The 72,089-nt window shown below is 43.0% G+C and overlaps 1 protein-coding gene across 3 annotated transcripts; it reads right to left on the bottom strand.

Moving 5' to 3' along the window:
- Positions 1–20,123: 20,123 nt before the first annotated feature.
- Positions 20,124–48,254, bottom strand: GUCA1A (guanylate cyclase activator 1A). Of its 3 annotated transcripts, XM_075850692.1 has the most exons (9): positions 48,161–48,254; positions 47,989–48,067; positions 37,902–38,020; positions 37,660–37,728; positions 30,772–30,853; positions 27,266–27,659; positions 22,991–23,140; positions 22,778–22,868; positions 20,124–22,016 (listed from the first exon to the last, which is right to left on the bottom strand). In XM_075850692.1, exons 6-9 carry the CDS (start codon positions 27,461–27,463, stop codon positions 21,838–21,840), a joined length of 618 nt encoding a protein of 205 aa, XP_075706807.1. In that variant the 5' UTR covers positions 27,464–27,659; positions 30,772–30,853; positions 37,660–37,728; positions 37,902–38,020; positions 47,989–48,067; positions 48,161–48,254; the 3' UTR covers positions 20,124–21,837. The 3 variants fall into 3 exon arrangements, with proteins under 3 accessions (XP_075706807.1, XP_075706808.1, XP_075706809.1); XM_075850693.1 differs by lacking the exons at positions 47,989–48,067; positions 48,161–48,254 and adding an exon at positions 38,813–39,376; XM_075850694.1 differs by lacking the exons at positions 37,660–37,728; positions 37,902–38,020; positions 47,989–48,067; positions 48,161–48,254 and adding an exon at positions 35,079–35,210.
- Between the last annotated feature and the right edge of the window lie 23,835 nt (positions 48,255–72,089).

Genomic DNA, 72,089 nt, shown 5'->3' with positions numbered 1-72,089 from the left:
CCTGTTCTAGAGATAGATGCGGGTCCCAGAGGTGAGACACGCATCTATCTGACATTTATGACATATCCTGTGGATATGTCATAAATGTCCTTCATGGGAAAACCACTATAAATGCTGCGGTCGCTATTGACCGCGGCATTTAACTAGTTAAACGGCCAGTTTACATCGCCATCGCTGTTCCTGGCTGTTAGAGCAGCGTGTCAGAAGCTGACACCTGCAGTGTATGGAGCGGGCTCAGCACGTGAGCCCGCTCCATACATCATCCCCTCCCGCTCCATGATGTGCCGGCACATCTCACTTCGGGAAGGGTTTAAGTAAGGAGCGGGCAGGGGGCCCGGCGCTGCCAGGTCCCTTGACTGCTAACTATAAAACACAGATTTTTTAGCAAGATTTATTCTTGCTAAAAACTGCGTCTTATAGTCCGAAAAATACGCTACTTGTTTTAGTAATGGATGAAGGAATCAACCCCTGCTGCTAAAAAGATTCATTCAGCTCATGTAGCTATTTTCAGACTTTTTTTTGCTGGCGTCTTCAGTGTGGAAGTGTAAGCCTTGGTGGTGTTACTTCTGCTCTGGAAGAGGAGTAAATTAGATGGTGCCAAGTCAAAGCAGTAAACAGGATGCTTGTAAATTTCCCCTTGTCCTTCAATGTCATGAGCTATTTGTGTTTCTGTAATTTAATTCAAAAGCACTACACAAATACAAGCAATCTACTAGTGCTTCCAGGGCCGCCATCAGGAATTTCAGGGCCCCATACAGCTAAATTTTCTGGGCCCCCCTACCGTGGCACCGCCTGTTAACGGTACTCCGTCCAGCACTGTATCATGCTACCCTTTCATTTCTACTTGCTCTCTGAGAATCGTCGACACAGATGTAGTGCAATTCAGAGTATTGCAGCCTTCTCACATTCACTTCATTGTGAGAAGGCTGCAATACTGTGAATCGCTGCTACATCCGTGTCGACGATTCACAGAGAGCAAGTAGAAATGAAGAGGAAGCAGCGCTCGGACCGCCCATAAACTAATGATGGCTTATCCTGAGGGTAGGCCATACATTTTTAGGGACTGGAAAACCCCTTTAAAAGGAACCTTTTAGCACACTCATGCTGCCCTAACAATGGACACAAACCAGTGCTAAAGCAATGACTTCTCCAAAATGACGCAGCACTTTAGAGTAACACATAGTTTAGTTTAATCACCTATCACTATATCATACTGCCCGCAGTTAGGGCAACATTAAGGCTGGGTTCACACGTGGCGGAATTTCACTTAAATTCCGCTGCGGACACTCCGCAGCGTTAACCGCAGCGGAGCCGTTTGTCCATTGACTTACACTTTAATTTAGCAGTGTTCGTTTAGACGAGGCGTAAAATTCCGCTGCGGAGCATAGGCTGCGGAGCGGAATTTGGTGTCCGCAGCATGCTCTGTCTGTTGCGGAGCAGTGGCGGACTCATGGCGGAATTTCTCCAGTGACTTCAATGGAGATTCTAAGTTCCGCAATGAAGTCCGCAGCTGTCATGCACATGTTATGTGTGCTGCGGATCCGTCTTGCTTTTTTAACTTGACATTTCTTCATTCTGGCTGGACCTATGTATTTCTAGGTCTACAGCCAGACTGAGGAAGTCAATGGGGCTCCCGTAATGACGGGAGCGTTGCTAGGAGACGTCTGTAAATAGTCACTGTCCAGGGTGCTGAAAGAGTTAAGCGATCGGCAGTAACTGTTTCTGCACCCGGGACAGTGACTACCGATCCCAATATACATGTATCTGTAAAAAAAAATGAAGTTCATACTTACCGAGAACTCCCTGCTTCTGTCTCCAGTCCGGCCTCCCAGGATGACGTTTCAGTCTAAGTGACGGCTGCAGACAATCACAGGCTAATAACAGGCTGCAGCGGTCACATGGACTGCCGCGTCATCCAGGGAGATCGGGCTGGATGCCGAAGGAGGGACGCGTCACCAAGACAACGGCCGGTAAGTATGAAATTCTTTTACTTTCAAAAGGGAAAGTGCTGTCCCTTCTCTCTATCCTGCACTGATAGGGAGAAGGGAAGTACTTTTACCGCAGTCCGCAGCAGCTAGTCCGCATCAATTTACTGCACATTTTGTGCAGATCCGCAGCAGAATCTGCAACGCAGATTCTGTGCGGCATTGATGCGGACAGTTGCGGAGGAAATCCGCCACGTGTGGTCATGCCCTAACAGGCCGACAGGTTCACATAAACAAAATAGAAGATATAGGATTTGTTTTGGTACAATCTTAAAACCCCATCTACGATCAAAAATAGATACATAAGAGCAAAGGAGAAAAAGGTTGTTAAAACAGTGGCATAACAATTGCCGTCACAGGGGGGTGGGTCGACCTGGAATGGGCGAGCCCCACTTAAAATCGGATCCACGTATTTAACAAAGCGTTAGGACGGTGTATGCGGCGTCTTATATAATTTCCTGATGCTGCCCGGCCGGATGTGGTAGTGGGCCTTGTGTACTAGGCCATGAAGGCAAGAGGCGCGAATAGTGGGGAGTACATTTTTTTAATATTTTTATGTTGGTTCTGGGGTCCATGCTTAACCCCTTAATGACCGGGCCATTTTGCACTTTAATGACCAAGGATTATTTTTGTTTTTTTCACGGTCGCATTCCAAGAGTCGTAACTTTTTTCTTATTCCGTCGACATAGCTGTATAAGGGCTTGTTTTTTGCGGGACGAGTTGTATTTTGTAATTGTACCATTTTTAGATGCTTACAATATATTGATTAACTTTTATTAACTTTATTTTAGGAGAGAATTGAAAATAAGCAGCTATTCCAGCATTAATTTTCACGTTATAAATTTACGGCGTTTACTATGCAGCGTAAATAACATGTTACCTTTATTCTATGGATCGGCACGATTACGGGGATACCAGATATGTAAAGGTTTTATATGTTTTCCTATGTTTGCACAATAAAACCCCTTTTAGAAAAAAATTACTTGTTTTTGCATCGTCGCATTCCAAAAGCCTTTTTTTTTTTTTTTCCCGTTGATGTGGCCGTATGTGGGCTTGATTTTTGCGGGCCAATGTGTCGTTTTCATTAGTACTATTTTGGGGTACATAGGACTTATAGATTAACTTTTATTTTTATTTTTTATGGGGGGAATGGGAGAAAAGAGAGAATTTTGCCGTTGTTTTTTGCGTTTTCTGAAGACAGACCTTGGGGTCTTTGTTAGGCCCCCGGCTGTCATGGAAACCCGACGGCGACCCGCGATTTGTTTGCGGGGTTTGCCGATCGGGTGACAGAGGGAGCTCCCTCCCTCTGTCAAACACATTAAATGCCGCTGTCACTATTGACAGCGGCATTTAATGGGTTAAAGTGCCGAAATCGGAGCGCGCCTCGATTCCGGCAGTTGCGGCAGGAGCCAGGCTGTGTATAAAAATGTTAGGCTGGGTTCACACCTGCGTTCAGCTTTCTGTTATTCTCCTCTGTCATAGCAGAGCAACGGAAAAATAAGAAGCGCCTGTTCCGCTGCACAACAGACAACACCTGCCGCCAACTAAACCCATTGACTTTAATGGGTTTTATCGGATTTCCGTTGGGGTGTCGGTTGTTTTAACGAAAACAATAGTGCAGCATGCTGCACTACTGTATCTGGTATTCTCTGTCAGATCTGCAACGGAGCCTCCAACGCAGCTGTGAACAAAGCCTGAGGCTGGATTCACACGAGCATGTTCGGTCCGTAAAGAACGGAACATATTTCGGCCGCAAGTCCCGGACCGAACACAGTGCAGGGAGCCGGGCTCCTAGCATCATAGTTATGTACGACGCTAGGAGTCCATGCCTCACTGCCGGACAACTGTCCCGTACTGTAATCATGTTTTCAGAACGGACAGTAGTTCCACGGAGAGGCAGGGACTCCTAGCATCGTACATAACTATGATGCTAGGAGCCCGGCTCCCTGCACTGTGTTCGGTCCGGGACTGGCGGCCGAAATACGTTCCGTCCTTTACGGACCGAACATGCTCGTGTGAACCCAGCAGCCTCTCACAAAAGTTTTGTATTTTTTTAAGCTGGTTCACAGAAAAAAATAATTGCAAATTCTACTGGACCAACTGCCTATTTAGAGACAGGCAGCAGCTCCAGGAGAGACATCATAAGGGTAGGAACACACTAGGCGGATACGCTGAGTAAAACTACACAGCTTATCTGCCCCGGTAGCCGCAGGGAATTCCACCAGCAAAACTGCACCAAATAGTGGCGCAGGTTTCGTGAGGCATGTCCGCTGCGGGAATCCTGCAGGGAAAAAAAGTTTAGACTTGCCCCCGGCCGTAGTTAGGCGACACGTCTCTCTCTTCTGAACGAAGCCCGGCCTCCTGGGATGACGCTGTAGACCATGTGACGACTGCAGCAGTCACATGGGATGAACCGTCATGACAGGAGGCCGGGCTGCACTAAGAATAGAGGATCGCGTCACCAGGACTACGGCCGGGGTAAGTCTAAACTTTTTTATAAATTAAAAAAAACCTTTTTTTTTTTCTCATATGTGATTTTTGCGGCAAAAGCGCAGCATTTCCGCAACAGAGGGACAGCGATTCTGCAGCATAAATTGACATGCTGTGGCTTAAAAAAACACACTGCAAGTCAATTTTTTTTGCAGCGTGTGGATGAGATTTGTTCAAATCTCATCCACTCTGCTGCGACTGTAATATGCTGCGGATTTTCCGCAATAAAATGTGTTGCATAAAATCCACAGTGTTCACGCCTATTGTGTCCCTACCCTAACAATGAGGCAGAGTTCACAGAGTTTTTGGGCCTTGATATTGACTCGGACACTGCGTCGGAATCAGGCACAAAAAACATCCAAAACCGCCTCCCATTGATTTAATCTGAAATCAATGGGAGCCAGTCGCGGAAAAAACAAAAAGCAGCATGTCCTTTCTTGTCGCGGTTCCGCCTCTGAACTCCCATCGAAATCAATGGGAGGCAGAAAATGCATTTTTCGCTGCGTTTTTTGTCTGCTGTCCTCAATCGCCGCAGGCAAAAAACGCAGCAAAAAACGCGGTAAGATAGTGTGGGCAGGTCAAAATTTGCCTCAAAATTCTTTAAGGAATATTGAGGCAGATTTTTTCTGCCTGTAAAATACTCTGTGTGAATAGGGCCATAAATAATCAGCACTTTGAGACACTGTTTTTTCTACCAAATGCAAGTCGTGGCAGCTGCCGGGCCCCCCCTTTCAATTAGGTTTGGCCGGGCCCTTACAGAAGTACCCCTAATACCCCCCTGATGGCGGCCCTGAGTGCTTCTACTCTATTATTGATAGCGTCCAAATAGGGAGTAATTGGCGGGTACAGCTGCAGGGCAGATTACACCTACCTACCACAGTGCAAAGTCAAGTACTGATACATATCTCCCAACTTTCAAGTATTCCAAAGAGGGTCAATAAATATTTTCTCCTGTTAAGCCACACCTTTAATACGCCCAATCCCAGCCCATACACAACCAGTTCAGGCCACACAGTATAATGCCCGTATAGAGACACACACACACACACACACACACACACACACACACACACACACACACTATAATGTCCACATAGCTGTCCTTAAACAGTATAATTCCCCCATAGCTGCCCCCACACGGGATCATGCCCCCATAGCTGCCCATACAGTATACTGCCCTCATAGCTGCCCCTATACTGTATAATGCCGACATTGCTGCCCCATACAGTATAATGCCCCCATAGCTTACCCCCATATTGTATAATGCCCCCATAATTGCCCCTACACAGTATGCCCTCAGGGCTGCCCCCATATCCAGTATAATGTCCCTATAGGGCCTAAAAAAAAAGACCAAAATACTCACCTATCCCTGTTCCCATGACGAGTAGAGGAGATCCCTCTGCTCCTCCGGTCTGTGCTATTTGTGGCTGCCGGTATTAGTATCGATCTCACCCGTTTAACCCCTCAGATGCGGTGCTCAATAGCGAGCACCACATCTGAGTGGTTTTGGAGAGAGGGAAGGAGCTCCCTCTCATCCCACCGACACCCAGCGCTAAGATCGCCGAGTGTCTGTGTCTCCCATGGCAGCCGGGGGCCTAATAAAGGCCCCCAGGTCTGCCTGTAATGAATGCCTGCTAGATCATGCCGCAGGCATGATGTAATGATGGGGTAGGGAGACAGACAGGTGATTCCTAATCTACCCGCCACTCAGTCCCTGCTTACTTGCAACGGCCCGTCCTAGGCGACGGCGTACAACTGGGCGACGGTCCCTACGCTCAATAAGTGCACGACAGATAAACGGACAAGGGTACACAGAAGTTAGGGAAATGGGGCAGTTGCCCACGGCAGCACCGTGGGCAAACGAGAGTAGTGAACGAGCCGAGTCAAACCAGGAGTGTACGAGGTACCAAACGCAGAGCAGGAGAGTAGTGAACGAGCCGAGTCAAACCAGGAGTGTACGAGGTACCAAACGCAGAGCAGGAGAGTAGTGAACGAGCCGAGTCAAACCAGGAGTGTACGAGGTACCAAACGCAGAGCAGGAGAATTTTCAGTAAAGCCAGGGTCAAAATGAAGCAGAGGACAAAATGTTCAAGCAGCAGCAGCAGAGCCAGGACACAGACATAATCACAGGCAAAGGAGGAGCAGGAAATGCAGGTATAAATAGACAGAGGGCGGGAGCTAGCTTCGTCTGGCCAGGCTGTGATAGGCTCTCCCACTCCTCAGCCTCCCAGCCTGACTGGTAGAAGATCGTGTCACTCTCTCAGACTTAGGAGCAGGTGCAGACTGATTACCCACGGGCGTCGACACAGAAGCCGTGTCTGGCAGATCCTTTACACATGACGTAGCAGATGCCTGTCCGTTTTAAACGGACAGGCCGTAATACACTGCAATACAAAAGTATTGCAGTGTATTAGAATAGCGATCGGAGGACTGCATAGTGAAGTCCCCTAGTGGGACTAGTAAAAAAGTAAAAAAAAAAGTTTAATAAAGTTAATTTTAAAAAAATGTGAAAAAAAATGAAAAACCCACTTTTTCCCCTTACAAACTGCTTTACTATTAAAAAAACAAAATAAAGTTAAAAAGTTACACGCGTCCGTAACGACCCCGACTATAAAGCTATTACATTACTTAACCCGCACAGTGAACGGCGTAAAAAATTTAATAAAAAACAACGGAAAAATTGCTGTTTTCTGTGAATCCTGACTTTAAAAAAATGTGATTAAAAAGTGATCAAAAACTCGCATCTACTCCAAAATGCTAACAATAAAAACTACAAGTCTGCCGCAAAAAAAAAGCCTTCATACAACTGCATCGGCGAAAAAATAAAAACGTTACGGCTCTTCAAATATGGAGACACAAAAACAAATAATTTTGAAAAAAAAGTGTTTTTACTGTTTTAAAGTAGTAAAACATACAAAAACGATACAAATTTGGTATCATTGCAATCGTAACAACACGCTGAATAAACTTATTGTGTTATTTATACCACACGGTAAACGGCGTAGATTTAGGACGCAAAAAAGAGTGGCTAAATTTCAGATTTTTTTCTATCCCCCCCAAAAAAAGTTAATTAATAAATAATATGTACCTCAAAATGGTGCTATTAAAAAATACAACTTGTCCGCAAAAAACAAGACCTTATACAACTATGTCGACGCAAAAATAAAAAAGTTATAGCTCTTGGAATGCGACGATGGAAAAACATAAAAAATAGCCTGGTCATTAAGGTCTAAAATAGGCTGGTCATTAAGGGGTTAATACAGCTCCGTATTTTATGTTTTGCATGCGAACATACCCTAGAGCAGGAATAGAATGAATGAATGAATGAATGAATGAATGAATGAAACAGACATACCCCTCACTTTTCAGCTGATGCTATCTTGCATTCAGCTGCTGTCCTTGTCCATATTGCATCTATATACTGTAGTTTGAATAGAATATACAAGTCTTGCTACTGTAGTGACTCCAAATGCAAACAGCTAGGGTAGCTTGCTAGTGTTTGGTGATGTCATCCTGTAGTACAGAGGCCTATGCAAACTAATTTCAGAGTCCAAAAATTTATAGACATCCAGTATTATTCTATAAGAAATCCATGTTTTTAAAAAAATGTTGACTGGGCCAGATAATCATTTGTGTTGATCGAGCTCCAGGACCGAGCTCAGCTCACATCTCACCACTCTTCACATTCATATAGCTCCATTGAGGAGATTTTTACCCTCATTTGCTGATGCTCTTGCACCTTTCACCCAGATAAGCTTTGCAGGTTGATTTCAAGGAGTTCATTTGTAGTTTAGTCATGTGACCACACTGCTAGAGAAGGAAAGCAATGATGTACAATATGGAACCATATTGTATACCATATAAGGCCTTATTCAGATGAGCATATTATACGTCCGAGTGCTGTCTGTTAAAAAAACGGACAGCACACTGACCTATGCAATTCAACAGCGTGTGTCCATGGCGTGAAACTCACTGCATGTCCTATTTTGGTCCGTTTTTGCCTATTGAAGTTAATGGGTGCGTGAAAAACACGGACAGCACATGGACAACATCTGTGGGCTGTCCATGTTTTTCACGCACCAGTAGCTAAAAAAAATTATGAGAAAAAAACCCAGAAAAACTGATGCCACACGGAAAGCACACTAATACCACACAGAGCTGAAATGCATGAAATACGCTCTTTTTTTGAGGATGAAAAATGGACACGCTCATCTGAATAAGTCCTTTTGTTATTATTGTCTTTTATATATAACACCATAGCCCCCTCTAGAAGCACTGAAACAAGGACATTTTGTAAATAAGAAGTGGATTCTTTAAGCCGCAATTGATTTGGCGCTGGCTAGACTGGAGTGCAGAGTCTAAGGAAACTCCCCGTTCTTCACCCTTAAACCCCGGCAAGAAGGTATGGACTTTACCAGTCGAATTCCCAGATTGCGGTTTCCAGAATAAGCACCAGAGAGTGTGCTATAGAGGAGAACTTGTAGCGGAGTCAGTAATGTAGCTAGGGGTCGTCAATGGATTAGCAGTCAGGAAGTAGCAAGGTGGAAGGATGAGACAAAACTGTAGACATACAAATGTGTCCTTCCTTACCCTTCCTCTTATCTCAACATATCCTGAGATGTGTGGCGTGGGATGACCAGCTTTGAAAGAAAACATGATTTTGTGATACTCTGTCACAAGATGTATATGCTTTATGTGTCTATGTGTGGCCACCCAGTGGTTGCAATGTGAGTTGTAGTCTGTCATTTGTTTTGCTAGCATGTCACAGTATTTTATTGAATTCATTTCATGACATATTTGTAGTCTTTAACCAAATTCAAGCAAAGGTAAGTGTGGACACATCTGTAGGAACAATAGCCAAACAAAGGATGTTCCTTGACCTGCAGGCAAGGTGTGAAGGCTTGAGTCCCCTTTAAATAGGCAGCCAGGCCCGATGTCATCTACGAGTGCTGATTTTGCAGAGGAGGAGTTCCCTGGCTGAGGACAGGAGCAGAAGAGGACCACATCCTTTGTTTAATGAATTTCTTTTATTGTGCCTATCATCATTGTACAAAAAATAGAAGCAACGTTTCGACCCGTTACAGTGGTTGGGTATTTTTCAAGCTTGAAAAAAACTCAACTACTTTAACGGCTGTTTTCTCAACTACCACTTTGAACATTTTTGGGTCGTGGAGAGCATTCCATGTAAGTACGTGAACAACCCTGACAACGTATCAAGTCTGTTGCTGTGCCAATTGGAAATTTATTTGCAGGAGCAGAAGAACAGGCGTCCGATTCTCTAGCAACCAGATGCAGCTGTGAGCTGGAGACGTGGCCAATTGGAGAAACACGCCTCTGGAACTGGGCGAGTAACACATATGCGGGAGAATATGGTGGGATACACAGCATCTGAGCATTCTGCAGTTTTTTAAATATGAAGTCTGCATAAAAAAAATGTTGGTATGCAGGAGCATGTGTCTTTGTGAAGATATGTGCATTTTCTATACATCCTGCAGCACAATTTGAGCATATTGCCTGTCTTCCATAGTCCGCACAATCCGCTGATTAAGAATATTGAAGAATTATAGTTGTGTGTAACTTCTACCTAATCTTATGCTTTTTGATGCAAGGAGAGGTACACCCTAAAGACTTCTGAAATTTTCAGTATTGTTATTGTTTTGTGTATAAGGGCACGGCCTCTGGAATTCCGCTGCGGACAGTCCGCTGCGGAAATCCGCAGCGGACATTTTCTCCATTGATTTCCACACCTTTTTAGTTAGGTTCGTGCAGACGTGGCGGAAAACTCCGCTGCGGACCATAGGCTGCGGTGCGGAATTTGGTGTCCGCAGCATACTCTGGCTGTTGCGGACTTGTTGCGGACTTGCTGCGGAATTTCTCCATTGACTTCAATGGAGATTCAAAATTCTGCATTGAAATGCGCAGATGTTTTGTGCGTTGCGTTGCGGATTGGTTTTACGAACATGATATTTCTGCATTCTGGCTGGACCTATGTGTTTCGAGGTCTATAGCCGGACTGAGATGAAATGTTTTAAAAGACAGCAGGATGTACTCTTCACCTGAATACGCAACGGCTGATCCGCAGCAATTTACTGCACATTTTAGGCAAAGCCGCAACGGAATCTGCAACGCAGATTATGTGCGGCATTGATGTGGACAGTGTCTGCAGAAATACGCCACGTGTGGCCATGCCCTAAGAGTATGACTTATAAAAGAGCAGGTTGCTGTGGGGCTGGGGATTGAACTGTGGACAGCATGTGTAGTGATGGACAGATAATTGGGTAGCCTGTCCCCATAAAAGAGCTGCACTCGTAGAATGCGAGACCTCACAGTTATTTTGGGCCTTAAGGACACAGCGGTTTTATTCGTTTATTCATCTCTGCATTCCTTAAACCATAACTTTTATATTTTCCCTTTGACTTATGCCATATGAGGGCGTGTGTCTGCAGGACAGATTGTATTTTTTAATGGCACCATTTTGGGGTACATGAAATGTGTTGTATAACTTTTAAAAAAAACAATTGTGGGGGTGGCCGGAAAAATGAAGAAATTCCACCATTGTTTTTTGGCTTTTGTTTTTACGGTTTTTACCATCTGGTATAAATAACATGAGTACTTTATTCTCTGTGTCGATACAATTATGGCAATACCAAATTTATATATATTTTTTTTTATTTTACTTCTTTTGCACAATAAAAACACTTTTTCAAAATTATTTGTTTTTGTAATGAAGCATTCCAAGAGGCATAACTTTTTCATTTTTCTATCCACGTAGCTTTATAAGTGCTTGTTTTTTGCGGGACAATATGTAATTCGTAATGGTACAATTTAATGTATCATATAATTTAGTGAGACATTTTTAAAAACTTTTGTGTGGGAGAATTTAAAAAAAAAGTCGGGATGAACAAAAAACAGCAATTCTGGCATTGTATTTTAGTTTTTTTACGGCGTTCAGCATGCAGGTAAAATAACGAGATCATTTTCTAGTTGGGTCGTTACTGGTGCAGCAATTTCAATTGTGTGTAGTTTTTTTACTTTTTTTTTAAAAATTATTTCCATAATAAAACATTTTTTGGGGGGGGGAGTTGTTTTTTTCCGGGATTTTTATATTTTTTTCTGTGCCACTATGGCACTTAAAGATGTGATTGTTTGATCACTTCAATACTCATACACTGTAATACTCCTGCGATAGGGCTTACAGTGGCAGGCCAGCTGTAAATCCACTTAGGTGCCATGGTCACCATTGACTGTGGCATCTAAGGAGTTGAACAGCCAGGATCGGAGTTAGCACCGATCACTGCCGTTGCAGCAGGGTGTCAGTTGTATCTTACAGCTGACAACCGATGCTCCTGAGCCTGTGTCATCTTCAGGCCATACATTTATGGTGCTATACGGGAACTACCACCCGCAAGCGCTGTAAATGGATGGTTTAGTACAGAAAGGGGTTAATTTAACCATGCCTGTCCACCTCTTTTTAGAATGCAGAACTGCTGATTAATAAAACATTGCCTTGAGTTAAAAGTGTTATCCAGTCACTAAAAATAGGCCATCAATAGCTGATCGGTCGGGGTCCAACTCCCGGGACCCCCGCTGACCAGCTGTTTTTCATATGAGCGCTGCTTCCCCTTCTTTTGTACTTGCTCACTGTGAATCATCAACACACATGTAGCTGTGATTCACAGTATTGCAGCCTTCTACACCTATTGTAGTGAATGGGAGAAGAAGGCTGCAATATCTGTGAATCGCTGCTACATGTGTGTCGACGATTCACAGTAAGCAAGTAGAAATGCACCCTCTTCAAAACAGCTGATCGGCGGGGGTCCCGGAAATACTGGAAAATTTTCATTTTATTTCTATGAGACGACTTCTATAATTTTCCTGTGTAAACTACTAGATGCTAATTTACTTTGTTCATCATGAGAGATGTAATCCAATGGCAATGGATTTCTCTTGATCGGATTTCTTAACTGCCCAAATTGGATTTCTAAAGAGGAAGGCAAGGGCATAAAAGGGCACAGCTTTTAACAAAAGTCAACCAAACCCTTACGCATATTGGATATTTTTAGCATGGGATTGAATTATAAATCTGATGACTGTCATGAGTATTTTTGATGAGACTGACAGTACGATGCCAAAGATGAAAAATAATTGATGCCCTAGTGTTTCCTGAGAGAAAAGCAATTAGATTACCAGTGAGATTACCAGTGATAGCAAATCTGTGGACTAAACATGTCTTATGTTCACCACCGTGTTAATTGGAGATTAACACATATGAACAGATACAGTGGAGATAAAAAGTCTACACACCCCTGTTAAAATGCCAGTTTTTGTCATGTTACAAAGTCAGTACAAGATGAATAATTTCAGAACTTTTTCACCTTTAATATGACCCCTAATCTTTACAATTTCATTGAAAAACAAACTGAAATCATTTTAAAGGGGAAAAATAAAAAACGACAATAATTTGGTTGCATAAGTGTGAACACCCTCTTATAATTGGGGATGTGGTTGTGTTCAGAATTAGCCAATCACATTTAAACTCATGTTAAATAGTAGTCAGTACACAGCTGTCATTATTTAAAGTGATTCTGAGTAACCCCATATAAAGTTTAGCTCTTCTATTAGGATTTTACTGACATTTTCTTTGTTGCATGTGACAGCAAAAGCCATGGTCCGTAAAGAGCTTACAATACATCAAAGGGATCTGATTGTTGAAAGGCATCAGTCAGGAGAAGGGTATCAAAGAATTTCCAAGTCATTATATATACCATGGAACACAGTGAAGACCGTCATCAAGAAGTGGATTACATTTGGCACAACAGTGACATTACCAAGAACGGGACGTCACTTAAAACTTAATGAAAAGACAAGACGAAAATTGGTCCAGGAGGATAACAAGAGGCCTACAGCATTCTTCATATGTCTGGACTGTGGGGTAGGGTGGCAAGACGGATGCCTTTTCTAACAAAGAAAAACATCCAAGCCCGGCAATGTTTTGCAAAGACCTACATCAAGTTTGCCAAAAGCATGTGGGAAAATGTGTTATGGTCTGATGAGACCAAGGTTGAACTTTTTGGCCATAATTCCAAAGGTATGTTTGTCGCAAAGTCAACACTGCACATCACCAAAAGAACACCATACCCACCGTGAAGCATGGAGGAGGCAGCATTATGCTTTGGGGCTGTTTTTCTGCAGCTGGAACTGGGGCTTTATTCAAGATTGAGGGGATTATGAACAGTTCCAAATATCAGGCAATATTGACACAAAAACTGCAGGCCTCTGCTAAGAAGATGAAGAGGAATTTCACCTTTCAGCATGACAACAACCCAAAGCATATCTTCAAATCAACCAAAGAATGGCTTCCCCAGAAGAAGATCAAACTTTTGGGATGGCCCAGCCAGAGCCCAGACCTGAAACCCTTTGAAAATCTTTGTTTTGCAAGGAAGAGTGGGCAACAATTGCCAAGTCAACATGTGCCATTCTGATAGACTTCTACCCAAAACAAAGTATTACCATATTTTTCAGACTATAAGACGCACCCGGGTTTTAGAGAACAGCAAATAGGAAAACATTTCATACTTTACTTCTTTTACAAAGAACAAAAATATTGGTTAAAAAAAAAAAATTTGTTCGGTTTCACCATAACTTATATATTTCCATGGTTTGAGCGGTGTGAGGGCTTAATTTTTGCGGGACGATCTGTAGTTTTTATTAGCACCATTTTTTTGGTACATACGATTTTTTTATCACATTTTATTTCATTCTTTTTAGCGCTATGGTGACCAAAAGACAACGATTCTGGGGTTTTCATTTTTTTTTTTTACGTCGTTCACTGTGTCAAATAATTATATATTGTAATAGTTTCAGACTTTTACAGGTGCAGCGATACCAATTTTTTTTATTCTTTTTTTATTTTTACATTGTGCTTGGGAAAAGTTTTTTTTTAACTTTTAACAATTTTTTACACTCCTGAAAATTTATCTAACTTTTTTCACACATTTTATTAGTTCCCCTAGGGGACTAGAGCCAGCGATCATTAGATCGCTGGTACAATACACTGCAATACATAGTAGTGAATGGCAGTTACAGAAGCAGCGTAGCATGCTACGCTGTTTCCGTAACTACTATTCAGTTGTATGGGAGTTACGGAAACAGCATAACTTGCTGAGTTACGCTGTTTCCGTAACTCCCATAGTAGTAAATGGCAGTTACAGAAGCAGTGTAGTATGCGAGCTACGCCATTTCCGTAACTACTATTCACTTCTACGGAAACTGCGTAGCTCAGCGAGTAACTCGACCATGTAACCAGTAAATGGCCGGAAGACAGCGGAGCCTGGTAAGATAGAACGGGGTTTAGGGGGCCACGTTCTAGAGATAGATGTGGGTCCCAGAGGTGGGACCCACATCTATCTGACATTTATGACATATCCTGTGGATATGTCGTAAATGTCCTTCATGGGAAAACCACTATAAATGCCGCGGTCGCTATTGACCGCGCCATTTAACTAGTTAAACTACCAGGAACAGTGCAATCGCTGTTCCTGGCCGTTAGAGCAACGTGTTTTACTACTTTTACACAGTAAAAACGCTTTTTTTTCAAAATTATTTGTTTTTGTGTCTCCATATTTGAAGAGCCGTAACGGTTTTATTTTTTCGCCGATGCAGTTGTATGAGGGCTTTTTTTTTTGCGGGACGACTTGTAGTTTTTATTGGTACCATTTTGGAGTAGATGCGACTTTTTGATCGCTTTTTTAATCACATTTTTTTAAAGTCAGGATTCACAGAAAACAGCAATTTTTCCGATGTTTTTTATTTAATTTTTTACGGCGTTCACCGTGCGGGTTAAGTAATGTAATAGCTTTATAGTCGGGGTCGTTACAGATGCGGCGATACCAAATATGTGTAACTTTTTTACTTTATTTTGGTTTCTTAATACTAAAGCAGTTTGTAAGGGGAAAAAGTGGGTTTTTAAAAATTTTTCCAAATTTTTTTTTATTAACTTTATTAAACTTTTTTTTAAACTTTTTTACTAGTCCCACTAGGGGACTTTAATATGCGATTCTGCAATTGCTATTATAATACACTGCAATACAGAAGTATTGCAGTGTATTATGCCTGTCCGTTTAAAACGGACAGGCATCTGCTAGGTCATGCCTGTGGCATGATCTAGCAGGCATTCATTACAGGCAGACCTGGGGCCTTTATTAGCCCCCCGGCTGCCATGGGAGACACAGACACTCGGCGATCGTATCGCCGGGTGTCGGTGGGATGAGAGGGAGCTTCCTCCCTCTCTCCAAAACCACTCAGGTGCGGAGCACGCTATTGAGTACCGGATCTGAGGGGTTAAACGGGTGAGATCGATAATAATATCGATCTCACACGGCAGAGCAGGGACGCTCCCAGCCCTCAGCTGCCTCTAGCAGCTGAGAGCAGGGAAATTTGACAGCTCCCTGCTCTGTTTACTTATTCCGATGCCGCGACGTAAAAAGTCTATGGCATCGGAATAAGGCCCGTTAGTGACCGACGTAAAAAGACTATGGGCTGGTCACTAACGGGTTAATGAACACTTTTCTTTACTTTAGCCCAAGCTTCGCAGATATGTTTATTAACATAGTAAAACCAACATATTCGCCATAAAAAGCGTTATTTCTGTCCAGACGCTGCAGATGAAACGTATAACCAGACAACACTTCTGCCTGCAAAAACAGCTGTTTATCAGGGATCTCAGGAACAGGACTCTCATATTAAAGAGGTTTTCCATGATGAGACAACCCATTTAATCAGGGGCGTAGCTAAAGGCTCTTGGGCCCTAGTGCAAAGTTAAGCTTGGGCCCCCCCTCCCTCTTCCTGGCAACTTCTCGTTATGGCCCACCCGTAGTTTTCAGCGGCATTGCTAGGTAGAAGTAGCCATGGGCGTTGCTGGGGTCTAAAAAGATCACAAACCTCAAGACATATGTTTTGTACCGCCCCCCCATAACTCTAAATAATGCAGCCCCCAATAATGGTACCAGTTCTACACAGTGAAAAGTTAAAACAGTACAGTTACATCCAATGACTTACAGGTGATGTCTTTTCTTTCCCTTCTTGACTTCTTCCAAGTTCCAGCCATCTTATATATACAGTATATTTTCGAAAGTTTGTTTGAAGCCCAATTTTTCATTGGTTTAAAATGGATCATACTAACAGGATGTGCCAAGGGGGAAGTTGTCTTTATTCCTACATAATATTGATGGCTATGGATTCTTTCTATCATCACCAACTTCTAATAACACACACTTCTTATGTACCATTTATAATTATTATAAGCAGGGCACACATTGTGGTTATCGCATACACCACTACACACATTAACTTTCCCTGGAGCTGCATCGTTCCTCTGTTTGGCCTTATTTACATGAGCGTGTTTAACGTCCGTGGGACGGCCGTTGAAACAGCGGCCGTCCTACGGACCTATGTAATTCAATGTGGCCGTTCACACAGCCATTGTTTCAACGGACCGTGTGAAGGGTCCGTGGGAAAATAGGACATGTCCGTTCTTTGCACGCATCACGCATCCCTCCATAGACTCTCAACTATAGGGGATGCGTGACATCGCATCCCGCAGCTCTGAGCACGGATGCACTTCGGACTTGAGCACGGATGCACCTCGCAGCGCTCGTGTGAATCAGGCCTAATTGGACTTGAGGCGTCCGGCGCCCGTCGTACTGTGCATGCGCAGGGAGCCGCTCCATGTTTCTCCTGGTGTCCGCCCCGATGCATGCGCACTAGGTACGCGAGGTGTGGTGCTTGGCCCTGCCCCCGGCCGTCGCATTGGGCATGCGCGGAGGGCCGCGATGTGGGGTGACTCTGGCGCGTGCGCATTGTGCGCGGGCGGGTGTTCTTGTGCTGCACTGGGCGTGCGCGGAGTCCCGCGTCATTCAACATGGCGCCGGTGTCTGACGCGTGTGCATGGCGCTCCTACAGAGGCCATCTTAAGCCTTATACACACTACAGAGTTTCCCGGCCGTGTGACGGGCGTTGAAAAAAACGGCCGTCACACGGCTGTAGTAGGAACAATAGACCCCTAATGGGGCTATTCACACAACTGATTTTTTGATGGCCCGGGAAGCCCGGCTGTCAAAAAATGGGACATGCCCTATTTTTGTCCATTCTCCCAGCCGCCCGGCTCCCTACCTGCAGGGGGCTGTGTGGCATTACCCATGGGGGGCTGTGTGGCATTACCTACAGGGGGCTGTGTGGCATTACCTACAGAGGGCAGTGTGGCATTACCTACAGGGGGCTGTGTGCCACTACCTACAAGGGGCTGTGTGGCAGAACCTACAGAGGGTTGTGTGCCACTACCTACAGGGGCTTTATGGCACAACCTACAGGGGGATGTGTGGTATTACAGGGGGCTGTGTGGCATTACCAACAGGGGGCTGGTGGCACTACCTACAGGGGGCTGTGTGGCACTACCTACAGGGGGCAGTGTGGCACTACCTACAGGGGGCTGTGACAGTATCTACAGAGGGTAGTGTGTGGCATTATCTACAGAGGGAAGTGTGTGGCAACAATTTACAAATGAAATTCATCCGATTTTAAAACGGACAGGGAAAAAAACGGATGCAAAACGGATGCAAACCGGCCGGGAAAAACGGCCCAAAATGGCCGATTTAATCGTCCGACACTCGGACCCTGTCGTGTGAATAAGGCCTAAGTCAACCTCCCGAGCAACGCCGGGTATAAAAGCTAGTGACTCTTATTTTGCACACAATCCTCCTATGCTGCTGCTACCCCCTGTGCCCGTACAGAGAAATAGTATGCCCCTTTGTGCAACATCCCAGTACTACTGCCCCCAAAGTAATAATCACCTCTGTGCCTCCTAAATTAATAATACCTCCTGCAGTCTGCTGAGACAGACTGTGGGGAGTGCAATTGCCCGCTGTTATTCTTTATATGGATTGTCTCATGACAAGTCTTCATGAACAAAGTGTCTATGTTGCTAATATATCCAAATTGAAAGTTTTTTTTCTTAGTTTTTATTTAAAAATAACTTTCAGTGACGCTTCCAGATCCTTATATGATCCCAGTTGGTTGGTGAGCAATCACTCATTCTTCCTACATCAGCACAGCAACCACAGCTTGTGCTTCTACAACAGCTTGACAGGCACTATTTTACAACACCCTTAAATACATTTTTTTAATAAAAATGTCTATCAGTGGGTTTTATGCAACTTTATAATGAATTTTTATTAAAAATTATTTTAACTTTTTGTGATACAGCTGCTTTGTATCCTGTATACAGAGCAGCTGTATCTTAGGGTATTTGCACACGGTAGCAGGCTTTTACGTCTGAAAAGACAGACTGTTTTCAGGAGAAAACAGCTGCCTCGTTTCAGACGTAAATGCTCCTCCTCGCATTTTGCGAGGCTTCTCTGACAGCCGTAAATTTTGAGCTGTGCTTTATTGAGTTCAATGAAGAACGGCTCAAATTACGTCTGAAAGAAGTGTCCTGCACTTCTTTTGACGAGGCTGTACTTTTACGCGTCGTCGTTTGACAGCTGTCAAACGACGACGCGTAAATGACAGGTTGTCTGCACAGTACGTCGGCAAACCCATTCAGATGAATGGGCAGATGTTTGCCGACGTATTGTATCCCTATTTTCAGCCGTAAAACGAGCCATAAAACGCCTCGTTTACGTCTGAAAATAGGTCGTGTGAACCCAGCCTTACGCTGAATCCTGTACCCGTCAGGTCTGCGGGATCCACCTATTATCCATCACATCTAAGTTCATAACTTAGATGTGATATATTGCAGGTGGGTTGTGCGTGTCAGAGCCACTGAACCCGTCAGTTCCGCGGGACTGACGGATTCTGGTCATAGCGAATGATACAGCTGCTCTGTATACAGGATAAAAAACAGCTGTATCTCAAAAAGTTATAATAATTTTTAATAAAAACTAATTTTAAAGTTGCATAAAACACACTGACTGACGTTTTTATTTTTTTTAAAAATCACTTTCGCAGGTTTACAACTTTAATATCTAAATGACATGTTAGCAAAGTCTGTAGTAAAGAGAAGACATAATGAAATAAACATTAAAAATGGGAAACATTTCTCTGCTGATTTGGTAACTCAACTTGAAAAGTTCATTTTTCCTACTTTAGAATAATATAGAGCGCTTCATACAAGCGGAGTATAGACATTGAACCATTAAAGAATGCTGCGAGATTTCAGCTCTGAAGACTATAGAATTGTGAATGCAGTTCTGGAGTACAATAAAGACTGTAACTCAGAATCAAACAAGATTTGTGATGCAATATATTTACAAAGTGACTCAACTCCTTGTGGAGATTAATTTTATGTAAAGGCTAAAATTGTGTTCAACGGTGATCATACAGTAACTTCAAGTAGGTCACTTTTTTGTATTACTTTTATTGAGTGTTTTGGATCTTACTAGCTTAGTTGACTATGATTACGATTCATACCAAAGTTTGTTCCCTTGTCAATCACATGATCTATCAAATATAGTTTATTTGTATTTAACATCTGATTAAAATGTGTTGTAGTGATGAGCACATGTACGTTTTATTATATGGTCGTAGAGCCACTTTTATCACCTTTTTTACATTCTATTAAAAAATAATCAAATATATGAGAAAATGTAGATTTATTGTTTGTACAGGACAGTTAAATTTTTCAGAACAGACAATACAACCCAACTGTCAATAGTACAAAATATAAATACAAAAATGGTCAGTCATAAAGCTGAAAATACGTTGGTACCTAAAAAAAAAAAAATCAGTGTAATATATTATTGCAATGGATATCCATGAACAGAGAAAACCCATTTGCTTTCTGTAATTCCGCCTTATAAACAGCTCATATCATAAGTATCGGGATTGCAACCTTAAATAAAATCCACATATAGCTTTATTATAGCTGGATATTTTATGTTTATAACCAAGAGCAAATTGAGATTATATTCTGTTTAATTATCAGATATCGTACTATCTGGGTAAATAATTGAGTCTTTCCATAATGATAATGATGCTTGGTTGGTAACGTTGAAACTGCAATCGCCAGCACCTAAAAGACTTTTATACACAGTTGTTCTCCTAAACATTTTGGCCCGAAATCTTGCTTTCATGTACAATGCCGTGACCCATTGTTAATGAGCCCTAAAACCGTTACTAATATATTGTGGTGAGCTATAACGACACCACAAAAAAAAACCTGAAGATCATCTGCACCGTAAATCTTCACTGTAGCTTCCGAAACGTAAAGGGTTTTCATATGATTTTAAGAACATTTCAAAAAATTCTATAATGTAAGTAAAAAACTAATAGTAACGACACACGTAAATAAAAATGACAGAGTATAAATTTTGTTTAATAGTGTGGGTAGACTCTACAATTCGTTCTGTCATGAGGAACTGGCCACAATATCTCTGTGTACGGGTAGTTTTACATTAATGTATTATGTCTTTATCTAGAAGTTGCACATTTGGAGCCAAGGATGGGATCAAATATTGTCTTGTGAGATACGGAAAAACCTTCCCCAAATAAGGCTTTAGGCCTCCTTCACTCAGGGTTTTTGTCTGGCATGTAAAAATGGCAGCATTTTTTTTAAATGCCTATGCATTTATTTTAGTCCTATAGAGAGGCATATGTGCAGATGCCCATGCTGTACATGTCTACCCCTGTATATAACTATAGAACCCCTAATATGCACAAAGAACAGAACAAATGGAAAAAGATGACTATAGCCCCACATCTAATGACATATTTCACAGTCTTATACTACATGACACTAAAATATAAATATATATATCTTATAACAGTGCATGTATTACACATATCACCAATACCTACAAGGTATATAACATACTTTATGTGGTGCCATCCACTGTAGATTTATCGAGAAATCCTGCCACCCATTCTGCGATAACCTCCCTGAGGAAGACACTGTTACCCCTTTTTTTTAAAGCACCTGCCAGTAGAACCGTAACCATGCCCAGGTCACATACAGACATAAATAATATGGTGACGGTTGGTTAAGCAAAATATGATCACAACATGCACTACAAAATATTATACAGTTTCCTTGCACTGCTAGAAGTGTTGTACCATACTTGTATTGACTTAGATCGGCAATCCCTCTATAGCATAGGTCATGAAATGAATTCTAAACCCTTTATGTAATTTCTGGATTTAAATAAAGGTTGTGTAGACCTGTGTACCCTCTGTACAGTACCAAGCCATTTGAAGATGGCACCTGTCCTGGTGCAGGTAGTTTGAAATAATCCATTCTGGGCATATCATAGGCAAAGTTCACAAAAAAGGAATACAAAATAATAGAAGCACAGACATTATTTCTTCTGACTCAGGGAACTGAGTCTTCAGTTGTGATTTCTTTAAGTGGTCGTTCTGTCATGTCCATCCTTTTACCATCATTCTGAATCATATGGATAATGTGTTTCAGGTCTAAACTGCGGGTCAGCACATCCAAGAGCATCTCATCCTTCTGTACTCCTTCCATAAATTCTTCCAAAGATAGTTCACCTAGAAAAAACATAGGTACAATGTAAAAAAAAAATACATTTTGCATCTTTAAAATCTTGAGGTCCTAAAGGGGTTGACACGGCAGCAAGTGTTCAATTCTCTTGCAGCGCCTCCACAGGGGAAATGAAGCAATTCACTGTTTCCTTTGAAATCAATAGGCTGTTCATGTGATGCAACAACAGGCTGGGTCCTCCAGTGTTATAGCCTCACTTTGTAGCCTCTTACTGCTCTGGCTAAGAGTGGATGGTCTTAAGCGGTGGACTCCCAGCTATTAACTCAGAATTCTTTAAAGGGGCAATTGAAAATGGACTTTCTATACCAGACTACTTCTATAAATTCAATACAAATAAATTAACTTTAATATAGAAGATTAACCCCCAAACTCAACAGTTAAAATCTCTGCTCGTTCACAGTTGCAAAAAATAAATATGTGCAAATGTTTATTTAAAATTAATTTGGATACATTTTGTTTTTAATGTCAGATTTTTTTGTATGTTTTTCAACATGTTTACTTGTATTTTTACTGCTACTCCTTATTGAAATGTGCTGCATGATATGTTTGTGCTATATAAATACCACTTACTACTACTAATATTTGTATTAGTAATCTGTATTAGTGCGACCTCTAGTGGAATGTCCTGGTAGGTACAAGTTATACTAAAGCAGCTCGATAGTCTTATTAGGCAGCAAGCATATTACCAGATAGGTCAAAGTACCTTATGTAAGTGCAGTTTAAGAAAAAAAAAATGTAGATTACTCACCGTCGCCATTAATGTCAATTTTGTCAAAAACCATATCTGTGAATTCCTCTGCAGTCATCTCATCAGTACACCGGTTAATAGCCCTGATAGCCTGAAAAAAAAACAACAGTGGATTTGGTTGATATTTGGAGACTTCAACTGAAAAATGTGTATTTGGCATAGTTGAACTATAATTTATACAATTTACAGGTCTGATGTATTAGATTGGCTCACCTTTATAATATTGAGAAGTTCTCCTCTGTCAATGCAGCCATTTCCATCCACATCATAGAGTTTAAAGTACCACCGCAGCTTTTGCTCCACTTTGCCTTTCAGCACTAAGCTCAAAGCAGCAACATACTCCATAAAATCCATATAACCATCCTAAAAAAAAAAGAAGAACATTTGGTATATATATCCAATATTATATATATATATATATATATATATATATATTTATAGATCTTTCTATCTATCTACAAATGATAGGAGAGATGGCTGCACACTCTCTTCATCCATTCTCCGCCTGGATCCTGTGGATATGCCAGAAATGTTTCAGTTGGGAATACCACTTTAATAGATTTAGGCCTCATTTACACGAGCGTAATATACGCGCGTGCGACGCGCGTGCTTTTCACGCGTGTCGTACTCACCTATATTACTCTATGGGGCAGTGCAGACGATGCGTGAATTTTGCGCTGCGCGAGTGCATGGCGTAAAACTCACGACATGTTCTATAATCGTGCGTTTTTCGCGCATCACGCACCCATTGAAGTCAATGGGTGCGTGAAAACCACGCATGCCGCACAGAAGCACTTCCGTGCGAACTGCGTGATTCGCGCAAGAGCTGTCAAACTGAATGTAAACAGAAAAGCACCACGTGATTTTCTGTTTACAAACATCCGAACGGAGTGTCTTAGACATGAGCGAACCGAACTTTACCGGGTTCGGCCGAACTCGTTTTGACCGAACCCGGCAGGAGACAGTCACTGTGCAGGGTGCTGAAAGAGTTAAACTGGTTCAGCACCCTGGACAGTGACTTCCGATTCCAATATACTTGAACGTGTCAAAAAAAAAAAAAAGTTCTGACTTACCGATAACTCCCGGCTTCTTCCTCCAGTCTGACCTCCCGGGATGACAATTCAGTCCAAGTGACAGCTGCAGCCAATCACGAGCCAAGCACAGGCTGCAGCGGTCACATGGACTGCCGCGTCATCCAGGGAGGTGGGGCCAGATGTCAAGAGAGGCGCGTCACCAAGGGCGCGTCACCAAGGACGCGTCACCAAGGCAACGGCCGGGAAGTTCTCGGTAAGTACGAACCTCTTTTTTTTTGAACAGGTTACGCGATATGGTGATCGGAATGCACTGTCGAGGGTGCTGAAAGAGTTACTGCCGATCAGTTAACTCTTTCAGCACCATGGACAGTGACTGACGTCGACTAGCCTCATCTCTATGATGGCGGCTGCGCGAAAATCACGCAGCCGCGCATCATACACTGATGACACACGGAGCTGTCAAGTGCCTTTTGCGCACACAAAACGCTGCATTTTTTGCGCGCGCAAAACGCACACACTCGTGTAAGTGAGGCCTTAGTGCGCTAATACAAATAGTATACTTAAAGAAGACGTATCAGCTCTCCTGTTTTAGTAAATACTTGTATCCTCCATTAAATAACAATTCTGGAGCATCTTTTCTTAGAATTCTGCGTTGTGCTGCTCCTCTGTTATTCCTCTGAGAAATTTAACAATAAATTGACAACTTTGTGTTACGTTAGAGGTTTGTTGCTACACAGTCTGACACTGTCCAATGAGTACTGAATGTGCAAGACTGTGTGGAGACACACCCCATTAACAAGGGGTATGGTAACACCAAGTTGTCAATTTATACATACATTTCTAGGTGGAATAACAGAGGAAGGGCACAATACAGAGTTCTTAGAAAAGATGTTCCTGAATTGTTATTTCACGGAAGTTACAAGTATTTACTGAAAGAGACATGTCTGGAGGGGTGACATGTCCTCTTTAATATATTTAAAACTCTCATATGAAGTACATATGTGTACATAGAACAAATGTATTTCAAGTGTGTATGCTTCTTCTTAAGGGGTGGTATGAAATTAAAATAACGTTTTGTTCCAGAAACAGTGCCACTCTTGTCTATGTGTGGTATTGCAGCCAACCTCTTTCACTTAAATACTATACAAAGAGTATCACTATTTTTGGAAGAAAGCAATGATGTTTTTCTAAACTCATACAACCTTTAATATTCTTGAAAATCTTGTCTCCCTCTCCCCAGTAAAATAAACATGTATACGTGACTGAGCCAAAGCAGCATGTTAATAGGGAGGCTGGGAGATATAGCTGTTGGCCGAAAAAGCATTTAAACTACAGCTATTTTACGTTTAAAGCCAACATTAGCCTTTTTGTGGCTCTGCCGTTTAAAACATATTTTAGGAGACTACACATACAGAAATTCTTCAATATAGTTCCGTTATTGTAAATGCTACTTTTATGGTCAGGAGTGATTCAATACTAGATCAAGTCAGAAGTGGGAATTTAATACATGTCTTGTAAAACTGTCAGCAGAATGCAGGCTGCTGGGATGCCGCAGGAAAATTGATTTCAGTGCCTCTTGCCCAGCGCTGTTATTGCATCACTCTTCCTCATTCCAGCCTTTAGCATTTTTTACCTCTCCATTGAAGTGGTGAAAAATGCTAAATCGGTGGAGGTCCAACCGCTGGCACCCCCACTGATCACCATAACTGGAATACCCCTTTAAGGGAGTTATAATGGAGTCTGTTTGGTACATTACTGTATACACAATTCTTTATAGTCATAGATAAACCCACCCATTACCATTCTGCAAAGGATCATGTATCTATGAAAATGAAGAATCAGGTTCAAGGAATATTAGTAATATTGCCAGAGCCCCAGCCCTGCTACCAACCCAAGAAGACAGTTTAAAAAGAGAATAAGGCAGCTGCATTAACTGTCAAGCTTTTTGCTAAAGTATTGCTCACATATTAACAGAGTTTTATGGATCATTCAAATATGTTTCTGTGGTGGTCAGATAGTCTTGGGACATTGTGTGAAACCAGGAAGGCATGTGATGGCGGGGTGATAAAGGTTGGTGCGGAAATGCCCTGTAAAAGAACAATTCTGCACCATGGACACCCTTAACCTGGCTTAGTTTCATATCAAGTCATTAAGTTCTATGTGAATGATTCACTATCGCAAACTGTTAAAAGACCACAAGGTGGAACCATTTTGTGATCAAGGAGAATTTTTTCTTCAAAGGGGCAGAAAACGGCAACATACAGTAGAACAGACATTCAACAACAGGCATTCAATATGGCCATTACTCTCAACTACCACGACTAAGACTCTAAATATAATGGCACATTTTTTAGATTTGCTGAAACATTCTAATAAAGTATCAAGATAGCGCCAAAATAACACTAATAAGACATACAGCGGCATAATACATAGGTTCTGTTTGGATTCATACAAAGGTATTATGGAAGCATTTTCCCCTAGAAGCATATCTTTAAGGGAAGAATACCTCACTAATTTAATGCTAAAGAATATACTCCATGTTGACATGACTGCATGAGGCCTTGCTAATATTTTTACGAGTAAATTGAGTTTTTAGATTTACACTATCACTCAACGTGACATGTTCCCATATACAGCAGTTTGAGATTACAGTGCTGCAAAATAGTATTTTCTTGCTGCATAGAAGTAAAGAATTCAGTACAGAGCAGTTTTTCTGTAGCATAGCAATAAACATAGCAAAATACCATAAAGAGGATATTACATACCATAAAGAATGTGTTTACCTGGTATGAAATGTATATTGCTTTACAGTTTAAGTTTTTTTATTGTATATCTACTGTGTGTAAAAGGTACAGAGTAAAGTTGGACACTAACATAATATTTTAAATGGTGGACCGCAGACTTTGGTGGGATACGCTGACAATCTAATGTCTACAGTGGTCTGAAGACAATCCCTTCAAGTTTGCTGTCAGGTAACGCAAATAACCACACCAGTTTTTATCTGTCAGATGTTTTTCCCCTGTGATAAGTGGGACCAGAGATGCCTGGCAGGTACTTATCTCCATCCTCTGTTGACATAATATATGCTTTCGGCCTAGTGCAACGAGCTTGGTAATGGGGCTGAACAATTATTTGCCGTCAATATCTAATGTCTACGCTTGACTATAGTTTTTTTTTACAAACTAATGCATTGTAATTTAAAAACATTTTGGGCATTCGGAAACTTTTTGACTTTACACTTTGCTTAAATTTAAATAATTGTACCATGTCGATGAAAAACAGAGGGCTTCCAATTTTATATATTCATTCCCTGTTACCAATGGGGCTTACAATCTACACACACACACACACACACACGCACACACGCACACACACACACGTACACACACACATTTTTGTACATCATGAAATAAACAACAGTGTAGTGTATCAGTAGAAGGTATAAACAAGTTACCTTGTTAAAGTCAAATGTGTTGAACATTTGTTCAATATATTGGTTGGATGCTGGACTAAGGTTCTTGAGCCCAAAAAACTGCTTGAATTCATGTTGGGTCAACTGACCAGATGGACACTCCGTCATAAACTTTTTATACCATCGGTGGATTTCTGTAGCACTTAGCTCTTCTACTGCTTTTCCATCCATATTCCCCATTTTGAGCACTTAAGGTCTTGATATTTTTATCCGTGTAGAAAATGTGGCTCGCAAAAATACAAAAGTGTCTTCAGCAAAAATTCAATTGTCCTGTTTTATCCAGTCATCAGGATAAATTGTCTTAAAATCCTTTAAACAGTCTTCCAGAAATAAGGTCCCACGTCTTCAAGGAGTCCAGTGTGTGATCTTCAAAAGTCTAAATGAAAAGACATTCAAAAATTCACTTAACGGACCATACTATTCCACCGCTGGCCAATCACAGAGTTCCTCGGTGGGGAAACTCCTCGTGTCTCTGCAGGTGGAAATGTGAAAGAGTGGAAAAAGAAACATCCCCCTCCATTCAATAAGCTATCTGTAGAGATTAAGAAGAAACAAGATTACAGAAGGGGGTGGTTTAGGATGCCCCTGAAAGGATTTGTAATCTTCTAATCGCAGATCTGGCTCTGACGTTGGTAATGACCGATCAGTGCTCTAACAATAGCACCAAAAATAAAATGACTGCTGCTTCATTTCCTTTGCATGTAATCGCTATAACATTAGTACATCTTAATGGCTATTAATGAGCAAGTAAGGTCTGAGGTTGAGGAATTGATAAGGCCCTGATGGGTCGCCCCACAGATTACAGTTAGGGGTAACAATAGCAGGACACTCTTATCAGCTAATGATATCATGTATGTTTATTTCAATAGGAAGAGGGGAATAAGTGTGCCAGACACTGATGGAAGGAGCTTATCTCCCTTCGGAACAAAAGATCGGGCATGCAGAAATCAAACATTCCTGATCTTTCTTTTCCCCAACATCTGCTGTTGCCGGAGAGTCTGGTGGCCCGCATACACATAAGATCGTCAGACGATTCTGCCGAAACTGGCGGGTTCAGCCGAGTTTCGTCTAATGAAATGAAAGCACAAGACAATTTCAGACTTTTCATTTATGCAAATATCAAGAATTGCATTTTGATTTATTCCGTGAATCAATCAATCATGCAAAGTTATTATGTATAAGATTCCTATTGCTATGTCAGTTTAACTCTAGGTTACTGTATTAGCTTCTATAAATATTTATCTGGCATTCTGGCGTGCAATATATAATTAAAGGATAACTTTAATTTAATATTTGCGTGGGATTTAATGTGCTATTCCAAACCCATTCAATATATATATATATATATATATACATACATATATATATATATATATATATATATATATATGTATATATATATATATATATATATATATATATATATATATATATATATATATATACCATAGAGCAAAGTAACGGCACCAGGATTTCAGGGTAGATGAAATAGGGTGGATTTATTCACCTCAAGTGAGCAACGTTTCAGTTCGTCACAGAACCTTTCTCAAGCTATATATATATTGGGCTAAAGGAGTGTACATTGCCTTGTAATTTACCAATAATATCGTTGCCTTTTGAATCTTTGACGTGTACGATATACTGTAGGTTGAAGAGCAGCGGTTTACTAATCTGACTACTCTCATATATAAAAATATAGATAATAAAAACAGATTACATGTAAGGCCTCTTCTCATCTTAGGTATACAATTTTCACTTTGGAGGAGTAGCAATAACAACATTTCTGAAAGGTAAAGTACAAAACAACTGTGCGATTCTCTTACCTACAATTCAGGAAAGTGCCCTTGTGATGAAATCAAGGGGGTTGTAATTATCGCTCATGGGTGATTTAGTGCGCATTATAGAACCGAGAAATCAACCTGCTGTTGGCAATAGTATTTTAAGAATATACAGATTCTCGCTTCATCAAAACTGTCAATTGCAATGTCACGGTTTCCAATTTGCATTCTGTTGACCTTTTATACACTATTTGGACTAAAGTATTGAGACACACCACTTAATCATTGAATTCAGGTGTTTCATTCAGTCCCATTGCCACAGGTTTATAAAATCTAGCACCTAGTCATGCAGTCGCCTTTACAAACATTTGTGAAAGAATGGGTCGTTCTAAAGATCTCACTGAATTGTATTGTAATAGGATGAGACCGTTGCAACAATTCAGTTTGTGAAATTTCTTCCCCCTAGATATTCCATGATCTACTGTGAGTGGTATTATTGAAAGTTGAAGCGTTTAGGAACTAAAGCAACTCAGTTATGAAGTGGCAGACCACGTAAAATTACAGAGCAGGGTCACCGAGTGCTGAGAAGCATAGTGCATAAAAGAGCTCCAAACCTCCTCTGGCATTAACATCAGCACAAAAACTGTGTGCCGGGAGCTTCATGGCATGGGTTTCCATGGTCGAGCAGATGCATGCAACACCAGGCAAAATGCCAAACGTCCAATGGAGTGGTGTAAAGCACACCGTCACTGGACTATGGAGCAGTAGAAATATGTTCTGTGGAGTGACTAATCACCCATCTCTATCTGTTAGTCTGATGGATGAGTCTGGGTTTTGCAAATGCTAGGAGAATGTTACCTGTCTGCATTGTGCCAACTGTAAAGTTTGGTGGAGGAGGGATAATGCTATGGGGTTGTTTTTCAGGTGTTGGCCTAGGCCCCTTAGTTCCAGTGAAGTGAAACGTTAATGATTCAGCATATAAAGATATTTTGGACAGTTGTATGCTTCCAACTTTGTAGGAGCAGTTTGGGGAAGGCCCTTTTCTGTTCCAGCATGACTATGCCCCAGTGAACAAAGCAGGGTCCATAAAGGCATGGTTGGGTAAGTGTGGAAGAACTTGACTGTGGAGCGATAAATCACGCTTCTCTATCTGGCAGCCTGATGGATGAGTCTTGGGTTTCCCAAATCTAAGGAGAACGTTACCTTCCTGACTACATTGTGGGCATTGCAAGCCAGGCCCTCTCATCAGTGTCTGACCTCACAAATGCTCTTCTGGATGAAGGAGCAAACTTTCCCACAGACAAAAATCTTGTAGAAAACCTTCCCAGAAGAGTGGAGGCTGTTTTAGCTGCAAATAAAAGAAGGGGGGGGGGGGGCAACTACATAATAATCCCTATGGATTTAGAATGGGATGTCATAAAATCTCCTGTAGGTGTAATATGTAGGTGTCCCATTACTTTTGTCCATATAGTGCATATTCCCATACTAACAATTTTTCTTATTATTTTGCTCTGATGTATTTTATTCACATACATGTGCGTGTATTATATTTGCTATTACTTCGAAAGCCATCACTATGATAGGCGAATAAAAAGCAGTTTACATGTAAGAGGATTAACAGTGTGATCCAAGGGTCAGCAAGCTCTTCACCAGATTGCATAGGTATTTTAATCCTGTTGAACCTTGATTCCCTTGACTGATCATTTATACCTTAAGTGGACTTTTCATCTATATAAGTCCTGATTCAAACAGGATTTTCTTCTGTCGTTGTTGCCTTAGCTGGACATCCACTCTAAAAAAAATCAACAAAAAGCATGTATAGTCATGTGAAAAAGTACACATGGACTGATGGATGGGTCGGGTCACATGAGGTTGTTTTTGTTTTGTTTTTTAAATATATGTGAACATATCAATATTTGATTTTCATTCAAACAGTATATAAAGATAAAAAAATTAATTGGGGAAAAAACAAAAAAAAACAAAGACAAAATGATCTGCATAAAATCTGTAGACTCAAAATGATAGGACATTTTTTATTAAGACTATTTACAATATTGCTTTATTTTTCATGTTTGATGCATTGGAACAATAATAGTAAAAAATGGTAACAAAGGTGGACCTCACCTTTAAAGTGAATGTTCTCTTTCAAACATTTTGTTTTTAAGTCCAAAATCTTTGTAGGCATTAAAATTCCCCATAAGCTCTGCTTCCTTTCATATGGCCATAGAGTTAGTTAGAATGTTGAACATTCACTTTAATTTGTTTCCAGCAGTGAAGTGCGTAAGCTATACAACAGAATTCAAAGGATTTTGGGGAGAGCTTCTGCCTCTCTCTTGCTAAAAACATCTGAGACTCTGCATTCAAAGGTTATTCTAGTTTTAGCAAAAAAAAAGTTATTGTTTTTAAAATGAAAAGTTATAAAAATTTTCCAAGATAATTTTAATTCCTCATGATTTTTAAGACCTCCACTTGCTGTTATTTAATAGGAACATCATTGTTCACTTCCAGGGAATAAAAATCTGTCCTGGTCATGTGATTTACACTCAGGTGCACTGCTCGTTACAAGACACGGCTCTGATTACTGGAACTGCAACGACATCACATGATTGTGGCAAGCAAAGATTTTAAATACCATGAGAAATTGATACAGAAAGTATATTGGAATTCAGCTTAGGGGGTCTAGTCTAGGGTCTGCATTAGTTAAGGGGGTCTATGGTCAATATTACTTTGGAGCAGCGTATCCCAAACTGTGGGTCACGATCCCCTGGTGGTTCGTGTGAAGACTTCCGGGGGGTCGTGAGCCACTGATGTCCTGGTTTTAAACTTATCTGCCTCCTCAGGAGGCAGATACAGTTGGATGCAATGCTGAAGCAAGGAGCTGACGACTCCTTGATCCAGCATTCACTTTGCTGTGAGCGGCTTGGAGCAGACAGGCGCAGTGTAGGGTCACCAAGCTATACTGTGTGGGGGCCACTAAGGGTGTCATTATATTTTGTGGGAGGCCCACTGGGTTGGGGAACACTCAAATGTGTTTCACCCTCCTGTGTTAAACCCCTAACTATGCCTCTGATGGCCACTGATGGATGGGTCGGGTCACATGACCCACCATCAGTGGCGATAGTTGCGCCTCAGCGACGCAAATCAACAGGATACCTTGAGCCTGCCCCGTCCCCTGCCTGCACAATTATCATTGTTTTCAATGTTGCAGGGACTTATTTTTCGAATGGAGCTAAATACAGGCATCTAACTACAAATGATATTGACATACATCAGACGAAATGGAGCTAAGTACGGTAGTGGGGGGTCCCAAACAAAATTCTTGGCCAAAAGTGGGTCCCGGCCTCAGAAAGTTTGGGAACCACTGCTTTATAGCATAGGTCCCCAACTTGTTCTACTTGCGATCGACATTTAAATATAACTCGTGATGGTTAGCCACATGGTCTATTAAAAGGGAAGTAGTCTATTAAAAATATGACTGAGTCACATGAATCTTACACTAGTATTAACTATCAGTTATGTGGTTTCTTAAAGCTTCAGTAAAATTATGACAACCCTGGTTTCACTTGATCACAATAGTATTTATAGCTGCCACCAGCTGAGGAGCCACATGTAGTGGGCCTGAGAGCCACATGTGGGTCTTGAAACACTGGTTGGGAAACACTGCCTTAGGGGGGTCTGTATTTGTTTAGGTAGTCTGGTTTGGAGTCTGTATTTGTAATGGCAGCATTACTTACCCGCCAACGGCTGCAACCGCAGGCCTCTCAGCTCTTGCCGGCGTCTTCCTCCTCTGAGACGCCGGCACACAAGACTGTCCTCGGCTGCTGTGGTAGGGTGCCAGCGCGCACACCAGTATTAACCTCCCTATCCAATCCCTACTCACAACCCTGTATATAAAGGACCCTGCCCTCTTCCTCCTTACCTGAGCGTTGTTGTTGTCTTCCCATCTTAGTTTAAGCATATGGTCCCTTAGTTGTATCCTGTTCCCAGTGTTCCCGTATCCTGCTTCCTGTATCCTGTAACTGTGTTTGTTCCTGAATGAGGTCTAGTATTAGAGTTGTCTTCTGCCACGTCTAGTGTAATCTGCCACGTCCAGTGTCATCTGCCACGACCAGTGTCATCTGCCACACTAAGCATCATGTGTGCCACGAATCATCTGTTCTAAAGTGTCTGCTACATCTTGTGGCCGTCTGGACTCTCATACAGGTACTCTTGTGCTAGACTTTCTATTGACTGTTATTTGGCCAGCTGCCACTCCACTACGGTGGATCGTCCTAGTGGGTCCACATACCCCAGAATCGTGACAGTATTTGCTTAGGGGGTATGTTATTTATTTACTTATACATTTGCACAAGTGAAATACTTTGCGAACTAAAAACAGGGTTGGACTGGATTGCAGAAACGGTTTGTAGTTAAATCCCGCTCAGTCATTGGCAGGCTTATCGGTCACACCCCATTTCTCTTCACCCTACTGAACAGCTCCAGTGAAGTCTGCAGGACATAGCAACTCAGCAGTTAAACACTCTGCCTGCTGCCGCTATCCTCTTGTATATCACAAGCATTTGTCAGATGAGTAGGGAACCTGTTAATAAAAATTTGAGTCCAATCCCTGACTAAGAGAATAGAGGACATAACGTTATTGGGATAGAAAGGTAGAATGTTAGTAAATTAATAAAAGTTAATGGGGTTTGTCCTTTAAATACTATAACATTGTCCAGCAGCATGCCGAAAGACAAACAATCAGCTCTACAGCCTCCCAACCGAAAAATAGCCAGACAAGGATGGCCATGAAATTACAAGCAAGGGTGCTTTGTCTGCTTGGATTATGATGTTTTTTTTTAAGGGTATTGAAATGCCACCTCTAAATACCATTCACATTTGTGTGCAGGTATGATACTGTCTGTCGCCTTCATAATAAATGGAAGGAAGATCGTCATACAACATGGTAATTGCTTACCAGTACAGAACATAATATATAGATGATAATGTAGCTAACAGATGACAGTGAAAGGCACAAGCTTTATTTAGGCCGGAAATTTGTTTCATTCCTCTATGGATGTCATCTTGTTGGGCTGATAACTCAACTAACATTTTGTAGCGAACTTTAAGTTGATTTTTAACACGTTAAATACACAGTGGCAAGAAAATGTAACTTTTTTTAATGGTTTTTAATGGCTTAAAGGTTACCTGTAAGAATAAAAAACTTTTTTATATGTGTTCCTTTTGACATAATAAAAAAACTTTTCAATATATTGTATTTACCTTACTGTAAGCGTTAGTCTGCTATGCTGTTGCCTTCTTCCCTGTCTTGCTGATCCTCCATCTCTTCTACTTCGGCAGTCCCCGCTCGTTGTCAATTGGAATCTGAAGCCAGCAACATCGGACGCTGGCTACGGAGTCTATGAAGAACAGAGGCTGAGGGGGCGGCACCATGTTGACGTGCGCGCTCCCGAGCATCCTCACTTTTGGCCCTATTCACGGCACTGTTCCTGAAATCACTGTTTATATATGGATAGTGATGTCCGGAGCAGAGCTGAAGTTCCAGGCAGAGCACTAGTAGAGGCTCTGCTCCAGTACTCTGGCTCTATGGAAGCCTCTAACATCGCTCCATTGAACCAAGCTCAGTACATAAATACAACACCAGAACCAAGCTCAGTACATATATACAACACCAGAACAAAGCTCATTACATATATACAACACCAGAACAAAGCTCAGTACATATATATATATATATATATATATACAGCACCAGAACAAAGCTCAGTACATATATACAGCACCAGTACAAATACAGCTCAGTACAGAGATAATTTGCAAATTTGGTTTAACCCCTACCATATACGTTTGTACGGCATAAAACTACAGCTCCCAGTATAGCTAGAACGATGGTAAGGATATGCTGGGAGTTGCTGTTTCACAAAAAAGAACGACCCACACATCATCTCGCTGCATATCATACAGTGACTACAATACTGAGCAGTCACAGGGAGAATAAACATTTACATTTAGTGACTCACCGGTGACGACTTCTCAGATTCTAGTCATTCTCTTTACTTTTCCATTTGGTCCAGAACTCTATGATGCCTCCTGGCCATGACCCATTTCTGCGGAAATGGTTAAATTTGCTGCTGAGATGTCTTCGGGAGCTCACTTTTTCAACATTTCTGCACCTATAAACGAAGAGAAAATTTTTATGGTACCACACTCTATGCCCCCAAATATAATAGTATCATACACTGTATCCCTGAATATAATAGCGCTACACACGGTGCCCCTAAATATAATTGTAACATACACTGTGCCCCTGAATAAAATAGTTTCAAACACTGTAAAGTAATGCACCACACATAGTGCCCCCCATTGATAGTGCCCCTGATAGAGCCCTCTGTAGATTGTGCTCCCAGTAGAGCCCTCTGTAGATAGTGCTCCAAGTAGATCCCTCTATAGATAGTTCTCCCCATAGAGCCCTCTGTAGGTAGTAGTGTTCCCTGTAGATAGATTTGTAGTCCATCTTTTAATCTATATGTAATTTGTATTGTCAAATAAAATTTATTTTTCTATGCCCTTGGCAAATCATATTCTAATAGTACATGACTCCTTATTCTCTGTGTTTTCCAGATAGTGCCCCCTGTAGCATTCCCTGTAGACAGGGCCCCTGTAGCGTTCCCTGTAGATAGTGCCCCCTGTGACATTCACTGTAGCGTTCCCTGTATAGTGCCCCCTGTAGCGTTCCCTGTATAGTGTCCCCTTGTGACGTTCCCTGTAGATAGAGCCCCCTGTGGCGTTTCCTGTAGATAGAGCCCCTTGTGGTGTTCCCTGTAGATAGAGCACCCTGTGGCGTTCCCTATAGAGCCCCCTGTGGCGGTACCTGTAGATAGGGCCCCATGTGGCGTTCCCTGTAGATAGAGCCCCCTGCGGCATTCCCTGTAAATAGAGCCCCATGTGGCGTTCCCTGTAGATAGAGCCCCCTGTGCGGACTAATCTGGTACCATCCAATCGACCCATCTTGGCACTCCTTTCAAAAGACTTTGTTGAGTTCAACATATTATTCCTACCAATTGACTTATGACAACAGATCTAGCAAATGGCATGAATATTGCTCTCATCCAAAAAAAACTTCTCTGCAATAACATGAATAGTAAATGTAATAAAATATAGAGATTATATACCATTTTTAAAATAGTGTTGTATTATATAACCCTTTAAGCATAATAAATTATATGTATGCTTATACGGTTCTATGCTAATATAAATGTATGTCACTATGTGACAGTACATCTATTGATACCATTTTTTTAAAACTCTATTTAAATGCTGCTGCTGAGAGCAGCTACAAAAAGCGGTTTATAGAATGGCAATATTATATTTAAATCCCAGGTTTTCTTTATATTCACCCTTAGGCCTCATTTACACGAGCGTATTATACGCGCGTGCGACGCGCGTGCTTTTCACGCGTGTCGTACGCACCTATAATAGTCTATGGGGCTGTTTAGACGATGCGTGAATTTTGCGCAGCGTGAGTGCGTTGCGTAAAACTCACGACATGTTCTATATTCTTGCGTTTTTCACGCAACACGCACCCATTGACTTCAATGGGTGCGTGAAAACAACGCATGCCACACTGACGGTCCTGCGTTGCATGCGCGAAAATCACGCAAGAGCTGTCAAAAGGATGAATGTAAACAGAAAAGCACCACGTGCTTTTCTGGTTACAAACATCCAAACGGAGTGTCAAATTAGAGATGAGCGCACCGAACTTCACCGGGTTCGGCCGAACTCGTTTTAACCGAACCCGGCAAAAAATGTTCGGGTACGTGACGTCAGGAGACAGTCACTGCCCACGGTGCTGAAAGACTTAAACTGTTTCAGCACCATGGACAGTGACTTTCGATCACAATATACATATACGTGTAAAAAAAAAAAAGAAGTTCTGACTTACCGATAACTCCCGGCTTCTTCCTCCAGTCCGACCTCCCGGGATGACAATTCAGGCCAAGTGACAGCTGCAGCCAATCACAGGCCAAGCACAGGCTGCAGCCAATCACAGGCTGCAGCGGTCTCATGGCCTGCCGCGTCATCCTGGGAGGTGGGGCCGGATGACAAGAGAGGGACGCGTCACCAAGGCAACGGCCGGGAGACCGGACTGGAGGAAGCAGGCAGTTCATGGTAAGTGTGAACGTCTTTTTTTATTCACAGGTTGGTGTAGATTGTGATCGGCATTCACTGTCGAGGGTGCTGAAAGAGTTACTGCCGATCAGTTAGCTCTTTCAGCACCTTGGACAGTGACGGGCGTCGACTACCTCATCTCTATGATGGCGGCTGCGCGAAAATCACGCAGCCGCGCATCATACACGGATGACACACGGAGCTGTCAATTGCCTTTTGCGCACGCAAAACGCAGCGTTTTTTTGCGTGCGCAAAACGCACACGCTCGTGTAAATGAGGCCTTAAATTGTATGTGATTTTCCAGCTGCTGCTTGACATTGAATATTTCTGAAATATTCCACAATCAATCTGAATTTTAAGCATTCAAGGAAGGATCAAGTGAAGCTGTACTAGACTCTCTTGAGTTAAGCGAATGGTTAAGAAGATGCTAACCTGCAGTGCAAGTGGCTGCCTGTACGGTGGGACAAGGTGTTTTTTCCCAGCAGAACCAGTTTTTTTGACCTATGTACAAAACACATAGAATTCAGTGACCTGCTGACAGATATAATTTAAAAATGATAAAGTCTTAAGTTCTATAATAATCATCAGATATCCCGCTTTTCTGTTTAATAAATTAGCTTAGAACAGAATAGACTTTGTTGCTTATTTTAAGTTCATGCTTCATGAACATGTACCTGAGAGTGCATTAGCTGGGTGTGTCTCTAGGTTTGCTGAATTTATGAATTCCATTTCTAGCAGAGTCTTGTTTACTAGAATATGATGTCATCAGTATAAGATCTTGTAACACGTAATCCTGCAAGATGCACACTGAGATGAGAGCACAGTTAGAAAGCGAAAATGTCGCTCACATCAATACTTTGTAAAAAACAAAATTCATACAATAGCAAAAGTAAACACTGCAAAAAGGTGCAAATAAATATCAATAATACAAAACACGACATGTGACTGACAAAGATTGACAATAGAAATGCATATTATGATGCCATAAATTTTACCAATGTGCCCTGGTTGGAGAAAGGGTCCATAGAATCTCAGGGGTATTTGTCCAGCTTCTGACGATTATCTTATATGCGTAGTTACAAATCCTTAGTAATAAACACTCAGAACACCTGTAAGCCTAACTAACTGTGTAAGAGCCCGCCCAACGAACCAGCAATAACATCCACATGTCTCAGATGTGTGTCCCCATAATGCAACTGCGCATGTGCAAAAAAAAATAATCTTCTAGATTCCGATATCAAAGTGTGGTACCTCATCAATTGAGCATGCGCAAGTATATATTCAATTGTGCATGCGCCAGATCTTGGCCCCACATCGCGTACACATAATCACAATGTAAATAATATCTGCCAGAAATACGCGTTCTGTACATAACCTTGACCCCTACCGTGCCAATATTGTGCATATAAGAAATTACATAAATAAACAGGATGTCCAAGATAGCATAATCCTACTAAGACGTGTATCTATACGTAGATGCCGCTGGTGTTATACCCTGATCATACAAAAGTAGTTAAAGGGACACTGGCAAAAACTCAACTTTCCCATGTGTACCATTATGGTATTGCATGTGTCAGTCTCTCACCTGTTATTTTTCTTGCTGCTTCTATCTCTTTATATGAGACTGGGATGGTTGCTTAGCAGCAGAGTGAATCAGGCTCGGTGACACACATTCTCTACTTGATTCTATGAAGATCACACTAGTTTTGCACAGGGGGGGGGGACAGAAACTTAGACAGATTCCTGTCACACAGGTATAATGTAGAAGAATGTAGTCTAGCTGGTCATGTGATACTGTGCTGAAGCATCATGGGATTGATAGCAAATCAGAGAGGAAGAGAAAGCAGGGGAAACTAAGAATCAAGATGACAGCTTTTTTTTTTAATGCACAGAGATTGCAGCAGTTCAAAGTAAGTAAGTACACTATACATAAAAGTATAGAGTGTGGTATATGGTCAGGTGGGGAATGAAGACATGGAGAGTTTCCACTGGAGGTCTTCTTTGAAAGTTGAAACCTATAAATCAATTGAAATATAATATTTGCGTACAAAAATTAGGTATACTTTATTCGTATAAATAAGATAATAATGTGAATAATGTGATAATAATGTGAATAAATCCCTGCCCCCCAGATAATCCATCATATAAAGACACAAGATATGGGTCGCATGATTGAACTTACTAAGATATATATATATATATATATATATATATATATATATATATGTTTTGTTTCATTTTGTTGGAGTATGCTGATCAAATTTTGTTGTATCTTATGTACTCCATATATGTGTGGGGTTAGTGACTGCCTCCATTGTTGATCTTGCACTCCTTCTATTCTGCCCTGGGTGATTTTAATTAGTTTAGTGCTGAATCCTACCATCCCCAAGCTTAGTCCCAGTTATGGGGGTACGAGCAGCGTAGGGACCTACATTATAGAGGTCGACTTGTCGTGGCAGGTGGGCTCACACAATTTGCTCAAAATGCACGCTAAGGACCTTACTATTGTAAGTAGATGGAAGTAGATTCAGCAGCAATGCATATTTATTTATAGTGTTTAGGTGGCATTAGTGTTCGCAGGGTGCTGTCGCCATTTTTGGATATTATATATATATATATATATATATATGTATATGTGTATATATATATATATATATATATATATATATATATATATATATATATATATATATGAAGAAATGATCGCAGCACTCAAAGAGATTGATGTAAAAAAAATGTGGTTTATTGTTCCATGTTTCAAAGAATAAGCTACGTTTCAGTCCTCTCACAGAACCTTTTTCAAGCTAGAGTGACATGTATAAAGCAGGGTTTTTATACCCATGTGCAAACAATGTATAATCAACAATAATGAATGTACAAGCATACAAATAAGGCCAACATTTGGCTAATATAATGTAAAAAGTGTGCAGCACAATAAAACAATAATCAAAAGGATGTTACATGCAGTGTATATTAAAATTCTGTGTTACAAAACAATGTATTTAGTTAATTATAAAACATCAAACAAGTATACAGTACATATTAGTGAAGGGGAGGAGTACCGAGCCACTCACCAATCGCCGAGCCTCAGACAAATTTGTGCAAGTACTGTTTCAAATAGAATCTACGATCCTCCAGCATCTGTAATAGCCAACAGCGCATGCGTAACAAAACGTTATGCAAGAAGGGACCGACATCCAATCAACGGATGGCGTCCCGGGTTGCCATGACAACAGTCTACAGCAGCCTATCAGGAACAAGTTCGTCCCTTAGTTAGAGTTGCGAACCCTCAGCTCTTGACATCGCTCAACCAACACATAAATTGTAAGTATTGTTTATTTATAAAAGGGAAAAATGCCAATATGTCTCACTTGAGACGTAAACTTTATGCTCTCCACAAAGTAATAAAACTTTACAGACCGGGTCATTGTCTGAACGCCAACATCTATAATGTAGCGTATCGGACAAGCTCCATGTCTAATATGATCTGTAACCCACACCTTCGTGTGGTGGCTATCCATCATAGACATAACGGTCAAATACATTAGAACCAAGAAACAATAAGAGTTTAAAGGATATTTTATTTTATTAGAATAGGCAAATCCCAATAGGCCCCCAGGTCTGCCTTCCTTCTTCTCCTGATAATCTCTACCTCTGGCAGGGCTTAAAGTGGTTGTCCACGAACGGACAACTGATGATATTTGATCGGTGGGGGTCCGACACCTGGACCACACACCGATCAGCTGCTCCGACTGCCTCCAGGTACTGGACGTCCACGCCGGAAGAAGATGGCTCCGGTCACGGAATAGCTGCTGAGCTGCAGTACTGCAGCTCTGCTCCTATTCAAGTGAATAGGCGCAGAGCTGCAGTTCTGCAGAACGGCCACTATGTAGTGGTCGGAGCCATCTGCGTCCAGCTCCAACTACTGCATACACTTCAAAACAAACAGCGCCCGGAGGCAGCCGGAGCAGTTCATCAGTTGGCCGTTCATGGATAACCCCTTTAACAGAAGCCTGTAAAAATTACAATGTACTGCAATACATTAGTGATGATCGCTGGTTGAAATCCCCTAGGGGGACTAATAAGAAGTGTAAAAAATTGTCAAATGAAGTTTTCATTAGTGAATTTTTAAAAAAAAATATATATATACATATATATATATATATATATATATATATATATATATATATATATATCTACATATATATATATATATATATATATATATATATATAAAAGGGCCTGTTCACACCAGCGCTGCTTTCTGTTGCGGGGTTCTGTTGGAGCTTACCGTCGGGGGAACCCCTCAATGGAAAAGCAAACGGAAACCTTAGATTCCGTTTGGATCACCGTTGATCTCAATAGTGACGCAAACTTTACTAATGGTTTTCCGTTTGTCCCAGGGTTCCGTTGTTTTTGACAGAATCAATAGCACAGTCGACTGTGATATCATTGGGCCCCACCCCCAGGTGCAGGGGGGTGGGGCCCAGGTGCAAAATTTGCCCTGGTTCTCATAGGACTCTAGTTAAGCCACAGCCCTTTAGTCCCTATCCACCAATAAGGTCAGATGCTTAGTCAATCCATTTTTAAACACATATACATGCACACAGATATCTGGTAACAGGGTGTTGGCACTCCTTAATGCCATCCTTGAGGTGCAATTTCTAGGACTCATGGGATGGCATAGCTAGAAAACGAGGAAGCGAATATTCGGGTGATTAGTAAAAACAAAAAAGGGGTCTGGAGACAATTGAGAAGTAAAACTAAGCTTAAGGCCCCATGCATACGAAAAATAGGATATGCTCCATTATTCCCGGCACACCTATCTATAGCGCTATGGAAAGGTGTCCGTGGCCAATAGAATCGAATGGGTCCGTAAAACCGCAGACCGCAGTACAGTCCGCGGTTCTACGATCGTGTGCATTGGGCCTAAAACAGGATTTTCAAGAATTTAACATTGATGGTCTAGCCATCTGTGTTTGGCAAGTGTCCAACCCCCGGTATCCCCATTATCAGTATCTGGCACAGTACCACTCTTGCCTGTGTGGCTGTTATTTTTTACTGCAGCTCTGCCCTAGCCAACCCCAGACACAGCTACAAAGGACCTGGATAGGGGCAGCCCCTTCGCTCTACTGGTCAGTGGGGTTCGCAAGGAAATTCCATTTATTTTTATATTCCAGAAAAGCTCTTCAAGTTAGACTTTCAAGCCTTGTTTTCTTCCAACATACAAATTTGTATTTTGCACTTTATTGAAAAGAATTTTCAGCTAACTTGAACTAGGTTAGGGCCCTTTTACACGGGGGCAATTATTTGGAAAACGAGCATTCACAGAACGCTTGTTCACGATCGTTGCCCTGTGTAAACAGGGCAATGATCAGCCGATGAACGAGCAAACGCTTGTTCATCGGCTGATTGTATAGTTTCTGCACCAGAAAATATTATCGTTATCGGCAGCAGCACATCTCCCTGTGTAAACAGGGAGATGTGTGGCCGACAAGATAGAAATATATGGGGACGAGTGATCATAGTAATGAGCGCTGTTCTCCATATTGGCTCCTTGTGAAAGTAGCAAACGAGCGCCGATCAACGAGCGGTCTCGTTGATCGGAGCTTGTTGTTACACCCAAAATTGGCTGGTGTAAAGGACCCTTGGATGTCTAGTCAATGTCTAGGCTCTTGCACTGTTGCCACTTTTCATTCATCATAACACATACCTACAAAACTGGAGCTAAGAGCAAAATCACGCTACCTTACTCAAGTCACAGGGTTACAGCAAACAAGGATGTACCCCCATAATCAGTGGCGTAGCTACAGGGGTCGCAGCGGTCGCAATTGTGACCAGGCCCTGAAGCCACGGGGGCCCGCGGACCCCGCACCACATCAATAAAAAGTTACTATAGTAACTGTGGCCGCGGGCCCCTGTTACTATAGTAACTACAGTACTTACCTTCCTGCTTCCGGAGCGCAGCGGACGTCCTGATGTCACAGCGCTGTGCGCCGCGCACAGCATCCTGATCTTGGATAGAGTCAGGACATCCGCTGCAGCTGAAGAGGAGGGTAAGATTAATATCCCTGTCAGCTGAAGTTGATTGGCGGGGTCCGTCTCCCGGGATCCGCCAATCAGCTGTTTTGAAGGGGCCACAGCGCTCGTACGACAGCTGCTTCCCCTTCATTCCGGTCACTTGCTCACACTGTGAATCCGTGTCAGCGATTCAGTGTGAGCGAGTAAGTGAAATGAAGGGTAAGCAGCTGTCGTACGAGCGCTGTGGTCCCTTCAAAACAGCTGATTGGCAGGTCCCGGGAGTCCGACCCCGACCCATCAGCTATTGATGGCCTATCCTGAGGATAGGCCATCAATGTTTAGGGACTGAACAGCCCCTTTAAGCCTACGATGTAGCAGGCTTAGACGGCCCATGAGACAGGATCACAGATTGTGTAATGCTGTCTGCTGGGCCCTGTATCTAAGCCAATCACATGGTAGGCTTAGATACATGGCCCATGTGTGATCCTGTCTGATGGGCCCTGTATATAAGCCTACCACACAGGCTTATACTGTATAACAATACTGTCTGCTGGGGCCCTGTATCTAAGCATCTTACATAACCACATGGTAAGCTTAGATACAGGGCCCATATGTGAAGCTGTCTGCTGGACCCTGTATCTAAGCCTACCTTGACAGACAGTATCACACATGGGCCTTGTATCTAGGCCCACCACATGTGTTACTAATAGTTTTTGCTGTGTTTGTGTTTTTTTTACAGGTTCGGTCGTTGGACTAGGTCGGATTCGAGGACTACTTCGATGACGGCTTTTTTTTATTATCAATAAAATGGTTAATGAGGGTTGTGTGTTTTTTTTAATTTCAATAAAATATTTTTTCTACGTCTTTGTGTTTTTTTTGAAACTATATTACTACGCCTTAGTAATGGCCGCTGGCTGAGTGACAGCATCCATTACTAAGTCGGGGCTTAGTGTTAGCCGGTGCAGAGGCTAACACTAACCCACATTATTACCCCGGTACCCACCGCCACCAGGGGTGCTGGGAAAAGCCGGGTACGATCCAGTACCTGACCATCTGTAGCGATGGTCGGCCACCGGAGTGGCCGCAGGCTGGTTTTAACAGGCTGGGACAGGCCAGAAACAGCGGCCCTTCCAACCCTGGTATTGCTAGGCTGCTGCTGCTTTATTGTATCTGGCTGGTTATGAAAAATGGGGGGGACTCCATGTCATTTAAAAAAAAATAAAAAATTATTGGAAAGAACGATGTAGGGTCCCCCCCAATTTTCATAACCAACCAGATACAACACAGCAGCAGCCTAGCATTACCAGGGTGGGGAGGGCCACTGTTTTTGGCCTTCCCCAGCCTTATAATACCAGCCTGCGGCCGCCCTGGTGCCGACCATCACTTCAGATGGACGGGTACTGGATCATACCCTGCTCTTCCCGCAACCCCTGGTGGCGGTGGGTACCGGAGTAATAATGGGGGTTAGTGTTAGCCTCTACCCCGGCAAAACATTAAGCCCCGCCTTAGTAATGGAGGTTGTCAAATAGCCAGCAGCTATTACTAAGGCGGTAATAATAAAGTTTAAAAAAATACAAGGACATAGAAAAAATATTTAATTGAAATAAAAAAACACACACAACCCTCATTAACCATTTTATTAAGAATAAAAAAACGCTGTCATTGAAGTAGTCCTCGAATCTGACGTAGTCCAACGATCAAACCTGTAAAAAAAACACAAGAAAATTATTAGTAACACATAAAAAAGCAAAACAATTATTATATTTACCTTTCCTGGGTCCAGCGCTGGAGCCGCAATGTCAGCGAGCTGGGCCCTATATCTAATCCTATCATGTGTGATACTGTCTGCGGAGCTGTGTATCTAATCCAATAATGTGTGACCCTGTCTGCTGAGCTACTGTATCTAATCCTATCCATAGTTTATAGGGTCGTAGTGCTATAGATATGCTGTCTCCTATACACACATACACACCCATACACATATACACACACACTTTTTTTCGGGGTATATGTATTGGAGCTATTTCCCCTGACATTTTAAGACCTTAGTGACGCCCCTGTCTTCTAGTGCTGCATTGTTGGGTCACTTAGGAGACCCAGCGATGCAGCTGAAAGCTGCGGGCTGTCGACCATGAGAAGTTTGCAGGGGGGGCCCAATAAAAACTTTTGCATCGGGGCCCATGAGCCTTTAGCTACGCCCCTGCCCATACTCACAGTGCCACTATTAGGCTGGATTCACACGAACGTGGCGTTTTTGCGGACGCGAAAACGCAGCGTTTTGCGCGCGCAAAAATCACTTGCCAGCTCCGTGTGTCATCCGTGTATGATGCGCGGCTGCGTCATTTTCGCGCAGCCGCCATCATAGAGATGATTCTAGCCGACGTCAGTCACTGTCCAGGGTGCTGAAAGAGTTAACTGATCGGCAGTAACTCTTTCAGCACCCTCGACAGTGAATTCCGATCACCATATCTAGCAACCTGTTAAAAAAAAAAAGAGGTTCGTACTTACCGAGAACTTCCCGGCCGTTGCCTTGGTGACACGTCCTTGGTGACGCGTCCTTGGTGACGCGCCTCTCTTGACATCTGGCCCAACCTCCCTGGATGACGCCGCATTCCATGTGACCGCTGCAGCCTGTGCTTGGCTTGTGATTGGCTGCAGCTGTCACTTGGACTGAATTGTCATCCCGGGAGGTCAGACTGGAGGAAGAAGCCGGGAGTTATCGGTAAGTCAGAACTTTTTTTTTTTTTTACTCGTTTATGTATATTGGGATCGGAAGTCACTGTCCAGGGTGCTGAAAGAGTTTAACTCTTTCTGCACCCTGGACAGTGACTATATCCGGACGTCGCGTACTGGAAATTTTTTTGCCGGGTTCGGCCAAAACGAGTTCGGCCGAACCCGGTGAAGTTCGGTTCGGTTGTCAGGGTTCGCTCTTCTCAAAGACACTCCGTTTGGATGTTTGTAAATAGAAAAGCACGTGGTGCTTTTCTGTTTACATTCATCCTTTTGACAGCTGTTGCGCGAATCACGCAGTTCGCACGGAAGTGCTTCCGTGCGGCATGCGTGGTTTTCACGCACCCATTGACTTCAATGGGTGCGTGATGCATGCAAAACGCCCAAAGAACGGACATGTCGTGACTTTTTTTCAGCGGACTCACGCTGAGGAAAAACCACGGACATGTCTGCACGGCCACATAGACACATATAAGTCCGTGCAACGCGCGTGCAAATCACGCGCGTTGCACGGACCTTTTTCACGTTCGTCTGAATAAAGCCTTACTGTGCAAGAAGCTAACGCTGGAGAGCTTCTTGAAACGGCTTTGAAATTATGGTATTTACTGTTACTTTTTTCTTTTCTGCTCTTGATCTAATTGCTATACCAATGTAAAGATAACACACTACTGCTGTACATACACACAGCAAACATATATCTCCCAGGAGAACCAAGGATCAGACATGTTCAAATTCAACATGCCTGATCCTCCTTTCTAACAATGACATGAGATTTTTGCCCGATTCTGACAAAATCTATTGGTTCAGCTGACATTTATCTTTGTATGTGGCAGCTTTAGGCCCTGTTCACACAGATTTTTTTTGCCGCAGTTTTTGCTGCGGAAACTGCGTTGGAAACCGTGGCAAAATACGACCGAAATCGCCTCCCATTGATTTCAATGAGAGGCGGAGGCGTTCTATTTTCGGGATAAAGAAGCGACATGCCCTTTATTCGGACAATTCCGTCTCTGAACTCCCATTGACATTAATGGGAGGCAGAGGTAGCGTTTTTCGCTGCGTTTTTTGCCCGCAGCACTCAATGGCCGCAGCCGAAAAACGCAATGAAAAACACGGCAAACGGCATGCAGGCAGGTCAAAATCTGCCTTGCAGATTTTTCTGCTTGCAAAGAAAACTCAGTGTGAATAGGGCCTTACTCTTTCGTGCATGGGCTTCCTGACATGTAACCTACACTCTTGTGAACACTCTTGGGGATACCTTTGAGAAGAGATTATATGAGAGGAAGTAAATGAACACAAGTCTGACCATAGATATTTATATTTCTCCCATTGACTTCAATGGTAGCTATAGAAACCTATACAATTTTACGGCATGCCACATGGCTTCCTGCAAAAGATTCCTAAAAGTTAGTATTTTGTTGACACTACCATGGTCCCATGGTCCCAGAGTAAAGCAAACTATTTACATTGCATAAGCTGTTAGGAGAGAAAGACGAAGCAAGGTGTATGTAAGGAAAAGTAATTATTTTCTATTTAAAATCTATTAAACTACATTTTTATAAGTAAAGGAACCCAAGTTGTTCTTGTGCCTGCAGAATGTGAAAGGGAGCAGGTTATCACTGGTATATTTCTTTGATAAATAATATAGTATACCCCTGAGAAAAATAAATAAAAGGTAAAATCCTTTCCTGTAGGCATTTCTCTAAAGCCTTCTCACCAGCTGAGAAAAATGATGGCATCTGAGACCATGAATTCCTGCCCATCAAATTGGCCCTCAAAGAATGTAGACATTTGTTGGAAGGAGCTCGTCGTCCCATCACCATCTACACCGACCATAAAAATGTATTCTACCTGCAGACAACACATCATCTGAATCCTTTTCAGGTTCGTTGGGCTTTATGATTTTCTCTAATCAATTTCTTCCTCCATTACCGACCTGCAGACAATTACGTCAAGACTAATGACTTATCTCGCTTCTTTGAATCGGAAGATCAATCTCCTAAACCACAATACCTCATTGAATCCAGTCACCTTTTGGCTATGGCTCCAGACGAAGTTCTCAATATTCCTCCTAGAAAGACCTTTGTTCCCCCTAACAAAAGAAAACAAATTCTTCATTGGTGTCATTCTTCTAAGTTCTCAGGACAATCTGGAATACAGAAAACTCAAGAATTAGTCTCATCACTTCTGATGGCTTTCGTTGTCCCGGGACATTAGGAATTATGTTGCAGCTTGCTCCATTTTCTCAAAACAAATCTTCACGTTAAAGGCCTGCAGGGTTGCTTCATACTTTGCGCCTATTCCCGACTCGCCCTGGACTCATATTGCTATGGATTTTATTACTGATTTACTAAGTTCCTCTGGCTGTACTGTGATCTGGGTCATAGTTGACCATTTCTCTCTTCATTAAACATATTTTTTGCCTGCCTGGACTCCCTAAGCATATCTTGTCTGACAGAGATATGCAATTCACTTCTAAGTTCTGGAGAGCTTTCTTAGAAATTGTGTGTACCTCCTTTAAGACTAGTCTTCTTCCTTGGGCAGAGTTTACCTATAATAACCATACTGGTGAATCTACTCAGTCTTCTACTTTCTTTTTTATGTATGAACAGTATCCTAGACTTCCTCTACCATGTCTTACTCTCCCTAGGATTCCAGCAGCTAACATCTCCCGTGCAAAAATTTTTAAACAACTGGCAGAAGGCAAAAGAGTCTATTAACAATTTTGTAGTTCGCTTCAAGAAAAATGCTGATAAAAAGCGCAGTATTCCACCTTGGTTCCATTTAGGAGATAAAGTGTGGCTGTCCTTCAAAATATTCACCTGAAAACTCCCTTTTTTAACTTGACGCTTCGGTTTTGGTTCCATACGTCATCTTGAAGCAAATCAACCCTGTTTCTTACAAGCTCCGATTTTCTCAGTCCCTGCATATACCTAATGCTTTTCTTGTATCACTTCTCAAAATTCTGGTCCTGAATCGCTGCTCCAAGAAAACTTCTTGTCCACTAGTCTCCTCTTTCAGTTCTGGTGTTACATTTCAATGTCAGGAGGTCCAGAGGTAAACTCCAATTCCTCATCGATTAAAATAATTTAGGTCCTGAGGAGAACATCCAGGCTCCTGCACCAATTAAGAAGTTCTACCAACAATTTCCTCACAAACCTAAAAACAGTGTAATGGTCGTTGCTGCCTCCCGCTGCTGCCATATACATAATGATCCCCGGCGTCTTCTGGCTCCTCTGCAGGTGCCGCTACTCTTCTCATGTTAATGATGCTGGCAGCACTCCACCCAGCTTTGTATAAAAATGCCACATTTCTTCATGCCTAAACAATTATGTTCTTACTTTAGCTTGCTAGCAGTCATTCTTGTATTATCTATTTGAATATTCTGTTATTGACCCTGTCTGTTCTTGACCATCCCTGTATGCCGCCTGCCCTGACCATTTGCCTGTTTTTTGTGATGACCATATATGTCGTCTGCCCTGACCTTCACTACAGTTCTGAACTTGCGTTATGCTGACAATGTAACCTGCTTGTCCACGTCGGCCATTGCCATCGGAGACTACTCTGGGAGTAGCGACATGGGGATTCTAGCGGCCAAGCCCACTCCCCCGTGCGGAGGGTAAGGGGTGAAAATCTAGTAATCCCTTGGACTCTGCTCCCCAGTTCAGCCTTACCATAAATATGTTAGCAACACAGTGGGTTCACACCATTGTCTGTAGGCCCCGTGAGAGTAACAACATCTATGGGCCCTGTGACAGGTTCTGATTACAGTAAGTCATTAACCCCTTCCCGCAATTTCACGTACAGTTACGTCATGGGAGATGGCCTTTTCCCTCATCTCCACGTAACTGTAAGTCATGGAGATGAAGCTGGCTCAGGAGCTGAGCCAGCGACATCACCGCCGGGTGACAGCTGTATGTTACAGCTGGCACCCTGAGGTATCGGCCAGGACCGGAGCTAGCCTCCGATCCGACCGTTGAGAATATGAAACATTTTCAGCTAAAACTACATCTTATTGAAGAAAAAAGATTTTTTTTATTTTCACTGCCCAATTCTAATAAAATCTATGAAACACCTGTGGGGTCAAAATGCTCACTACACCCCTAGATGAATTCCTCTAGGGTTGTAGTTTCGTGAATCGAGTCACTTTTGGGGAGTTTCCACTGTACTGGTACCTTAGGAGCTTTGCAAAAGTGACATGGTGTCAAGAAACCAATCCAGCAAAATCTGTGCTCCAAAAGCCAAACGGCACTCCTTCTCTTCTGATCCTTGCCGTATGCCCAAACAGCAGTTTATGACCACAAATGGGGTTTTGCCGTACTCCAGGGAAGTTGCTTTACAAATGTTGGGGTTCTTTTATTTCTTTATTTGTTGAGAAAATGAAAAATGTTGAGCTAAAGCTACGTCTTATTGGAAAAAAAGGATTTTTTTTATCTTCACTGCCCAATTCTAATAAAATCTATGAAACCCCTGTGGGTTCAAAATGCTCACTACACCCCTAGATGGATTCTTCAAGGGGTGTAGTTTCCTAAATGGAGTAACTTTTTTGGCGGTTCCACTGTTTTGGTCCCTTAGGGGCTTTGCAAACGCGACGTGGTCTCCGCAAACCATTCCTGCTAAATTTGATCTCCAAAAGCCAAATGGCGCTCTTTCCCTTCTAAGCTCCGCCGTGTGTCCAAAAAGCCGTTTATGACCACATGGTATTGTTTAACTCGGGAGAAATTGCTTTACAAAAGTAGTGGTGCATTTTCTCCTTTTAGTCCTTGTGGAAATTAGAAAAAATTAGCTAAACCTACATTTTCTTTGAAAGAATGTCGATTTTCATTTTCACGGCCTACTTCCAATAATTTCTACAAAAATCCTGCAGTGTCAAAATGCTCACTATACCCCTAGATAATTTCCTCAATGGGTATAGTTTCCAAAATGGGGTCACTTTTGGGGGGTTTCCACTGTTTTGACGCCGCAAGAGCCTTTCAAACCCGACATGGAGCCTAAAATATTTTCTAATAAAAAGGAGGCCCCAAAATCCTCTAGGTGTTCCTTTGTTTCTGAGGCCGGTGCTTCAGTCAATAAGTGCACTAGGGCCACATGTGGGGTATTTCTAAAAACGTCAGAATCTGGACAATAGATATTGAGTTGCGTTTCTCTGGTAAAACTTTCTGTGTTACAAAAAAATTAGATGAAAAATGAATTTCTGCAACAAAAAAAAAGACATTTGAACATTTCACATCTACTTTGCCTTAATTCCTGTGAAACATCTAAAGGGTTAAGAAACGTTCTAAATGCTGTTTTGAATACTTTGAGGGGTGACGGTTTTAAAATGGGGTGACTGATCGAGGGTTTCTAATATATAAGGCCCTAAAATCCACTTCACAACTGAACTGGCCCCTGTAAAAATAGCCTTTTGAAATTTTCTTGAAAATGTGAGAAATTGCTGCTAAAGTTCTAAGCCTTGTGATGTCATAGAAAAATAAAAGGATGTTCAAAAAACGATGCCAATCTAAAGTAGACATATGGGTGATGTTAATTAGCAACAATTTTGTGTGGTATTACCATCTGTCTTACAAGCTGATACATATAAATTTAGAAAATGCTAATTTTTGCAATTTTTCACAAAATTTTGGTGTTTTTCACGATTAAATACTTAATGTATCGAGCAAATTTTTCCAGTAACATAAAGTCCAATGCGTCACGAGAATACAATCTCAGAATCGCTTGGATAGGTAAAAGCATTCCGGAGTTATTACCACATAAAGTGAAACATGTCAGATTTGAAAAAATTGGCTGTGTCCTGAAGGCCAAAACAGGCTGTGTCTTGAAGGGGTTAATACATCAGTCTCACCATCTTCTCGCTGTTGGAATACTATATGCGGTTCACATTGCTCTGCTCCATAAAATGAGTTTACGTAATATGGGTAAAAATAGAAATCAGATTTCACTTCTCTATTATGTAGAGTAATTTTTGCTAACCATGGCAATGCATCACCATTTTACCGCATAAATATTATCTCCTGGAGGTATTTATGCTGTGAATTGGTGATCCATTCCCATGACTGGTAAAAATGTTTTATTGACACTCAAGCCTCTGTTTTTAGATCTGAAAAATGTAAAATATAAAAAATAATTAATAGTTCCCAAACATAAGTGGAAAAATGACACTTAATGTGAAAGTACGTCCCTACAGCCACACCCGCAGTTTATTTGCAAAAACCTGGCCGGTATATTTAGGTGGAAAACCTAGTGTGGATTCAAATCACCATCCACATGACAATCTAACCCACCTAGTTGGAGAAGTAGCTAATTTGTGTGTATGTGTGGATGGTGATTTGAATTAACACAAAATCTCCATGACAACTTTGTGTCTGACAGAGTTCAGAAGGGGCCATGTTGTCAACACAGACCTGTAGTTCTGGTTCATCAGGCTTTGGGCCTTAGCAAGCAATCTTATCTCAGTCTAGAAGTAGGATTTTATCTGTTTTGCCTTAGTAGCTGGTTTTCTGTTCATTTAAGGCTGTATTCAGACGAACGTGGCGTTTGTGCGCGCGTGAAAAACGCGACGTTTTGTTTGCGTTGTAGTTGCATGTGGCATCCGTTTGGCCAGCGTGATAGCGTATTTAACGCGCGTATGGCATGCGTTTTTTACACGCGTCCAAACAACGGAGGGTGGAGTAATGGAGAGGCCAGCCTACAAAAAGACACCTTCTCCAACACCTGCTTGATGTGAGCACATGGTGGCATCAAGATTTCACGTTTCCTCTAACTTTGGCCCGTGTTAGTAGGTTTTTGGGTTGTTTTACACGCCAAAAAGAACAATATGCCCTTGACTCCGCTGGGCCGTGTGCTGCTAGCATGGATGGTTTCTAGGAGATTTGGTGAACGGTGACCCATGCTTCCGGAGGGAATCGGGATTTGGGTTCATCCACTAGTGGCCCAGCGCACCACCAAAGGCCATTTTCATACTCTATATGAGGAACTTCGCAGCTATCCCGAGAAATTCCGGTCGTTTTGCCGCATGTCTGTGTCTACTTTTGATATTCTACTGGACCAGATTCGCACTGGAATAACCTACACGGACACAAATATGCGGCGCTGCATTTGCCCCGAGGAGCGACTCCTTGTGACGTTGAGGTATGTGGGTTTAAAACTATAGCAGCTTACAGGCTGGTGTGTGGTTGCCATGTCCTACAGCACGCTTATTTGTGTGGTGTGTTTTTGCATCTCGCCCATGTAGATTTCTAGCTACCGGAAACAGCTATCATTCGATCCATTTCGAATTCCTTCTGGGAGTGAGCACTATTTCGGCCATTGTCACAGCCACCTGTGTTGTCTTGTGGGTGCGTTTGAAGACCACAGTGATGCCGCAGCCGACGACAGACCACTGGCTTTCGATAGCATCTGACTTTAACACCACCACCCAATTTCCTAATTGTATTGGTGCCCTCGACGGGAAGCATATTAGGGTCAAGAAGCCCCCCCACTCAGGATCCCGATTCTATAACTACAAACAGTTTTTTTCTATCGTCTTGTTGGCCTTGTCCGACAGCAATTATTGTTTTACCATTGTACATATAGGGTCCTATGGAAGCTCAGCTGATGCCCGCATCTTCCGTACATCCCGGATGGGCCAACGTCTGATGGGCAATCTGCACCACCTGCCTGGCTCGCAAGGACCACCAGTCCCTTATGTGATCGTGGCAGATGAGGGTTTTGGACTCACAAGTCAAGTAATGCGCCCATTTGCTAGAAGAGGCTTGGATGACCGGCGGCGCATATTCAATTACCGCCTTAGCAGAGCAAGGCGATGTGTGGAATGTGCATTTGGCATAATGGCCTCCAAATGGCGTGTTTTCCTCACCACCATGCAACTGACGCCGCAAAATGTCACCCGTGTCATCCAAGCGTGTGTGGTGCTTCATAATTTTGGTCGTATACATGATGCAGGTTGTGATGCAGAATATATTCGCCAAAATGTTACCTCAACAACCATTCCGCTGCCACTTCCACTTGGAAGGGCGCAAACCTCTGGAATTAGAATACGCGACATATTTGCTCAATATTTTGACAGCCCCGAAGGAGCTGTGCCATGGCAGGAGGATGTTCTGTGAGGCCTGTCCTAGTCACGATAAGTGTGCCACTGTATCATTAGTTATGTTAATTTGTGCTTCTTTGTGGAGGGCATATTTTGATTCTGCACTCGCAAGACATGAGGACCCTTGACGTGGGTTGCGAGCTTATGTCTTTGTTGGATTACCTTTTTACGTGACATCTCTTGTAGACACATTAGCTTTGGAGGCCGGATGGCTTAGCCCCTGAGCACTATTTGCATGCAAAAAAACATTTTTTTTCCATTTCACACAGAACTGCAATGCAGGCGAGGGCAATATGAGGAATGGAGGTAAACCACCAAAGACAAACTAATACCTCTATCATGGCATGCTACAAACTTGCTCCACCGTCCTAATGTGGGAACATTACCTAAAATAATGTTTGGGGGAACCTGGGTACCAACACATAAATGGAGGCAAACACAAATAATGAAACGTGCTAACAACATAACCATTTAATCTGGTATTTCAAACGTAAACACTGAGCAGCATCCAGCTGTCATAAAAACAGATCCAACGCACCAACATGATGCTACAGAAATAAACTGTGACTTCCATGTTTACAGTCCCACATAGAAACACGCGGCATCGGCCTACACAATTCTATAAGTCCTGATACATGTGTGAGGGAGACTGGTGGCTCTGCATCTCAGCACCACTATACTGTCCCTGGGACTGCTGAGGATGTTCCTCACCAGCATAGTGGTGCTGATACTGAGGGTTTAGCCCTGCCGGGGGGCCCTGGACAAAGGGAGGCTGGGGTCTGACGTAGGGGGGGAAAGTGCGGTCGCGAGGCACCACATGACCTGGTGACATTACCCTCACCATCGGCCGTTGGTACTGTGGCCGTTGAAAGGTGTGAGCAGGCTGGGAAGGGAGAGGAGCAGAAGAGGTCAGACAATCTTCAGGCAATCCACGCCATTGCTCTACTACCTGGAAGCATTGCCGTGGATTGTTAGGAGGAGTGGCAGAGTCAATAATAGCGAGGATGGCCCCTTGGATGCGTGCCATCCGGTAGTCCGGTACTCGCCGAAGTAGTGGCGCTATGGTACACCCAAAAGCGTCACATCCATCCTCCTCCGAACAGCGCCTAAGGTACTCCAGGACTCTCGCGTCCACGTTGGCACCTGCTGGGGCAACCTGGGTGCGCCGGCGTCTGGCTGGTGGCGTCCGTGGATTGTCCAGGTCCACTGGCAGCTGGGGTTGGCTGCTTAACTGTGTGGCAGCTTGGGTTTGTGTACAGTCGGGGGTCAAGGGCAGCACGGGATGTTGTTCGGTGACCTGGTGCGCCTCCACATGGCCAGCCTCCTCCTCCGTGTCATTCAGATTATCACTGCATCTGCCAGAAACATTTATCGTTACTCATTTTACCATGTCCACAAGGGCCATACAGCTTTTTATACAGGCTATGCAGTGAACACACACATGTCATCAATGTAATGTCAGTACTTACGGTCGCATCTCCATAATGTCCTTGAGAAACATCAGCTGTTTCATATATATATAGGGCCTTTTTTTGGACGCCCCATCCCCACTTCGCCCTTTGTTTCCATATTCCCTCCTAAACTGATCCCGACAGCTCCTCCACCGTGTTTTGACATCATCAACTGGACATAGGAACAGGAGACAGACACCAAAATGAGACCATCTGACCGTACGGACAACTTCACTTGTCACAAACGTTGCTATACGTAATACACAACGACACACTAAACACTGGCCTATACATTATGCAGTGCCACACACGCGACCATGCACTGTACAGAACATATGAAACACAAGGCTATACACGATAGCATGGGCGATTGCATCAGCATTAATTTAGATCAGCACTTACCTATGGTTTTGCGGTCTCTTGTGGTACTTTTTTCCCACTCCTGCCCAAATAGGGTATGCGCCACCTCATCCCAGGCTACCTCCTTGCCCGTGCGGTCGTGGTAGGCCTCATCATTCGTGTTCCACAACTGGGGTCTGTCATGGACCAAGCAAATAAGTTTCTCCACATCACACGCACGTGGCATTGCTGCAGATGTGTGTTGAAACTGTGCGCATGTGCTCAGAATGTGAAAAGGCACTTCCTGGTGTGTAGTTGTTTTGTCTAGTCTGCTCAACTCATTTACATAGACTTAACAAGTGCTGCGTGAAAAACGCTGTGCGTATGGAGGTGCTTGCGTGTGCCCTGCGTTGTTTTCACGCACCCATTGACTTCAATGGGTGCGTGATGCGTTGAAAACGCTGAATCAACTGACATGTCGTGAGTTTTTTGCAACGGAGCAACGCTGCGCAAAAAATGCTGCCATGTCTGCACGGCCCCATTGACTAATATAGCTACGGGCAACGCACGTGAAAATCACGCGCGTTGCACGCGCGTATTTTACGTTCATCTGAATAAAGCCTAAAGTCTATGGACACCTTTCACATGGAATTTTTATTTTTACATATTTTAGTGGTTGCCAGGAGCTAAATAAATTGCAATAATTTAAAGGCTGCAATCTTCATCCTTCATTCGTTTTCAGAACCCTGATATGCAGTTTGCAACCTTTTTTTTCGTTTCAGAAAATTTCTCATGTAGGCATGTAATAAATGCTAGTTGTGAGTACTGTGAGTCCAGGATGCTGCTGCTTTTACTAGCTGTCATGTATCAGCACAGCTTGCTTTTTCTTTCTGCAGCCCATAAAGGATCTCTTCTCCAAATTCCTGACAGACACTGATACTGAATGAGTAAAAAGTACCTGACACACAAACTGGAGTTGAGATTTTTATTTATCTTATTGCCAGAGTGCAACGTTTTGGTCTTGTTGACCTTCAGGCACTAAAAAGATTTTTTTTAAACAATCAAAATTAATATATATTTAGGTTCTCCATATACAAGTGTCATAAGAGGTAAATGTACATTGTAACATAGCCAGTGGACATCTACAGAGTACTCAGTTGAGTTTTCCATCGCAATAATAAAGTGAAAAAATGTAAACAAGGAGAACAATTTGATACATTAATCGCAGGTACAACATCAAGGTAGTATACATATATACGTATATGCAGAAATAGTAGTGGCAGTGTAAATATCATGGCGAGATTAATATATTATGGTATCTATCTATGAGTTAGGAGTTCACCTAAATATGATTTAGTATGCATATTCTCTGTAACTCAAAAAAATATTCAAATGGTTGAAATTGTGCCAGTCAGGGAGAGGAAAAAAAGAAAAAGGACAACAAAACGTCTCTATACAGGCTATGGTGTCTGAAGATATTGGTTAAAGAACAATGAACAGTGGATCACATGGTTTACATATAGTACAATATCTATACTTTCTACTTGCATACAGGTACATCAATGCATAAGTCCATATATATCGTGCTTAAAGAGGCTCTGTCACCAGATTTTGCAACCCCTATCTGCTATTGCAGCAGATAGGCGCTGCAATGTAGATTACAGTAATATTTTTATTTTTAAAAAACGAGCATTTTTGGCCAAGTTATGGCCATTTTTGTATTTATGCAAATGAGGCTTGCAAAAGTACAACTGGGCGTGTTGAAAAGTAAAAGTACAAGTGGGCGTGTATTATGTGCGTACATCGGGGCGTGTTTACTTCTTTTACTAGCTGGGCGTTCTGATGAGAAGTATCATCCACTTCTCTTCAGAACGCCCAGCTTCTGGCAGTGCAGATCACAGGTCACTCACAGGTCACGTCACTCACAGGTCCTGCATCATGTTGGCCACATCGGCACCAGAGGCTACAGTTGATTCTGCAGCAGCATCAGCGTTTGCAGGTAAGTAGCTACATCGATTTACCTGCAAACGCCGATGCTGCTGCAGAATCATCTGTAGCCTCTGGTGCCGATGTGTCCTCGCTCGTCTGACACGATGCAGGACCTGGGGAAGTGACGTCACAGCGTGATCTCTCGAGAACACGCTGTGTCTGCACTGCCAGAAGCTGGGCGTTCTGAAGAGAAGTGGATGATACTTCTCGTCAGAAAGCCCAGCTAGTAAAAGTAGTAAACACGCCCCGATGTACGCACATAATACAAGCCCAGTTGTACTTTTACTTTTCAACACGCCCAGTTGTACTTTTGCAAGCCTCATTTGCATAAATACAAAAATGGTCATAACTTGGCCAAAAATGCTCGTTTTTTAAAAATAAAAACGTTACTGTAATCTACATTGCAGCGCCGATCTGCTGCAATAGCAGATAGGGGTTGCAAAATCTGGTGACAGAGCCTCTTTAAGACACTGATGCTGTGGAGTGTGTGATCTCCTCACCACCCTCCCCCTACAGAGTGTTCATGGGTTCTCTGCCCTCCCTGAAAATTTGGATGCTTTCCCTGCTCTCCACACTCTAATCTTCCATGTACAACTGCTTACCCCTATGTTCTGCTATCTCTAACACTGAAATAACATCATCCGCCAAAAGAAGCAGTGTGCAGTTGCATTTATTTATGTAAGAATTTACAGCAGCAAAATGGTAAACATTTTTTGTTGGCGTCTGTTCTGCTTTTCATTATTCCGATGGGAACAATAAGGTAGTGTACTGCGCTATTGTTAACATCGGAAAATCGGAAACCTAGTGGACGCCAACTGAGACCAACTGAACGAAAGAAAATACCATTGCAATCAATGGTATTGCAAAAGGAAAAGCTAGTTTCCGTTTGTCTTTCTGTTCAGATGAACGGAAAGACAAAACGTGATGTGAACAGGATTCTACATTTTCTTTTTCCTTGCATATATTTTTTCGTAATGTTAGGTATAAACAAACCCCTCCTCATTTTCTTTTTCTCAAATCATTTGTAAACAATCTATGATACTGACAATCAGTGTTCCTTATAAGGTGCGTGGCTGCGCGGCCGTGCACTTTCCACGATCCGCCCTCTCACTAAACTTTAAAGCCCTCGCACTGTCATGGGCGGCGGGCGGATGCAGTGGCGTCGCTAGTACCGGAGGGGGCTTCGGTGTAGCGCTATATACAAGGGGAGGAGGGGGGCTGTGTAGCGCTATATACAGGGGGAGGGGAGCTGTGTAGCACTATATACAAGGGGAGGAGGGGGGCTGTGTAGCACTATATACAAGGGGAGAGGGGGGCTGTGTAGCACTATATACAAGTGGAGGAGGGGTGTTGTGTAGGGCTATATACAAGGGGAGAGAGCGGCTGTTTAGCGCTATATACAAGGGGAGTAGGGGGGCTGTGTAGCGCTATATAGAAGGGGAGGAGGGGGGCTGTGTAGCGCTTTATACAAGGGGGGCTGTGTAGCGCTATATACAAGGGGAGAGGGTGGCTGTGTAGCGCTATGTACAAGGGGAGGAGGGGGGCTGTGTAGCGCTATATACAGGGGGAGGGGGGCTGTGTAGCACAATATACAAGGGGAGAAGGGGGGCGGTGTAGCACTATATATAAGGGGAGAGGGGGCTGTGTAGTGCTATATACAAGCGGAGGAGGGGGCTGTGTAGCGCTATATATAAGGGGAGAGGGGGCTGTGTAGCACTATAAACATGCAGGGAATTTCTGTGTAGCACTATATACAAAGGGAGGGGGACTGTGTAGCACTATATACACAAGGGGAGGGAGGCTGTGTAGCACTATATACACAAGGGCAAGAGGGGGCTGTGTAGCACTATATACAAGGGGAGAGGGGCTGTGTAGCACTATATACACAAGTAGAAGAGGGGGGCTGTGTAGCGCTATATATAAGGGAAGAGGGGGGCTGTGTAGCACTATATAGAGGGGGCAATTGCTGTATAGCACTATATACAGGGGGCTGTGTGGCAGTATCTACAGGGGGCTGTGTGGCACTATTTACAAGGGTCTGTGCGGCACTATCTACCGGGGTCTGTGTGGCACTATCTACAGGGGGGTTGTGTGGCACCATCTACAGGGCTCTGTGTGGCACTATCTATAGGGGGCTGTGTGGCTGTATCTACAGGGTCTGCGTGTGGCGCTATCTGCAGGGGGCTGCCTGTGGCGCTATCTGCATGGGGCTGCGTGTGATGCTATCTACAGGGGGTGATGCTATCTACAGGGGGATGTGTGTGACGCTATCTACAGGGGGTGAAAATGTCTACAGGGGGATGTGTGTGGCGCTATCTACAGGGGCTGTGTGGCACTATCTACAGGAGTTGTGTGGCGCTCTTTACTGGGGGTCTGTGGCACTATCATAAGGGTGTGTGGGCTTCGCTATCTACAGGTGGTCTGTGTGGCGCTATCTATAGGGGCAGTGGTGCAATGAGGGATTCTTTCATTGATGCCTATAATTGGTATTTATAACTGTCTATTTTACTGCTGTACTTGTAATATTATAGTATTTAAAAAAGTAATTTAAACAAATTTAAAATAAGTTTTCTTATTCTCTTATTTAGTTGCTATATTAGCGTTTACTGGGGATATTACTTTTGGTCATCAGATCGCCCACCATTGATGGAGACTTGCCCTGCTGTCTAACTGCCCCACTCAGGAGCTGCCAAGACTTTGAGGGAACATTGCTGACAATCTTTACAAATCTTATCGATCTTATTCATTAAAGGGGTACTTCAGCCACAAACATTTAGCAACCCTGTTTTAGTGATCGGTGTGAGTCCTAGCAGTCAGACTCCCGCCGTTCTAACATTTATCGCACGTCCAGTGAATAGGTGATAAAATGTTTGTGGCTAGAGATGAGCGAACTTATCAAAAGTTCGGTTCGGCTAGTTCGCCGAATTTCACAAAAAAGTTCGGTTCGGACCGAACTAGTTCTGACCGAACCTGTCACTTACGTGCGCCGAGCATGCTACTGTCCAGGGTGCTGATAGAGTTAATGGGCTGCACTAACTCTTTCAGCAACCTTCACAGTACATGCTCGGCGCGCGGAAAATACCATTTAAATGTAATAAAAAAATAAAAATTATACGTTCGTACTTACTTTCCTCCTGTCCGGCCTCCAGCGATGACGTTTCATCCCTTTCGCCGCTGCAGCCAATCACAGGCTGTAGTGGCGGTCACGCACGTCAGGATGACGCTTCATCCCACGTGACCGCCTCTGCAGCCAATCACAGGCTGCAGCGGCGACATGAATGAAACGTCATCGCTGGAGGCCGGACAGGAGGAAAGTAAGTATGAACGTATTATTATTATTTTTTGGCATGTATGTATGTTGGCATGTATGTATGTATGTATATCTGTGCATGTATGTTTGCATGTATGTTGGCATGTATGTATATATGTGCATGTTTGTATGTATATTTGCATGTATATATTTGCATGTATGTATGTTTGCATGTATGTATTTTTGCATGTATGTTGTCATGTATGTATGTATGTATGTATGTTGTCATGTATGTATATATGTGCATGTGTGTATGTATGTATGTATGTATGTTTGCATGTATGTTTGCATGAATGTATGTATATTTGCATGTGTGTATATATATATATATATATATGTATGTATGTTGTCATGTATGTATGTATGTTGTCATGTATGTATATATGTGCATGTATGTTGGCATGTATGTATATATGTGCATGTGTGTATGTATGTATATTTGCATGTATGTATGTTGTCATGTATGTATGTATATATGTGCATGTATGTTTGCATGTATGTTGGCATGTATGTATACATGTGCATGTTTGTATGTATATTTGCATGTATATATGTTTGCATGTGTGTATGTATGTTTGCATGTATGTATGTTTGCATGTATGTATGTTGTCATGTATGTTTGTATGTATGTTGTCATGTATGTATGTATATATGTGCATGTATGTATGTTTGCATGTTTTTATTTTTGCATGTATGTTTGCATGTATGTTTATATATGTGCATGTATGTAATTATGTTTGCATGTATTTATGTTTGCATGTATATTTGTGCATGCTTGTATATATGTATGTATGTATCTTTGCATGTTTGTTTGTATGTATGTATGTTTTCATGTGTGTGTGTATGCATGTATGTATGATAGTTTGCATGTATATATGTGTGTATGTTTGCATGTATGTATATTTGCATGTATATATGTGCATGCTTGTATATATGTATGTATGTTTGTATATATGTATGTATATTTGTATATATGTATGTATGGCCATGTATGATACTGTCTGCTGGCGCCCTGTATCTAAGTCAACTTCGCGGCAGGCTTCTATACATGGTATAACAGTCAGTATCACACATTAAACTGAATCTAAGCTTACAACATGTTTTATTTCATTATTTTATTTTTTTACAGGTTTGGTGTTTGGACTACGTCGGTTTCGAGGACTACTTCGATGACGGTTTTTTTTCTACAATAAAATGGTTAATGAGGGTTGTGTTGGGGGTGCTTTATTTCAATAAAATATTTTATCTATATCTTTGTCTTTTTCTTTTCAAATTTTATTATTACCACTTTAGTAATGGCCGCTGTCTGAGTGACAACATCCATTACTAATGCGAGGCTTAGTGTTAGCCGGTGCAGAGGCTAACACTAACCACCATTATTACCCCGGTACCCAAAACCACCAGGGGTGCCGGGAAGAGCCAGGTACGATCCAGTACCCGACCATCTGTTGTGATGGTCGGGCCCTGGGGCGGCCGCAGGCTGGTATTATGAGGCTGGGAAGGGCCAAAAACAGTGGACCTTCCCACCCTTGTAATGCTAGGCTGCTGCTGCTGTGTTGTATCTGGCTGGTTATAAAAGTGGGGGGGACCCCACGTCATTTTTTTAAATTATTTATTTATTTACATTTTTTTTTTAAAAAAGACATGGGGTTCCACCCAATTTATCATAACCAGCCACATACAACACAGTGTTATTAGCCTGGGAATGGACAAAACCAGTGGCCCTTCCCACCCATGTAATGCCAGACTGCTGCGGCCTTGTATATGGCTGGTTATTAAAAATGTGGGGGACCCGTCTATTGCTAAATTTGTTAAATTCCAAAAAAAAAACGACGTGGGGGTCCCCCCCATTTTTATAACCAGCCCGATACAACACAGCAGCAGCAGCCTAGCATTACAAGGGTGGGAAGGTCCACTGATTTTGGCCCTTCCCAGCCTCATAATACCAGCCTACGGCCGCCCCAGTACCCGACCATCACAACAGATGGTCGGGTACTGGATCGTACCAAGCTCTTCCCGGCACCCCTGGTGGTGGTGGGTACCGGGGTAATAATGGGTGGTTAGTGCTAGCCTCTGCACCGGCTAACACTAAGTACCGCCTTAATAATGGACGCTGTCAATCAGCCAACTACCATTATCTAGGCACTAATAAAGTTTGAAAAAAAAAACACAAAGACAATTCTTTTTTATTGAAATAAGAAATCCCCAACAAAACCCTCGTTAACCATTTTATTAAAATTTGAAAAAACGCAGATCTACGCAGTAGTCCAACGAATCGTAGATGTAGTCCAATCGGTACATCAAAATCTGCAACAACATAAAAAAACAGTTATCAATGTGAACAATACCAATACTTCTACTCACCTACACACATATATACACGCACACACAAACAAACAACCATACACAGACACACACATATATACACAAACACAACAAGATATACACACACACATAAACAGACAAACACACACATATACACGAACTCACACATATACAAACAAAAACACACATATCCAAACACACACACACACAGTTATACACACATACACGAACACATATACACAAACACATATACAAACAAAAACACACATATACACAAACACATATACACAAACACACCCATATATACACACAAACACACCCATATATACACACATATACACATATACAAAAACACACACAAACATCTACACACAAACATATACACAAATACACCCATATATACACAAACATATACACAAAACACATATACACAAACACACCCATATATACACACACACATATAAAAACAAAAACAGACAAAGTCACATACCCAAACACACATATATACACAAACACACACATACACAAACACGGTTTCTTTTAAATCCTGCTGGGGAACCCGCTCGATCCACTATATACGGCTGCGCTACAGTGCAGCATTTAAAAGAAACAGGATCCTGACCTGTCCATAGAGTTTAAGGCAGCACAGAGTATTTCAGGAGATGAGCGTGCAGATTCAGTGCTGCTGCGAACTCTGCTCTTACCATTACGTAGCTCTCAGTCTGTTACCTCTCCTCCACTCCTGTCCTCCAGAACACCTTCACATGATTGGCAAGTCACCACGTAATGGTAAGAGCAGAGTTCACAGCAGCACAGAGTATTTCAGGAGATGAGCGTGCGGATCTTGTGCGGGGTGGTGACTTGCCAATCACGTGAAGGTGTTATTGAGGACAGGAGTGGAGGAGAGGTAACAGACTGAGCTACGTAATGGTAAGAGCAGAGTTCACAGCAGCACTGAATCTGCACGCTCCTCTCCTGAAATACTCTGTGCTGCTGTGAACTCTGTTCTTACCATTACGTAGCTCAGTCTGTTACATCTCCTCCACTCCTGTCCTCTATAACACGTTCACATGATTGGCAAGTCACCACCACGCACAAGATCCGCACGCTCATCTCCTGAAATACTCTGTGCTGCTGTGAACTCTGCTCTTACCATTACGTGGTGACTTGCCAATCATGTGAAGGTGTTCTTGAGGACAGGAGTGGAGGAGAGATAACAGACTGAGAGCTACGTAATGGTAAGAGCAGAGTTCACAACAGCACTGAATCTGCTCGCTCATCTCCTGAAATACTCTGTGCTGCCTTAAACTCTGTGGACAGGTCAGGATCCTGTTTCTTTTAAATGCTGCACTGTAGCGTAGCCTTATATAGTGGATCGAGCGGGTTCCCTAGCAGCATTTAAAAGAAACAGGATCCTGACCTGTCCACAGAGTTTAAGGCAGCACAGATTATTTCAGGAGATGAGCACGGGCAGCCGTTCGTTTTTCCGAGCCGTGCTCCCATCATGCACACGACCGTAAAAACACCCGTTATTGCGGGTCGTAATTACGACCCGCAATAACGGGCTCATAGACTTCTGTTACCCACGGGTACCTTTCCGTATTCTCACGGGAAGGTGCCCGTGCCGTTAAAAAAATAGAACATGTTCTATTTTTCTATTTTACGGGCCGTGCTGCTATAATTATAATGACAGCACGGTTCGCAAAAGCGGCCAGCTGCCCGTGGCCGGCCGGCCGTGCTCGTACTTACGAGTCGTAATTACGAGCACGGCCCGTAAAATAAAAAAATAGAACATGTTCTATCTTTTTAACGGCACGGGCACCTTCCCGTGAGAAAATGGGAAGGTACCCGTGGCTAACAGAAGTCTATGGGCCCGCTATTTCGGGTCGTAATTACGACCCGTGATAACGGGTGTTTTTATGGTCGTGTGCATGAGGCCCCGTAATGATGGGTGGCTACATGTGTGCACCCGTCATTACGGCAGCGTTGCTAGGCGACGTCAGTAAGGGTATGTGCACACACACTAATTACGTCCGTAATTGACGGACGTATTTCGGCCGCAAGTACCGGACCGAACACCCTGCAGGGAGCCGGGCTCCTAGCATCATATTTATGTACGATGCTAGGAGTCCCTGCCTCTCCGTGGAACTACTGTCCCGTACTGAAAACATGATTACAGTACGGGACAGTTGTCCTGCAGAGAGGCAGGGACTCCTAGCATCGTACATAAGTATGATGCTAGGAGCCCGGCTCCCTGCACTGTGTTCGGTCCGGTACTTGCGGCCGAAATACGTCCGTCATTTACGGACGTAATTAGTGTGTGTGCACATACACTAAATAGTCACTGTTCAGGGTGCTGAAAGAGTTAACTGATCGGCAGTAACTGTTTCAGTACCCTGGACAGTGACTACCGATCACAGTACCTGTAAAAAAAAAGACGTTCATACTTACCGAGAACTTTCTGCTTCCTCCAGTCCGGTCTCCTGGCCGTTGCCTTGGTGACGCGTCCCTCTCGACATCCGGCCCGACATTCCTTGATGACGATGCAGCCTTGTGAGCGCTGCAGCCAATCACAGGCTGCCGCGGCCTCTGCAGCCAATCACAGGCTGCAGAGGCCTCTGCAGCCAATCACAGGCTGCCGCGTCAGAAAAGGTCGGACTGGAGGAAGAAGAGGGACTCGTCAACAAGACAACGACCGGGTACGTATGAAATGCTTTTTATTTTATTTTTAATCAGCAGCCTCTTTTCTCTATCAGTGATTGATAGAGATAAGTGGCTCCCGATTTGTATAATGTTTTTGACCGGGTTCGGTCAAAACGGGTTCGGCCGAACCCGGTGAAGTTCGGATTCGCTGCGAACCGAACTTTACCGGAAGTTCGGACCGAAACCGGGTTCGGTTGTCCCGGTTCGCTCATCTCTATTTGTGGCTGAAATACCCCTTTAACTTTCTATCATTTATGAGCAAACATTTGGGGTGTCTCTAGTACCTGTGTTAACCACTCCCACCATTCCACGAACAGGTTCAATAAATGACCTCCCAATTTAGGTGCCAGTTCTCCAAAAATGAAAGCGCTCTTTTCCACACCAATGTTAAGATTATTATCTTTCCTTATCTTAAACGTTGTCATTTGTACCACCAAAACCAGTAGGTCCTTATTAAACCTGCCAATATTCTGATATTTAGTCTTGATCTGTAGCTAATTGCCTAATCTGTTGCCAAAATGAATGAGACCCATACTCAGTGGCGTAACTACTGCTGTAGCAGCCATAGCGCCCCCCCCCCCATGTCCGGAGGCTTCGCTAGCAGCCACTATGGCTGCTACAGTGGTAGCGACGCCACATTCAATAGTGTCTGCGTCCTTTGGACGCAGATGCTATTGAACACTATGGCAGAGCAGGGAGGCATCTCCCTGCTCCGCAATAGGCTACTCTACACAGTGGCGTAGGTCTAGGGGTCGCAACGGTTGCAATTGCGACTGGGCTCCTAAGTCTAAGGGGCCCACAGGGCCCCCGTAGCCACACAGCACTGGGAGCGCTGGTCCCAGTTCCTGAATGCTGGAGCAAGGACCTGACGGCTCCTTGCTTCAGCATTCACTCTGCCGTGAGCGGCTTGGTGCAGGCAGGCGCGATGTAGTGACATAATCGCGCCTGTCTGCTCCGAGTCACTCACAGCACATACCGGAGGAGAAAGATTCCCCACCCATCGTGGGAACGGAAATAGTTAAGTAATTATGTTATTATTTTTCTATTAGGCACTATGGGGCATTATATTAGGTAGGGAAGGGGGGCTAATATGGTGGCTGCTATAGGAGCATTTTACTATATGGGGGCATTATACTGTATGGGGGCATTATACTGTGGGGACAGCTATGGGGGCATTATACTGTGGGGGCAGCTATGAAGGGCATTATACTGTGGTGGCAGTTATGGGGGGCATTATACTGTGGGGACAGCTATGTGTGGCATTATACTATGGGGGCAGCTATGGGGGACATTATACTTTATGAGGAAGCTATAAGGGGGCATAATGTGTACAATGATAACAGCAAGGACTACGATAAAATTAAAAGTGGACGTGACATGTTCTGTAGAGATGGATGGTGGGCGCTCAGAATCATCTCCTCTGGTGGGCCCAAGGAACCCAAGTCCGACGCTGCCTGGACGTATATATATATTTATTTATTTATTTATATATATATATAATTTAACTCCTTCAATATTGTGTTGATGATGATCTCCTCGGGTTCATAATCACATACAGACGATACAAGTCTTAGATAACGTCCCTCAGGACCGTCCTATCATAATACCTGTTGAGTGTTAAGGATCTGCCAGGCACAGCTTCTGTATCTACGCCCATAGGTAATCAGTCTGCACCTCCTTCTATGTCTGTGAGACTGACTCCATCTTCCACCACTCAGGATGGCAGGCTTAGGAGTGGGAGAGCCTATCACAGCCTGGCCAGACGGAGCTAGCTCCCGCCCTCTATCTATTTATACCTGCCTTTCCTGTTCCTCCTTGCTTGTCATTCTTCTCGTTTGGTTTCCTGGCCCTGCTGCAGCTTCTTGAACTATTTGACCCTGCTTCATATTGACCCTGGCTTACTGACTACTCTCCTGCTCTGCGTTTGGTACCTCGTACACTCCTGGTTTGACTCGGCTTGTTCACTACTCTCCTGCTCTGCGTTTGGTACCTCGTACACTCCTGGTTTGACTCGGCTCGTTCACCACTCTTGTTGCTCACGGTGTTGCCGTGGGCAACTGCCCCTTTTCCCTTGCTTCTGTGTACCCTTGTCTGTTTGTCTGTCGTGCACTTATTGAGCGTAGGGACTGTCACCCACTTGTACCCCGTTGCCTAGGACGGGTCGTTGCAAGTAGGCAGGGACTGAGTGGCGGGTAGATTAGGGCTCACTTGACTGTTTCCTTACCCCCATCATTACATTGAGGCATACTTTAGGCGTATGCCCTAACAGATTTACCTTCTCATGTAGTCATACATTTTATGCTACTGTATTGCTACATAACTTGTCAGGTTTGTACTTTACAACCCGAGAATACAAATAAGTTGTCATTCTTCCATGTTATTTGATAACAACAACGAGTAGTTATTCCAGAGGTATACAATAAATAAGTCAAATTTAGCAACTTTTCTATGGAGAAAAAAATAATGTGATCCTAAGGCCTCATGCACACGACCGTGGTGTTTTTCTGGTCCGCAAATTCCAGGACCGTGTTCCGTGGAATGTCATCCGCAGTTCATCCGTATGTAATCCGCAGTTCATCCGTATGTAATCCGCAAAAATGCGGATGAAAAAAAAAAAAAAAAAAAAAGGACTTTTAAACAGGATGCCAAAAGGTCAAACCCCCTTTAGAAGGTCACATGATCGCTCTGGAGCCATTTCCTGCTGCATTTTTCCTGATCTTTGCTTTGTGCGAGTTCAGTGAGATTGCGCTGCTGATATAGCTGTGGTTTTTGTCAGTTACTCACTGCGAACATGTCTTCTGATGATGTGGATGATGTACTCCTGCACTGGCTCCTCTCCAGGCGATTTGGACAGCAACCACCAATGCTGGACGAAGAACCGAGGAGGAGGAGGAGGAGATATTGGGTTCACCCCATTATCTCACAACGGCTTAGGAAGGGGCATTTTAACATGCTGTACTCAGACCTGCGGCAGCACCCGGACAAGTTCCTCAGCTACTGCCGTATGTCCGTGCAAACTTTTGACTGTCTGCTGGCGGACCTTCGTCCTGGACTGATCTTCCAGGACACCACCATGAGACGTTGCATTTCTCCAGAGGAACGCCTGATCGTCACTCTGAGGTAAGAAAACCTAAATCCCCTTCTACGACATGTCTCTACCCTGCAAACCATATTAGTATACTTGTCCCCTGTTCATATTGCCGCCTTGCCACCGTGCTGCAGATATTTTTCCTGTATGTGCATATTTTGTTATATATGTTTTGTTTTTTTTTTACAGATTTCTTGCTACCGGCAACTCCTTTGCATCGCTACATTTCCAGTTTCTGCTGGGGTGCTCCACTATTTCGAAGATTGTCAAGCTTACCTGCGAAGTCATCTGGCAGCAACTTCGAGCAGCAGTTATGCCAAAGCCCAAGCCAGAGGACTGGATTTGGATTGCCGATGGCTTCTTCCAATCAGCACAGTTTCCCAACTGTGTTGGTGCGCTAGATGGTAAGCACATCCGCGTAAAAAAGCCTGCTCACTCAGGGTCTCAGTATTTCAATTATAAGCAGTTTTTCTCGGTGGTGCTGTTGGCCTTGGCAGACAGTGACTATCGGTTTATAATTGTCGATATTGGGGCCTATGGAAGCTCTGCGGATGCTGGCATCTTCAGGGCTTCCAGAATGGGTGAACGTCTAGCATCTAACCAGCTCGACCTTCCGGAACCTAGACAGCTTCCAGGATCTACAGGACCACCAGCACCCTTTGTCATTGTGGGTGATGAAGGTTTCGGACTGTCCCCTCACCTGATGCGTCCATTCCCTAGGCGTGGCTTAGATGAACAGAGGCGCATTTTTAACTACCGCCTTACCCGTGCAAGACGGTATGTGGAGTGCGCCTTCGGAATTCTAAGCAGCAAGTGGCGTGTGTTCCAGAGCTCCATTCAGATGAATCCTGAAAATGTGACAAAGGTTATACAAGCGTGTGTTGTCCTCCACAATTTTCTGAGGATTCATGAGTCGGCAGTGGACGCAGAGCTGAACCATTTCTCTACTAATTACATCCCTTTGGACTACACACCACATGGAAGACCTGGAGTGTCTGGACTGGCAGTCCGTAATTTGTATACAGACTATTTTGTATCACCTGAGGGAGCAGTTCCTTGGCAAAGGGATGTGCTTCGTCTGCCAAATTAAAATTTTAGAGGGACTGTTGTATTTCCTGTTTATGTTACAAATGTTAGTAGTTAAAGTTGCAGTAGTAGAGTAGGGACTCGCAAGAGAATGAGGACCCCTGACGCGTGTTGCGAGCTAATGTATTTCAGTTTTTTTTTTTTAAATTCTTTATTAATTAAAAAAAAAAAAAAATGCGATTATTTGCATTTGGCAGAAATGCAGACCAATACCTCATTATGTTTTGCAATAATAATAAAGACAAACACATAATTAACTATAAACTTATTTTATTTCTTGCATAAAATAGTGTCAACAAACATAACCAAAACTATGTTATATAACTAAATTATAAATTGTAAAAGGATTGCGAAGGTGCAGGTTCATGATGTGGTCGTGGAACTGCCTCCCCCTGCTGCATTTGCACAAACTGTTGCTGAGAAGGTCCTGGCATGCCATAAACTGAACGATCGTCACTGAATAGCGGCATTGAGTCTACATATGACGGATGCTGGATGCCTTGCGCGGTTGCTGCAGGTGCTGGAGGGACAGAGTTGAAGGTGCTTGCATCACACCCCCGTCTATGAAACTCGATGGCCTGATGCATTGCACGTGGGTCAGGATGTGTCGCAAATATTTCCACGACTTCCATTAGTGCTGTTTGGCACCTTATCTGTCTGGAAATTGGCACTCTTTTAAGAATATTAGAGAGAGCGCGACAGAAGGTGCCCTCTTCAGTTTCAGTAGCTCTTTTCTCCAAGTGCTCTAATACACGCAAGTCGACTTCCTGCCTTGGCTCTGTACGTGTTGGACCTTTGGCAGAACGTCGACGTTTACCTCGGGGTATAATTTCTTCGTCCGCGGCACAGACTGGATTATCCACTGTTGTTGGTTCCGCTGTCACAGGAGTGGAAGTGGACCTAGCAGTCCCCAAAGCCACGTCAGGCTCTTCAATTTGAGTCTCATCAGAGTCTTCTTCTTCCTCCAGATTATCCTTGGTTCTGTTTGAAAATGAAAACATAATGTTAGGGAATTTTTGTAGTAATTTAACGTCATGTCTACAGCTGGGCAAATACACTATGTATGCATCACTACATGCAGAGCCCTAACTAGGAAAGACAGGGCCGCATAGCAAACTTTTGACTGGGGCCATCCCTCCACTGGGTGTCACCCCCCCCCTTGTAGATAGTGCCTTTTTTGCTGCCCCCACCCCTGTAGATAACGCCATACAGCCCCATACTGTACACTGTATGGCATTATCTACCGGGGTACTATATGGCGTTATCTATAGGGGGACTGTACGGCGTTATCTAGTGAGGGGGCTGTATGCCGCTAACGCCATACAGGCCCCCCTCCCCGCCCCCCGGACAAATGCCACCTATAGTGTGTCCTACAAATACATGCGTTATCGCTGGCAGCGATAGGGTGAAGGGGGGACTGAAAGTCCCCTTAAGTTCTGCCGTCTGCACAGCTCCAAAAAATTGAAAGGAGCGCTGGTTATGTATGCGCACAAGCACGACTTTGGCTCCATTCATTTTTACGGAGCTGGCGAAAGTACGAGGTTTGGGATGGAGAAGTTCAGGGTACTTTCTGTCCCCCGTTCTCCCTGTCAATGCCAGCGATCACACATGTATCCCCTATTCAGTGGTTAGGGGATACATGTCTTCCCGACATTTGACGTACATGTACGTCATGGAAAGTACTGACTTCCCGCATCTTGCCGTACATGTACGTCAAACGTTTGGCACCGGCTC

This window comes from Rhinoderma darwinii, chromosome 2, assembly GCF_050947455.1.
Source record: "Rhinoderma darwinii isolate aRhiDar2 chromosome 2, aRhiDar2.hap1, whole genome shotgun sequence".
Classification (NCBI taxonomy): domain Eukaryota; kingdom Metazoa; phylum Chordata; class Amphibia; order Anura; family Rhinodermatidae; genus Rhinoderma; species Rhinoderma darwinii.
Note: the sequence above shows the minus strand (reverse complement) of the source record. Positions and strands in the feature narration are given on the sequence as shown.

Coding starts and splice junctions, on each gene's coding strand:
- GUCA1A (XM_075850692.1), bottom strand. CDS start 27,463: ATGGGGAATATGGATGGAAAAGCAGTAGAAGAGCTAAGTGCTACAGAA. Junction 23,141..27,265: donor ACACATTTGACTTTAACAAG/GTAACTTGTTTA, acceptor TTTTTTTTTTAG/GATGGTTATATGGATTTTAT. Junction 22,869..22,990: donor AACTTCTCAATATTATAAAG/GTGAGCCAATCT, acceptor TTTTTTTTTCAG/GCTATCAGGGCTATTAACCG.